The 72,089-nt window shown below is 35.7% G+C and overlaps 3 protein-coding genes and 2 long non-coding RNA genes across 5 annotated transcripts; 2 read left to right on the forward strand and 3 right to left on the reverse strand.

Annotated features, from left to right (window-relative positions):
- Nucleotides 1-3,629: 3,629 nt before the first annotated feature.
- Nucleotides 3,630-4,613, reverse strand: LOC122195832 (uncharacterized). The gene is made up of 2 exons (XR_006186734.2): nucleotides 4,066-4,613; nucleotides 3,630-3,786 (listed from the first exon to the last, which is right to left on the reverse strand). It is a non-coding gene; the product is annotated as an uncharacterized LOC122195832 (long non-coding RNA).
- A 3,196-nt stretch (nucleotides 4,614-7,809) lies between these two features.
- LOC128127039 (uncharacterized) lies at nucleotides 7,810-8,983 on the forward strand. The gene is made up of 2 exons (XM_052765267.1): nucleotides 7,810-8,288; nucleotides 8,521-8,983. The coding sequence occupies exons 1-2, from the start codon at nucleotides 7,810-7,812 to the stop codon at nucleotides 8,981-8,983; spliced, it is 942 nt and encodes a 313-aa protein (XP_052621227.1).
- Nucleotides 8,984-13,702: 4,719 nt separating this feature from the next.
- Nucleotides 13,703-15,444, forward strand: LOC122195834 (uncharacterized). Its single transcript, XR_006186738.2, has 3 exons — nucleotides 13,703-14,451; nucleotides 14,531-14,682; nucleotides 14,786-15,444. It is a non-coding gene; the product is annotated as an uncharacterized LOC122195834 (long non-coding RNA).
- Nucleotides 15,445-26,584: 11,140 nt separating this feature from the next.
- On the reverse strand, nucleotides 26,585-29,421 carry LOC111876209 (patatin-like protein 2). Its single transcript, XM_023872748.3, has 7 exons — nucleotides 29,232-29,421; nucleotides 28,952-29,133; nucleotides 28,449-28,641; nucleotides 27,745-27,909; nucleotides 27,317-27,664; nucleotides 27,053-27,225; nucleotides 26,585-26,940 (listed from the first exon to the last, which is right to left on the reverse strand). Exons 1-7 carry the CDS (start codon nucleotides 29,370-29,372, stop codon nucleotides 26,757-26,759), a joined length of 1,386 nt encoding a protein of 461 aa, XP_023728516.1. The 5' UTR covers nucleotides 29,373-29,421; the 3' UTR covers nucleotides 26,585-26,756.
- Nucleotides 29,422-66,679: 37,258 nt separating this feature from the next.
- On the reverse strand, nucleotides 66,680-68,877 carry LOC128127040 (heat shock 70 kDa protein 15-like). The gene is made up of 7 exons (XM_052765270.1): nucleotides 68,159-68,877; nucleotides 67,965-68,038; nucleotides 67,850-67,882; nucleotides 67,661-67,746; nucleotides 67,376-67,490; nucleotides 67,150-67,226; nucleotides 66,680-66,763 (listed from the first exon to the last, which is right to left on the reverse strand). Exons 1-7 carry the CDS (start codon nucleotides 68,875-68,877, stop codon nucleotides 66,680-66,682), a joined length of 1,188 nt encoding a protein of 395 aa, XP_052621230.1.
- Nucleotides 68,878-72,089: the final 3,212 nt, after the last annotated feature.

The following is a 72,089-nucleotide window of genomic DNA, read 5'->3' on the forward strand; positions in this document are numbered from 1 at the left end:
TAATTGTAGTGTCTTTTTAATAATAATTATAAGTTGGTTAATAAGGTTAAATAAATATCAAACCTAAAGTTTAATCATAAATATACTAAATTTCAATTTTAAAATAATATCTTTAATTATACTTATAAAGTTATGTGTTTAACTTTTAAAAGATTATACATAATTTATTAGATTTAATATGTTGTTTTATGTAAACCATTATCAATTTAAAGCTATAACTTTTGAACAGCTTTGACAAAATACTTAAATTGTTAATTTATATATAACATTAGAATGTCAACTTAAATATAAATTTCAGTTTCACTTAAAAAACCAAAGAATATTTTGTAAATAGTTAAAAGTGATAAATTGTAGTGATAAATACAAAAACTAAATTGTAATCTCAATTTTAACTTATATATATCCTAAATATATTTTTATAATCGTTAAAAGTTTTCAAATAAGTAGCTTAAAATAACTTACAATAACAATAATTAAAAATAACTCTATATAAATGATTATATTGTTGCCTTTAAAATCAAAAAACAATGTTTGATGTTTTAAATAATTATAATGATAGAAATTAACACATTAAGCCAATAAATTTTAAAAAATTAATTAACAATAACAACATCTATAAATAACATTAAACAATATATTATATTTATTTTTTTAATGTATAACTCGTAGATAGAAGTCATTCAAACGTTTGAGATTATGTAGTTATAATAGATGTATATATTACCATATAAATCAAAATAATCAATAGATTATATCAATTTAGTATACAAATAATTATATTAAATTTAACAGCAATGTTACTGTTATATTAAAAAACGACAAATATATGTAAAAAATTTCAACTATATAGTTGTTTCTGCGCAACATGCGAACATTCGCCTAATATATATATATATATATATATATATATATATATATATATATATATATATATATATATATATATATATATATATATATATATATATATATATATATATACACACACACAAGGTTACAACCCATGGAACCCACAGATAAAAAAATAAAAATAATACTGATAATTGAAAATGTTAATGAAAAATCAAATATTTATAAAATTTTAATAAATTAATAAGATATATTAGAAGATGCATTACCAGTAGTAATAGGAACTCTGTAACTACCTTCACTACTGACACCATCATGGTGAAGACAAGATTGCAGAACCCAACTTCAAACTTCGCACTTCATATCGTTGATTGCTATCACCAATTGTGAATCAACGTTAGGCTTAAACAACTTCCAATAAAAGTGCCAATCGTTGTGGGTGGTGACGCAACCAGTCAAGAAACAGAAAAAATCAGTAAATGGATAAAGGTGGAGTTGCAGTCGTATATGAAGATGAAATCATACCAAATAAAACCCTGCAATTTAGGGATACTGATTAACATAGTTTTAGGCTGATATTTTGGGTTTTTTTTTTTATTTGAAATAGGAAATTGAATGATCAGAAATTACGAATTAGTTTTTTACAATTGTGTAGAAGATGGTTAAAATAACAGATTAAAGGCTAAATGTCAAAGGCAGGTAAAGTAGGAATTTTACTTTGATGCAAAAGTGAACATAGCAAAGACACATGTCATTAAGGATTATTCTATTAAGTTATATATATATATATATATATATATATATATATATATATATATATATATATATATATATATATATATAAAGAGAGAGAGAGAGAGAGAGAGAGAGAGAGAGGTTCATATGTTCAAACTATCTATTGTATGGATGTAAAGATGATTGTGGACCAATTAAAATTTAATATATATATATATATATATATATATATATATATATATATATATATATATATATATATATATATATATATATATATATATATATAAAGGGTATAATAGTAATCTTTGCTATATTTAAGTTTGGTAGATAATTAAAATATTTATTATTCCATTAAGTAAGGGAAATCAAAATCAAAGCCCATGATAACGAACAAAATCTTCGTCAGGTTATCACTATCGCCGCACAATCACCATTGACTACCGTCGATCAATTATCCATCACTTTCATCACCACAAAAATCCCTAATTCCGTCACACCATCATCAGCCACCACCGGTTTCGCAATCGCCACAACTAGTTTCTCGATTGCCACCACAACAGGAGACTTTGAAATCATACCTATTTCGATTTCACAAGTATACGCCACTAAACATTTATTAAGTTCTTTAATTGCATCATTTTTGTTTTCTTCTTTATGCTTTTGGTCGGTGTATGTTTAGAATATCAATCTATGAGCTCTTTATTATTATTTATATACATACTAATTTTAAACTCTTTGATGAACAGTACCTCACTGTGATCGGCTGGATTTTTTTTTTCTTTTTTGGGTTTCCTTTTGGTCACATCCACTGTTCACAATTGCTACGTGTTAGTGTTAGGGTGACAGTAATGTGTTATCTCCTTCCCTGCTTCCACCGCCAGTTTAGCCAATAACAACGTAATTAGTCGGTATCCACCGCTTCCTTCCTCTGCATCGATATACCTAATTCAGTTCCTTCCACATATTTTCTATTGGGCTAAAGGGAGTGGTAACACTCTTAGCGAATTGTCACGTCAGCTTTTTGAGTGCCACCTCATTTTTTTCCATTTAATACCTTATCTTAACATTTGGTAGGGAGTGATAACACTCCTAACATTCAATTTTTTATTTCCTTTTTCTAATTTAATTTAATTAGTTTATTTTAATAAACAAACATTTTTTTTAATATTACGTAAACATTTTTTTGATTGAATTAATGACATATTTTTTTTAATGACACACTTCATATTAACATTTGATAGCAACATAGTTTTCCTTTTATACCAATATGCTCACTGTATTTTAACTTTCATTTGATAAAATATTTTTAGTTTTCTAGCTTGAGCAATATGAAACATGAGATCGATACTAATAATTACTCGACAATATGGCATGGGTTATTGCCACTTCATCTACCACATTAGCATTAGTAGGATGTCACAAAACATTGATAATATCCCATATTTTTTAATGTTTCCATGTTAGTCAAGACTAAAGCACACCAAGACACATTTATCCATTTTGCACAAGAGAATGACAGAAGTACCCATACAAGAAGAAGAACTGAGATTACAAACAAAAAACAAGGCTACTAAACTACTTAAATGTATTTGAGTGGCAACTAAAAATACCTTAGCTTCCATCCGAGACACAGAACCTTCCAACACAACAACAAAAATAAAAAGAGTGCAATGCATATATTCATCAATTATACAAAAGCATTCATGCTCCATATATGATGACTACAATTAGTTCATCAAAGGATAACCAAAGGAGTACCACTAAAGCTATGATCATATGGATTATACAAAGATATATATTGCCCAAAGTATTTTTTTTTTTGTTTACCTCAGAAAAGAAAGCCCAAATATTAAGATCCTTGACATGAGAGAGGTTTAATATGAATCCTTTAAACAAGTCTTCTGGTTAAACAGGACCTTAATAGATAAGATATCTACTAAGAGGATTTAGTCTTTTGGAGAAACTTGACATCAAAATCTGAATTGTCTTGTATAAATCATCTTAGCATAAAATCTTAAAATCTATATAGTTAAGAAATGATACAAGCTCTAAATTCGTTGCAAACTTCATTTTAGTTCCAAATATAACAATACATTACAAATTTGGAAAATGTAGTTCAATATCACTATAAAATGTTTTTTCTTTCATTTGAGCATTTCATCAAACACCTTGTCTTCATGTTTGTTTCAATGACCTTAGCTACAAAAAACACAATACTGTAAGAATCTATAATCGTTATTCTTCAACATTAACATAACTATATAGATAAACCTAACATAAACTTGAAGGCAAATCAGTTTTGTTCACACGGTTCCTTTAACTTTAAAGAGAAATTAAGCCTTTACAAAAGGTAAAAACCAACTTTGAGGGCCTTAAACACCTTAAAACATAATAAATCACATAAAAACAGAGTAACAGAGCAAAAAAAACTTACAAAAGAAAAGAAAAATCATAGCAAGAGGAAGGAGAAATCAGTACCTCACGTTGACGAAATCCCAGGAGAAGAACTAGAAATCGTTTGCACCAATCACATCCTTCCAGTCCATTCTCTTTCTTCTCGACATGGAGTTGACGAGCATCCCTTAGCGAGCCTCCTAGCGAGCGCTAGGGGGCGGTGTTCTCTTCCTCTTAGCGAGAGTCGCGACCCGGTAGCGAGCCTTCACTCCGTTCAGCCTTAGGTTAGGGCTCCACATATTCGCTTCCTCTTTCTTGATTCCGGTTCTTGATGCTTCCCACCGTTCCAACCTCAGGAACTGTAGATGCATGTAGATGTTTTCCTCTATCCCCACTATTCTCTCGACTTCTGCCACTCGCAACTCTCCTAGGTTGGAAGGACCACAGGTTCTTCCTCAATCATTGAATATCGATTGAACCCTAAATCATTGTCGTTGTTGGTAGTGGTGCGACGGCATGGGCTGTCGGTCGTCGTGGCCGGAGACGTGTTTGTTTACGGGTATGATACTACAAAGAAAGTCTTCACCCTCTTCGAAGTTCATATTTTTGATAAATTCCTTAGAGGTATTTTCTTAACCCTGACTTCTATGATGCATGGAAACGCCTTTCAAGGTGCCGTACCCGTATCCGATACTTGGAGGAAACGGAAACGCCAAACAGTTGGGAAACGTTTCCTGGACGTATCGGTGAAACACGAAACGTATCGGGTAAGTTTCCAAGGAGTTTCCTATTTTTTTTTGCGTGGGCTTTCTAGCCCAAATAAGCTAATGGATAATTGGGCTACCTACAACTATCAATATTACCGATCGGTGCCTCCCTAAGTCGTTGGTTAATTTTAATTGACTTTCGGTTTGACTATTACGTTTACTGCTGTAGCACCTGGTTCCTGTTACGTACTCTTTGTGTATAATATTTTAATTTTGTGCATTTTTGCCTTGGATTCGGCGAGTTGAAGGACCAACTCGCCGAGTAGGAGCGGGATAAGGCGCGGTTTGAACTTTGGACTCGGCGAGTCGGTCCCTGGACTCAGCGAGTAGACCTTGTTTGGACAAAACCCTAATCCGGGTGTTTGCACCCTATTTAAATGCTCTAACTTGGCCTTCTTCGTCCCTAACACTTCCAGAGAGCCGTAGAAAGAAACCCTAGCCCCCATATTGTTCTTGAGAGTGATTTTGGCTTTGTGGAGAAGGTTTGGAGCTTAGAGGAAGGAAGAGGAGGTTGAAGTGTGCAAGGAGGGGAAGTAGATCCGGAATCTACACTGTGAGGAGCATCCATTCAGGTAGAAAAGTTCTTACCTTGATCACTAGTTCATTAGATCCCCTTTTTGTCCCAAATTAGTGGTTTTCAAGCCTTAAAACCTCAAACTCCATGTATTATGCTCTAAGTTCTGAAAGGACTTCGGATTGGGATCTTATGAACATCTTAGAAGTATAAAGTCTCTGTGGTTGGAGTTATTGAGGTCCCTTTTGAGTGTATGACCTCTTAAAGAGCTTGGATTTGCCTTTTTGAGCTTATAGGGCCATGCATGCACGTAAAGTTTGCAACTTTACGTGATAAGCATGCCCTAGGAGCATGGATCTATGGTTTTGAAGTGTTGTCTCAGATTTGGTCTGTATGGGAAGTGGGTTGAAGGGACTTGGCGAGTCTCAAAAGTGGAACTCAACGAGTTCCATGAAGATGGTCTTAGACTCGGCGAGTTGGATGAACAACTCGACGAGTCCTATGAAGATTGCTTGGAACTCGACGAGTTGTTCTTCAAACTCGGCGAGTCATATGAACTTTCACTGAGAAAGAGGGGTTCAAGTGTTGAAGGTCCAACCCTTCGTATCTGCACGCGAAATTAGCAATTTAATGTGTAGCAATAGTCCCAGAACTCCAAATCCTCCTAAGGGATGCTCTGATGAGGATTTGGAAGCGAGTAGGAGGCCTGCTCGTGGGACTCGACGAGTTGTTCTTGGACTCGGGCGAGTCGGACCACGAGTCGGTTCTATAAGTCCCGAGTGGTGAGTAAGGAGAGTGACCCGGTGAGTGGGAAGAGGGACCTGGAGAGTAGGATCAGGTTAGTAGGAGAAGGACTCGGCGAGTCCGTGCCACGACTCGGCGAGTCCAGTCAACTGGAAGTTGAATTTGACCAATGAGTTGACTTGGACCTGGGTTGGGTCGGTCAATTGACCAAGGGTATTTATGAGTGGCTAATCTATGTTTATGGATTTGTCGCCGGAGGATTACCGGTGCAACAGCCAGACGTCTAGCAGTCAGACTTTCGGTAACTACTTTTCGAGGTGAGTTACCTTCCAGTAGCGGTGGGTCTACGGCCACAATGCCGGCCCACCAATAGGAGTTGCATGATAGATGATTGTCTCTGTGATATTCATCTGGGGTTGCTACTACATGTGTTATGTTTACGTGCTAGTATGATATGTTGCTATGTGATATGTGATATGTGTTATGTGGTAGCAGTAGGGGTGAAATAGTCCCCAGTATCCGGTCGTAAGGACCGAAGGGGAGGTCAGCACCCAGATATGCTAGGCAGTATCCGGTCGTAAGGACCGAAGGGGAGACCAGCACCCAGATATGCTAGGCAGTATCCGGTCGAGAGGACCGAAGGGGTAGGTCGGGCACCCAGATATGCCCGGCAGTATATGTATGTTATGTGATTATATGGTATGTGGTACAGTGGGGGAACACACTAAGCTTCGTGCTTACAGTTTTCAGTTTTGGTTTCAGGTACCTCTTCTTCGAAGAAGAAGGAGCTGGCGCGGTAGCGGCCCATCACACACATGCCTAGTATTCTGCACTACGAGACCCTCCTGGGAATTTGTACTCTGACAGTATTATGTTTTATAAAATGTTTTCAAGACATGCGTTAACTTTTATGAACTGATATGATTGGTGAACGTTTTAATTCAAATGTTTGCTAAGTATATGTTTTTAAAAATGAAAATTTTGGCTCGTATTTTTGGGACGTTACAATTGCTCCTGCTTGCGGCTTGCGACTTACTGTCGACGATCACCAATTGACTGAGAATTCAGAAATCGATTATTATGGCTTCTAATCAAGAACAAGAATCAACTACATCAATAGACCAACCTCCATTGTGGGACTATGTGACTAAACTTGAGAAACTTGCTGGAGCAGGGGGATGTTGGAAGTTCAAGTGTAATCTTTGCAGTGAAACCCGACAAGGATCATATTCTAGAGTTAGATCACATTTGCTGGTGTTAACAACAAAATTGATGGTTATGTACCTCCTGGTTATAATAAGCTAAGAACAACATTACTACAAAAAGAAAAAGATAATATTCACAAGCTATTGGAGCCACTTAGGTCTACATGGAAAGAAAAAGGTGTGACTATTGTGAGTGATGGCTGGAGTGATCCAACAAGAAAACCTCTAATCAATTTCATGGCTACTTCAGGTAATGGTCCTTTGTTTCTAAAGGCAGTGAATTGTTTTGGGGAAGTGAAAGATAGATTTTTTATTGTTGAATTGATGAAAGAAGTCATCAATGAAATTGGTCATGAAAATGTTGTGCAAATCATTATTGACAATGCAACAAATTGTAAGGCGGCTAGAGAGATTATAGAGAGTCAGTTTCCTCACATCTATTGGACACCATGTGTTGTTCACGGTTAATCTTGCTTTGAAGAACATTTGTTCACCAAGGAATGTAGACACAAATGAACTAACATATGAACAGTGCAGCTGGATAAAAGAAGTTCACGAAGAGGCGTTTGCAATAAAAAATTTCATCTTGAACCATAACATGAGACTCTCGATTTTCACCAAGTTTACTCCTCTTAGGCTGCTTTCTGTTGCTGACACTCGCTTTGCCTCCATCATTGTGATGCTTAAGAGATTGAAACTTATCAAAAGGGGTATTCAAGCTATGGTCATAAGTGAAGAATGGTCTTCTTATAGATTAGATGACACTGAGAAAGCAAACTTTGTGAAAGAATATATTTTGAGTGATGATTGGTGGGACAAAGTAGCATATATTCTTAGTTTCACTGGACCTATAGATGAGATGATTAGAGTTTGTGACACTGACAAGCCATGTTTACACTTGGTGTATGAGATGTGGGATTCTATGATTGAGAAAGTGAAGATTGAGATCTACAAGAAAGAAAAACGTCCGACATCTCAAATAAGTTGTTTTTATGACGTTGTGCATCGTATTTTAGTGGCTCGATGGGCGAAGAATAACACTCCCCTACATTGTTTAGCTCACTCTTTACATCCAAGGTATAAGATTTTAAATTATACACTTGATTTCTATTATATATATATATATATATATATATATATATATATATATATATATATATATATATATATATATATATATATATATTTATGCTTTAACTTTTGGATGTTGTAGATATTATAGTGATGCATGGTTAATGGAGGATTCTACAACATGTGCTCCACATAGCGATGGAGAAATTTCACAAGAAAGGATGAAGTGTTTTTGAAGGTTGTTTCCTAATGATGATGAGTATAGCAGAGTCCTTGATGAATATGCAATGTTTTCAATGAAGAATGGTCATTTTGAAGATTTAACAAGCATTTCAAAGATGGCTACTATGGAACCCAAGAATTGGTGGGTTAACTTTGGTGCTCAAACTCCTTTTCTCCAAACTTTGGCTTTTAGATTACTTGGACAACCTAGTTCTTCTTCTTGTGCTGAGCATAATTGGAGTATTTATGCATTTATTCACTCGCTTAAAAGGAACAAGTTGACTACAAGTCGTGCTCAAGACTTGGTTTACATCCACAATAATCTCCGAATTTTGTCAAGGACTCTGAAAGATGATGTAAAGATGTGGGATGTGGGTGGAGATGCTTTTGATTCAATGGAAGATGTCGGGTTTTTGGAGGTTGCAGATCTCTCACTAGATGAACCGGATTTTGAAAATGATTTGATTATTGATAATTAGTTACTTTTGAAATATTTAGTATTTTTGGAGTTTAAACTTTACATATTTTGGAATTTCTTTTATATATATATATATATATATATATATATATATATATATATATATATACACACACACACGCATATTTTTATATTGCCGTATCTATGCCGTATCCGTATCTTGAATTTTTGACTTTTGCCACTTCCCGTTTCCGTTCCGTATCCGTTTCCGTGCAACCTAGCCTGACTTCAATTCCAATACTTTTATTTCACTGTAAGGGTGGCTGCGATGTCCAGTCGTTCCGGCTCTGCATGTTGTAAGGCTGCTACCAATGATGGCGGTGCTGGTGTTGGTGGTGGAGGAATGGATATGATGATTGGAGGTAGAAAGGAAATATGTGGTGTTTTTCAGTGATTTTAGTTATAAACTTCTGACTTTTTCTACCTTCATCTAACTCAATCATCACTCTGTGCTTTTAGTTTATAGTTTCAACTTTCAAGATAAATCATATAGATTTACAACATTTGGAGCTCATCAACCAAAATTTCATCCAAATTCTGCAAATAAATCCGAATTCTTAGAAGTGTAGGTACATTTTTTTCGCTATTTATGAATTTTTGCACTGTATGATTTCATTACAGAAGGATTTTTCACATTAAAATTCTCATATGCTACGTGTTACTAATTATTCCTTGGGATATCCCTCTTAAATGTAATTGTATTGAGAAAATATGTGTGCTGAAATTGCAATAAGGTATTACATTCAAATGTCAAATAAACTGTTTAATTCAATTCTCATTTTTTCTGCAGAAGTTATCCTTCTCAGATGCAATCATTTATGCAAATTTATGTGCAACGAGCTCAGGTTCCTGGAGCTATTATCACTGATGGTGTGTATGCTTCAACCTAAACTACTATTAATTATGACTATTTTAGTTGAATTCTGTTTGTTCCTTGATATTGATTCTAAACTATTTAGTTTCTTATTCTTATGTATCCTCATAAAAGGTGGTTTTCCAACTGCAATAGCATTTGATTTGATCCAATCTATTTTCTTGCTTTTTAGATGGTAAATTAAAGAATCTACTTCAATTCTTTGATATTCTAAAAGCTGGATTGTATCTGTGTCTGTATGTGTAGGAATTTGGAAACATTGAGTCTCCAGTGTACTCTAGGCCTCGCCATTTTTTTGCAACAATGTATAGCAAGTGTTCTTCATATACCCGATCTCATTACTTACTTTCCACATTATAATGTTTTAATCTTATGTTTTTCAGTTTTAAATGTTAAGATTATGCACAAAGTGGATGTGGTAAGTATGGGCGTTGGAGCTTTAAAGCTTACAGGATACCTTATGGAACAAATGCAGCAGAGAAATCTTAATTTTTCCTCATTATACACAGTACTCATGTTGAAAGAGGTATATACATATATTCTATGACTGTTTTAAAAGGGCATTTAGGGTATTTTGCTAAAAACCGGAGATTGTTGATGGTAACGTGTCTGACTTTTATGAGGGAGAAGCAAAAGGATAAGGAGGAGGGGGTGATAGTGCCATGGTGGAAGCTTTTTTCTGGTGGAAGATGGTGGTGGTAGTTAGTGGCGGAAGAGGAGAGAGGAAAACGGGTATAGCATATAGAACATTGTAATTTGATTCTTTGTAAAATTACCACCATTTAACATTATATTTTATTTTCTTATAGCAACATGGGAAAAATTAGAGCCAATATATGTAAAATATTGTAAAGTTTGTTGTTATTTTCTGTTTTTTATAAAAAACTGTGAAATACCCTTGCAACTTCAACGCCCGCAACGCGGGATTCTTTCCTAGTTATTATTATTTTTGGAAAATGAATTAATGAAAATGCTCAAAGAATTATCCAATTACGTCTTTGTGTTTATAAATTAACTCGATTATAGGCTTTTGGATGGTTTATGGAGAAACACATGTACAGTTTTCAAGTTATCAATGATGTTTTTTATATTCAACTGAAAATAACTTTTTTTAATAGCTATATTGTCTTATCTTTTTTCTTGAAGTAAAATAATCATGAAACATATTGGAACTTTATTCCTTTGAATATATGTTTGAATTTATAAGAACGACGTAAAAATCTTTATATTTTTGAATTAATTTAATTATCTTTTTTTTATAAGCATGTTCACGACAACACCTTTGAATTAATTCCTTTTTCGTTTTTTCTAAATCCATGTATGTCTTGTTGTTTGGTTACAAGACTATACAATAGTGGATTATTACATCATCTCTTTAATTTTGTAATATTATTGGATTATTGTTGCATCATAAGACTCTCGAGGTTCATTAAAATTTATGTTTATTATATTTCTTTTTTCTGATTTGTTTTGCTTGATCTGTGGGTTTTATTGATCAATTCAGCTTTAAAAAATTAGGTTTCTAGATTCGGTTACCATCAAATCCTTTTTCCTTCTCTAGACATGATTCATTTCATCAACAAGTGTTCCATTCTTTAAGAATATCTTGCAGCTAATATATTCTTCTATTAGAATAAATTATGGAAAGTATTATATTTTGGTAGAAAGTATTATATCTGACCATGTGGTATGCGTTCTATTAGAATTACTAAAATTTGTTTTATTACTTGTCATATAAAGGCATTCTAAAATAATGTTATTATTGCATAATTTGATTTCATAATAGTTATTCCCATGGAATGTGAAGGGAACATGATGATATTTTGGTAGAAAGTATTATATCTTGTAGCTAATGTATTCTTCTAGTAGAATAAATTATGGAAAGTATTATATTTTGGTAGAAAATATTATATCTGACCATGTGGTATGCGTTCTATTAGAATTACTAAAATTTGTTTTATTACTTGTCATATAAAGGCATTCTAAAATAATGTTATTATTGCATAATTTGATTTCATAACAGTTATTCCCATGGAATGTGAAGGGAACATGATGATAAGGACATGAAGGTTGGATGATCTTGTGTGTATTGGAGATGAACAATGGTCACCAAAAAAAGCATTACTCATCATAATATTTTGGCAAAACAATCTACAATAGAATGATAAGACCATATGTAATATTATATATTATGGTAGAATAATCTACAAGTTGTGTTTCGTTTTTTTATTAATGATTTTTTCATTATGATATAATAGAATATAAAGTTATTTGTTTTTCTAAGAATGTGATAGAAAAAGTTTAACTTGTATCCAAAAACTTGTTGTTCTTCGAGAAATAAGTCTTTTTATTAGTTTATAACTTGCATTTTCATACAATATCATTATAAAAGAATGACATTCTGACAGAATAAAACCGGGTATGAATAAAAATTATGTTAGAATTATTTAAATTGAATTAAATTAAAAAAATCAAAATTCAAATTTAAGATAATAAAAAATCCTTTAAAATCCGAAAATTCATTTTTTTAAATTTGTGTTTCCTAATTTGAAAGTAATGGAAATATACAATTTTACTTTTTTTTTTTGAATGAAATGGTATTATTCTATTTCTTTTTTAATTTAATAATATGGATATGTGACTTTCTTAAAATAACTTAAATGATTATTCCACAATCATTCCAACATCCACACAATAATTATTTAGAATACAATAACCTAAACCTATATATATATATATATATATATATATATATATATATATATATATATATATATATATATATATACATAGAGATCACAAAACTTTTTTTTTTCACTTGTCCATATTAAAAAATCGCAACTTTTTTTTTTTTTAAAATTCACTGAAAAAAAATAAAAATTCGATTTTTTTTTGTTTGTTTTTTTTTTCAAAAAAGAATTCAGCGAATTTTTTAAAAAAAGGTGCGATTTCTTAATATATAAAGTCTAAAAGAAGTTTTGTGATCTCTAAGTATTTTTTTTATGAATTTTTATGAATTTTTGGGTTTTTTGTTTTCCATAGAACCTAAACCTATATATATATATATATATATATATATATATATATATATATATATATATATATATATATATATATATATGAGCTGCTTTTTTATGGCTAAAGATTTGTATTCAAAGAGATTGAGAAAAAGATTCAGAAAATTCAGTACAAATAAAAGCTAGCTACAGCTTACCAACTAGTTTTGCAAACTATATCTACCATAATAAATGAAAATGTTATTGCCACTTGTCATTCTCTCAATTATTTGGCCACATGTCATTTTATCATAATTTTGAAATATATTTATTTTCCACTTGTCAATTACTTTATTATTCAATTTCCACTATATCATTAATTTAGTTTCCATAAATAAAACCTACTATAGTAGTTATTAATTTCAAATTTCAAATTTCAAATTTGAAATTTCAATTTCAATTTCAAATAAATTTACACTTTAAACATTTGTATTTAACATTTTATTATAATAAATCTTTTAGTACACGGGTCTAACAATTAAACACATAATTTTAATTAATTTATTTTTTGCATGTTTTTTTTCTTCATAATTTTCATTTATTTCATATTTCAAATTTAAATAAAATTTTCATTTAATCGCTCATGTTTAACATTATGTTTTAATTAACCCGTATAATATACGAGTTTTACAACTAGTCTTTAATATAGACAAGTGTTTGAAGAAAATAACCACAGATTAAAAGTTATCTAAGATTGATCACTACCAATACAAAATCAAGAATACTCCAAATTCTAGTTTTTTTTTTTTTTTTTTTTTTTTTTTTTTTTTTTTTTTTTTTATCTTTTAAATCTTTGTTAATTATAGAGAAATTGTGGGAAAAACAGAAACACAACACGTACAGAAAAAAGAAAAAAGCCGAGAAAGGATTAGCCCAATCTCCTCAGTTTAGGCCTAACGGCCCACACCATGCATCTAGTGATTTCTTTATGATTTGATTTTGGATTTCTTGTGCTTTAGTTTGTGGAAGTCGACCCAACTCTTCTTCTGCGTTCGGTTTGTTGTTGTTCTTGTTGTACGTTTATATGGACATTGTATTGCAAACTTCTCTGGTGTTGCAAATAAAAATGTCTGAAAAAAGTATCACAAATCCTACTTCCCACACCCACATTGTTTACCCTTATGTATCTCTCACCATGTACTCATGTCATCAGACCACCTGCGTGTTATATGGTTTCTCATGGAGACAAAATCGGAGCAATGGTAAAAAAATGGTCAATCAACTCGCTTTGAACATCACAAATTGGGCAAATTAAGAAGGGAATCAACACCAATCCTTCTTGTATCCATGTTTGTTCTAGCCGACACCTTGTTTAAAATCTATCTCAAATGAGATGTTTACTTTGATCGAGACTATATTCTTCCATCTAGTTGGATTGCCCCCATGATGAAAGTACTTTTGGATCAGCAAGTGATTCTTTAGGATTACAAAGCTTGTAAAATTCTGCATCAATGCTACACAAGTTATACAGTAATCCTTCGAGGTAACTACGAAGAGGACATCTACCTCTCGTTGGCTCACTTTTGATGTTGTTGCAAGGTAATGTCACTATTTTCTCTTGAAATATTTTGATAGTTTTGTTTTTCGGTTCATGAAATCGTTATTATGACAATTTCAGTATTAAGGATCCGGAAGCAAAGATAGTTGATAGTCATATTTACGCTTGCGATTATTAATTTTTATTGGAGGTCATTTTAGCATGTCTCTATGTTAACAGTTTGAAATGCACATCAAATGTTCGATGAAATGCCCGAACAATATCTTCTTTGGGTATGAACTCAAATTCAGTCTCTTTTCTTCTTAGATTTTTGTTTGGTATTGATATTAGGTGGACTAAACGTTAATATGTGCCTTTGTTCTTGAGATAATGTAGTGATGGATGTGATCAAATGAGGTTCACATAACAAAGTAAGATCTATTGGAATAAATTTGAAGTAAAAGAAAAACGAAGAACACGTTGATATTGCTGATCAACCAAACACGTTGTCTGACGTTGATATTGCAGACCCTACTAGAATATCTCAACAATTTGATCCACAAAGTGTGGGGGTTGATTACCATAAACTTCTTCCACTATTTATGAGCTGCAAGTGCCAAAATTACTTGAACCATCTCAAACCGAGCAACAGGAGCTGGAGGAGTTTAAATGAAAAGTTGGAAAATTGAGGTGGGGAGTTTATGTAACAACATGGATCCACCCATGTCATTAGTGCCTTTTTTATATATTATAAATAACTAGAAATTGCCCTCTCCCTGCTTCGCAGACAAGGTTTTGCTTACTATGTTCTAGTCATACAAATGGAAAGTACTATTATAAATCGTTTTATCATTTTGTGTGCACTCTTTGGGGGGATCAAACTTGCCCATGTAGGAAAGTTTAGGACCAAACCTGCAAAATTTCTATTAGGTAGAGACTATTTTTGTAACTTTTGTAAACATATAGACCGTTTCTGTAAAAAAATATACAATGACATTTTCTGTAAATTATTGGGAAATTTTTTGTAATTTAGTTTCTATACAGGGGCCAAACCTGCCAACATACAAAAATCTTAGACATCTGGATTGTTTTTGTAAAAAAAAAAATGGAAGACGTAACTATTCAAAAGTTACAAAATGTAAAATCTTTGTTCTCTTGTACCCCTTTCTCTCTAAGATCTCCAACTTTTCTGGTAAATGTAGACTAAAAAGGAAGAATAGATCGGCGAACCCCAAATTAAAAAGAAAGAACTTTGTCGGCGTAGCCCTAAATCATCGTCGCCATATTAAGTGTCAAAAACAAACCCTAGATAGCCACTGTATCCTTTCATCTTTTCTGATGTACATCTGGAAGAGTCATAGTCACCACCATCGTAGAAACACATAACCACTACCTCATATCTATATGTTTTCGAACAGAGGTGGCGATAGTTAGGGTTTCCGACAACATTATTGTTTTAGTGCAGATCTACAATGGTGATGACGGCTCACAACCCAAGTGATTTCAGTGCCAATCTACGGTGGTGAAGGCAGCTCTGCGAAGTCAACCTTTTCTGGTGAGGTGATGGCCTCAAACGTTGCTGGAAGTGAGGGAGTTAGCTGGACACGATCAACCCTTATTTAAGGATATTCTACAACCCCATAATTATATCAAGCAAAAGTGATGGTTTTGGAAGAAGAATATTTTATGATGATAGTGGACACGAAGGAGATAAAGCAGTTTGGGTAGCAAACAAAAAACAATCTGAGCACAGATGTAAACAGAAAGCTCACGATAAATATACACGAAAAGTTGTGCATTTTATTTGTTGTTGATCTCTTCAATCCTTCTCCATTAATAGCACTCAACGCAAGTGTTACACTCTAGGATACTGGAAATTTGGTACTTAAAGAACTGCATCTAGTCGGATCCGTTAAGCGGGTTTTATGGCAAAGCTTGATTACCCAACAGTAGACATGACAATGGAGCAGGTTTGGAGCGAATCGACTTTGATCCAAACCCTTTTAACAAATTTCAAAATCCGACCCAAACCCGCTCTGTAACCTACAGCAGGGTTTTGAGTAATCAAACTCATACCCTTATCCGTCGAATCAATGAATATCCAAACCCCGCCCCATAACCCATAAGTTTTTTGTATAATCAAACACATATTACTTAATTCTTAAAATAACATTTCTTAAATAAGACATTGTATACTATATCTCAATACTTAAAATAACATTTTTTTTAATAAAACAAAAGTTGATTTAGAAAACAACATTACATACTCGAAGAATTTCAATTGAAATTAAAAATCACTATTGCAACAACTTTCAATTGATTTATGATTGTCGATTGCAGTGATAACGAATAGCAATTTGAAACCTTTTTTCAATTAATATATTATTTTATTGATTTATAAATGGAATTGACGATTTCTTGATATATATAAATTGAATGACAGTATGATTCTTGGTATAAGTCTATAAGTTTAGAAGTTGACTTGTTGAGTCCCAGGTGAAAGTGGTTTTCCTTTGGCCTTTTCCCTTTTGGAGTTTCGATTGGAATTAAAATTAAACATTAAGTAGTATAAAGTATAAATGTATAATTTTAAAATTTATATGGGGCGGGTTATAAACGGAGAACGATGATGATTCGTTCCCGACCATTTAGGGTTAGCAGGTATGAGTTGTTAACGGGTAAACGAATCAAATACTACACTCCAAGCCCATATATTTCTTATGGGTTTTGATCGAATCAATGTCAAAACCCGCTCTATTGTCAGGTCTACCGAACAGAACAGAGACCATTTTGAATGGGATGAAGCTGGGAAGTCTCAAACCCATGTTTCTTAGTTAATAAATAACTTTTTCATTTTTAAATATTAAAACCAGAAACAAAGTGTTACAAATTTAAACCCTAATTCAAGTGGCCACTGAATCGAAATTAAATGTTTGGTTGAATCACAATTAAGAATTACTTGATAGAAACACACAAATAACACCAAATCAAATCATTAAACGCATAAAAGTTCAAAGTCTTTGCAGAACTGAACATGGCTAAAACAGAATCAAAGTAGGTTCTAGGTTTAAAAGACAAAATCGTATATGAGTTTGCCAAAAAAATAACCGGATTGACCCGTGACCCGTCTATGATTTTAATAAAAAAAATTATATATTTTTTAAATGTTTTAATACATACAAAAATGAATTCCATGCAGTTCACATAAATAAATAATAGGATAACAAACCAACATGATTATATATATATATATATATATATATATATATATATATATATATATATATATAGATATATATATATATATATATATATATATATATATATATATATATATATTTATTCCATTTTTCGTTTTTTACATATTGTTATTAACAATTACAAATATCATTTATTATTTATGTACAAAATCACATTTTCGCTATTATTTAAAAATTATCCATGTCTGCTTTTTTTGTTAAACTTTTTATATGTTAACTTTAGCATTATTAGCAAGAAATATTTTTATATTTAATTGAAAATTCTATGTTATTGTAGCAGTGACACCAAGTTCTTTTTTCTGAATTATGTCATTATATTTACTATTTTATTGTAATGTCAACCAATTGACCGATTCATGAGATGTTATTATGGTTTAGAAGTTTGATTTAGAAGCTCGATTTATACAACACATAAACAAATGTCGGTCTAATGGTTCAAACTCACTTACAAGTCAGCGAAAAATACATGGTCACCATTTCAGGAGATGCTATTATGGTTTAGAAACTCAATTTGTACAACAAGTAAATAAAGACCCCTACAAGGTCGATCTAAGACCCCATACAATGTCAATTTGTACAACAAATACATGAATACCCCTATAAATGAAGATCCATACAAACGTGTTTCTAAACCAATTGACCGATTACCATCAATCTAACAGGATAACAAATAAATAACATGGCAATGTTGTGATGCGTCACACCCCCAAACCTAGGATGGCGGAAACGTCCGGGGGTGGAGGACTTCATGTATAATATCACAACAAGAGTATAATAGTGCTCAAAGTAAACACAACCAACATAGATATAATTGAAAAAGTTACACCATAATACAAGTTTACATGTTTCTAAATCAATTACATTATGTTGACAAAAAGAATGAAATGTTTGACGTCATAGCGTCCCATCCTCAAAAGCAACTGATTACCTAATTTATTGATTTCCTGAGAATACAAGTAGTTTTGAAAGAGTGTCAACAATTAAGTTGGTGAGTTCATAAGTTTTTGAATGAAATGTTGAAATCCTTTCTTTGTAAAAGTATTGTTTACTACAGAAAAATCCAATATTTTCCTTTCAAAATGTATTGTAGCATTGAATTTCAAAGACCGAAATGTACTAGTGTTTTTCTATACTAATAATAGTATATGCAAGTTTAAATCGACATAAACTCGTGTAAGTGTTAGAGAACCTCGTAAATCCTATGTTTTGTTAATACCCCATGTGAGTTATTATAACCATGTTATGACCCAGTCGGCCTTTTATACGACGTTCTTCAGGCGTCGGAATGTTAATGACACTTGTCACCCCTGGCCTGCCGGCCGAGCTGTTGCAAGCAACTTGGGTGCGGGTTTGTCAGACCCAATATAGATCTATACACAACTATCACGCTCTCCCTACAAGAGACTCTGGTTACAATTACATTACAATTACAAGACTTTTAAATGCGCTACTTTAGAAGTAACGTGAAGCGAATGTCTCACAAATTTATTCATTAATAGATTTACGTAAAGTGAACTGAAAACTCCATTTTTGTAAAAAATAACCCTTTCGTGGTGTGATGTAAATGAAACATAACTATACTTATTATAGTTTATCATAATTGTGTGTAATATATATGAAACATAAACGATACCTATTATAGTTTATCAAAATGTTTGTAACGTATAGAAAACCTTTTCTGTGTAAGTAGAATGTATAGCAAAACATAACTATATCTATTATGCTTCATCATGTATTATTTGTAATGATAAAGGACTCTTACAATTTAGTGAATATTTTCTGTTATATAATTATATCACAACAGAAAACACATGTAAAATATGAAGTCATCAAGATTAACACTTTCCTCAGCATGTTACAAAGTGTTATGAAAGTTGTAAGCTGTTAAACTCGTTTTTTTTTTAATATTTCTACACTGATTTAGAAAAATCACAAAAAAATTACACTAAGCCGAAAATTGAATCCGTAAACTCTAAGAGTTTAGAAAATGTGTCTAGTTTGTTCATAAATTTTATTATGATTTTTAGAATTCTCTAAGTGGTGTGAAAATGTTCATATTCACAGACTGGTCCAAATTTGTAGCTATAGTGATAGGTAGTTTTGTAAAAATAACCATAAATTGTAGAAAACTCGTGTGAATATGTGCAAGTAGTCATTTTAAAGGTATAAACCTGAACTATTTGCATCTAGTACAGTTTTGAAAACAAAAATGTTTAAGGTGTCCAAAACAGTCCGTGAATGGAACTAAACTTTCTTGTGGAAAGCTGATGTTTGAGTTTTGTTAAGTTTGTAGTAATTTAACTTGTATTCTCCCCCTAAAACTTGAAGAAAATATGAAAATGTGGGGGTATGAACTCACCTTGAGTGATCTCTTAGGATGGATGGTGAAGAGAAGAAGTTTCCAAGTCAAGAACACTTGCGAGATGCTTGAAGATTCGAAGATTCTATGAACAAATATGATGGTATTTGTGTAAGGAATCCATAATTTGAGTGAAAGGATGTAAGATAATCAAGTGTAGGATGAATTTACTTACCAAAATTGGAGGATAATGCTCAAGAACAGCCTTCAATTTCGAGTTTAGAGAGAGAAATGAGTTTGCTTTTTGGTGAAAGAGTAAGTAATGTGGTAGGAGAGGTAAGGTTTTCCAGCCCTTGCTCAAGATCATATGCTGGAGAAAGAGGGTGAGAGAACAAATAGTTGACTAGGTAGGGATGAATAGTGACTAAGGATGGTCATAAAGTGGTATGGGAGGATACCTTGTGTCATAACTTTAAGGGAAAGTCAACACTTCACCTCAATATCTTACCCACTAGATATTATTCTTAGACTTAGATTTTCCCCCAAAAATGATTAAAATATGATTATATAGGGTCTCATATGCCAAAATACGAGTTTGGGTGAAAATCCAACGTTAAAATCACGAAAAAACGAGCTTAAAACGAAGTCGGGGTCGAAAACCGAGAAATAGGGGTGAAGTTGCGAGGTTCGGTCCTTTAGAACCGAGAGGGAAGGTTCGGTCCGAACTTTCTGACAGGATCCAAAAGCGAAGGTGAAGGCGAAGGCTGATGCGGAGCGAGCTTCGGGTCGGTCTCGGTGGTTTGGTTCGCTCGGAGCAGCTTCGGCTCATCAGGGTCTCGGTCCGAAAGGGACCTTCGACTTCGGTCCTAAGTAGCTGACTGCGGTCCTAATGAGGTGTTTCGGTCTTAGCAGGGTTCGCCTCTAAGAGGTTCGCTTCTAAGAGGTTTTCCTCTAAGAGGTTCGCTTCTAAGAGGTTCGGCTCTAAGAGGGTTCGGCCCTAAATGGCTGTTTTTCAAATAAACTTCCCGCTTCGAGTGGTTTTCAACTTAATTAAGGGTCGGGATGACCAAATGATTTTAAAAAGTTGAAAGAGATTTTGAGAGAGATTTGGGAGAGAGAGAGATAGATTTAGAGAGACTTTAATTGTGACTTTTGTGAGTGTTTAGCCTTGAAATGCAATGTTCGCAAGACCCGGTAATCCTTGTTATGAGTGTTATACGCCCCCGAGGGGTATGGAATAATGTTTTACCAACAAGTTTCATCACTTACCCTGATTAGGGTTTAAGAATTCTGAACATACGAACTTTCCAATTGATAACTTCTTATTAAAATAGCGAGTTGTACAATAGTAACATAATGTAACCCCTAATATACAAGGGTTAGTTGAGTTGACCGGTTTGACTTGTTGACTTTATTTAACTTTGACTTGACTAGAAATCGACGGTTGTCACATGATGTGGAAGCCACGTAAGATATTATGTGGTAGGATTAAGTTTCAAATATATGGTTTGCATCTAACCAAATTTCACATATCTTTTTAGGTCAATTTAGTGGTTCAAAGTCACTTAAAAGTTACCGAAAATGGTGTACTAGCCCTTTTAGGTGAAACTTTTTATTATAATGTTTAATATTTAATTTATGTTATAATATTTCTTCACAATGACATCTAAAGGTCAATCTAGTGGTTCAAATTCATTTAAAAGTCAGTGAAAAGGGCGTACTTACCCTTTCAGAAGATGCTATTGTGGTTTAGAAGCTCAATTTGCACAATAAGTAAATGAAGACCCCTACAATGTCGATTTAGAAGATGCTTACTGAGTTTGAACCACTAAATCGACATTGTAGGGGTCTTCGTTTACTTGTTGTACAAATCAAGATTCTAAACCACAATAACATCTCCTGAAAGGATAACTATACCCTTTTCACTAACTTGTAAGTGAGTATGGACCATTTGATCGACCTTCATTTATTTGTTGTACAAATCGAACTTCTAAACCACAATAACATCTCCTAAGTCGGTCAATTGGTTTACATTGCAACAAAATTTTAAATGTAATGAAATAATTAAGAGAAAAAAACTCGATGTCAAAATCGAAATTGATGTAGTAATATAGTGACTTTCTTGCAAATTTAAACTCGATGTCAAAATCGAATTTTTAGTAAACTTAGTGACTTTATTGCAATTCGGGAAAAATGGTTACCTATAGTCAGTGTTGTAAAACTCGCCGAGTCGGCCGATTACTCCTTTGAGTACTCGCTACTCGGCCCCTTACCGAGGCGAGTTGCAAAATCCCGAGTACTCCCCAATCGGCCCCTTTCTGAATTGAGCAATGTTGTAAAACCCGTTCAACTCGGTGATTAATATGTATAATATAATTAATGATTTATTATTTAACACACTCACATGTGATTATTACTACATATATATCTTAAATTTTTAGTAATTATTCACGAAGTGAGACCATTATGTGTTTTTCAGTTTTTGTGTATTCACATATATCTAATTTTGTTATATATTTCTATCAACTTATGAATTTAACTTATGATTTTGACATATATAATGTCCCTAAAAATATTTCTACATGAATTACCGAATCCGAGTACTCGCTACTCGGTAGTCGGTCGAGCAGGTACCGAGTAACAAGTTCTACAACCTTGCATATAGAACAGGGAGAACCAGTCAGTTGGTTGATATTGCTACAAAATTGTAAATATAATTACATAATTGTGAAAAAATAACTCAGTGTCAAAATCGAAACTTTATGGTAATATATTGACTTTTTTGAAATTTGCCCAAAAGAATACAATGCTAATAAGGTCTTTAGAAATATTTTTATAGTTAACTGAATACCGAATCTAACTCACGAACCTGAATCTATCCCGTTAACCTGCGACCCATATTAATAAACATGTTGACTGGTCTTATATGGATTTATGTTCCAAACACTTCAACCCATGACCTGTATAGTTAAATAGGTGGTGTCGAGATGAATAAGGCACGATTGTCAGACCTATCCACATCCATCCATGCTTCCTTTTAAACATGAAAAATAAACAAAGAATGACATAGATCACGATATTCCACCAAAATCATAAAATGTTCCAAACATAACTTAAACAGTAAATTACACGAATGGTCCCCATGGTCTTGCGTAATTTGCGCGTTTGATCCATAACTTATTTTTTTAACTCGGAAGGTCCCTATTTTTTTATGCAATTGGTCCCTATCTTACCTAAAAAAAACTATTTTGCCCTTGATTTTTTAATTTATTTACATAAACACACCCCAACCTCACCCCCTCACCTTACTTACCTACTCCACTATTTTTCTCTATTTAAATAATAGTTTTTTTTGGTAAGCCAGAGACCAAGCGTGTAACAAAAACAAATAGTAAGGACAAAACGCCTAACAAAAACAAATAGTAAGGACCTTCCGAGTTAAAAAAATTAAGTTATAGACCAAACGCACAAATTAACCCAAACCATAGGGACCATTCGTGTAATTTACTCTAACTTAAAATGAATGAATTCAATGCTAAAATGTGAGGCAATTACAATATTTAAACATGGTAAACGATGCATAGTGCATCTAAAAATATTATACTTTTGTTAGTTCAACTATGGTGAACACATATTTATTGTACATTTTCTATTTAAGAAAATACGCCAAGTGTTTTTAATTTATTATTTATATTTTTGAATTAATAGAAAACTCAAAGTCTGGAACAATATGGTTACATCGATTAATTAAGTTTTAAACTAAAAAACATAACTACGAAATTCATTTAGAATAAACCATGTAAATCCATAAACAAGAAAGAAAATCTTAGTTTGGGTTGGCCTCATATAAATTTTGAAGAGGGTGATGAAGTGCATTTGAGAGTGCTGGTGTTCTTTGTGAAAGTGCAATTTGTTCTTTCTTTGACTCTTCTTGTGTGATTCTTGCTCTATTAGTATTTGGTGATCTAAGTTCTCGTATGTTATTCTCCCGGTGGAGTATTCTCGCAAACCTATATACATATGAGAAATATTCAAATGAATAAACTATACATAAAATGTTTGGTATATATGTTATAAAATATATGCTAATTAAATATATTTATATGGGAAACATGAATATATTTTATTAAAGCCATCTACGATTGGTGGAATGATGGTAAGGCTCATATATACCCATACCCAAGTTCACTCTCTTTGACTTGTTTTTTCAACAACTCTTGTCCCATTTTCACAAGATTTTCTAAGTTTTCTTGTGCTGTCAAATCCATGGAAATTAAGTCCCCACTTAAAGTGTCAGCCTGATATCATTTTAATTCACTATGTCATAATATGAAGTCTTGAATCTTTTTAATATACAATGGAAAGGAAATGACTAAACTGCACAAATGGTCCCTGTAGTTTGCTTATAGTTGTCACTTTGGTCCAAAAAAGTTTGGACTAGCACCACTGGTCCAAAGTTTTCATTTTGTTGCTTGTTTGGTCCAATCTATTCTGATTTTTTTCAAAATGACGAATTTACCTTTTTTAATATGATTTTCTCTTTTTTGTTAATTATTTTCCTGATTTTCAGATTTAAAAAAATAAATAATTAAATTAAATTTCTCTCTCTCTCTCTAACAAATCAAAATCTACAGTCGATCGTCTAGATGTTCATATCCAATCACCAAATGAAATCAATAAACTCTTTAGGATTTTTCAAAACTTCATATTCAATCTCTAGATTAACCGTGAACAGAATAGGTATCTTCAAACCTAGAGCCTGTAACAAAATCATAAAATTTATGGGAATCTTCAAACCCAGAACCTGTAACAAAATCATCTTCTTTAACCTAACCTAGGAAAATTTTAGAACTTCACCTCCAACCTCCAAATTGGCGGTAGCTACCACATCTGATATCACCATAGACCAATTTCCTCAACGCTAAACAAATGACAGAGCTTTGACTCTATTTAGATCTGATTTTGAATCGATGACATAACTAATGATTCTTGAGTTATAGAGAAGTAATCCTAAAACTTTTTTTGGTTTTTGATTTCTTGAACTTGGACTTTTCTGGTGATAATTATTGATTCTTGAACATGGATGTCGTAGCTGATGATTCTTGATTCAGAGACTTGACGATTGCCACTGGTATTGCATTGTTGTTGGTAAAAACACATCCCCTCAATCTGTTGTTGCTTCCAATCGGGTCCCTCTTCTCAATCAGATAAAGGCAGAGGACTGGAGTCCTTATTCCTCCTTCGTGTGTTGCTGACCGATTGAATCAGAAGAAGAAAGAAGACGATGGCAGTTTCAAGATGAACAGAACACAAGCCTTAGCACCGACCACGCCGTCTCTTGACCCTCCTGGCTCCATCAAACGACCCTCAGGTGAGCTTCAGCTTCAGAGGCTGCGACCATTCTCATTTCCTAAAACCCTAGGGTTTTCAAAGGTTGCGGTCGATTCAATCCCTAGCTTCGATCTTTGTGTCACAGCCTAGAACTTTTAGGGTTAGGGTTTCGCTGCCAGAGCTTCGATCTGGTGGCGTTCATCTTTTCTGTCGGTGGTGTTCACGATTTCCGGCGAGAGTAAAGCCTGGGTGAGGGAGTAAGGGTAGTGACTTTATCAGATAGAGAGAGAGAGAGAGAGAGAGAGAGAGAGAGAGATTTTTTTTTATTTTGTTATAAAAAAATTATAAAAATAAAATAGAAAATGAAAATTTTCTTTTTTATTTTTTTATTTTAATCATAAAAAGTATTTAAATAATAAAAAAACTGAAAAAGAAAAAAAAATAAGGGCAAAATAGTCATTATGAAAAAGTTTATAGAAAAATAGATCAAACTCGCAACAAAATGAAAAGTTTGGACCTCTGGTGCTAGTCCAAACCTTTTTGGACCAAAGTGACAATTTTCAGCTAACCATAGGGACCATTTGTGTAGTTTTGTCAAAGGAAATATATTTACTTACGAAGATAATTTTCTTGTGAATGAAGGGCTTGAAAGACAGTATAGATATGATAGTCAACGATATCGTCAGTTGCAATTAAGAATGACTAGATAGAAACACACAAATAAAACCAAATCAAATCATTAAACACATAAAAAGTCAAAGTCTTTGTAGAATTGAAATATAGAGTTTTAGCGTGACATGGCTAAAAGAAAATCAAAGCAGGTTCTAGGTTTAAAAGACGAATCAAACTTACTAATATTGATAAAAAATTCTAATTGCTATTTTCGCCAAATACGCAGTCAAAGATCATTTGGAGTCGTAAGATCAGAATCAAGAGAGATCCATAAAAGCCCTAACTTTCGTATTTAAATGAATGAAAGAAAACTGAATATGGGCCTCATACGACCCTTGTGATTTTTGAGTAGTTCCACACGACCCGTATGGTCATGAAGGTGTAATACCCTCTCGTGTAAATCTTCCAAAGTATGTTGATGTGATGATAAACATCCTCATACACGTTCGTGTTAGATTAGACCACAAGCAAATGGATCATGATATTCCACGAAAATCATAAAATGTCCCAAACATAACTTAAAATGAATGAATTCAATGAAAAAAAATACAAGGGAATTACAATATTTAAACATGGTAAACGATGTATAATGCATCTAACAATGATTCTACTTTTGCTAGTTCAACTAGGGTGAACGCATACATAGCCATGTGTTTTTAATTTATTATTTATATGCTTGGATTAACATAAACTGAAAGTGTGGAACAATACGATTACATCGATTAATTAAGTATTCAACTAAACAACATAACTATGAACTTCATTTAGAACAAACCATGTAAATCCATAAACAAGAAAGAAAATATTAGTTTGGGTTGAGCTTAGATAAATTTGGAAGAGAGTGATGAAGTGCATTTGAGAGCGCTGGTGTTTTTTGTGAAAGTGCAATTTGTTCTTTCATCGACTCTTCTTGTGTAATTCTTCCTCTATTAGTACTTGGTGATCGAAGTTCTCGTACATGCTTCTCCTTGTGGAGTATTTTCGCAAGCCTACGTACATATAAGAAATATTCAAATCAATAAAATATACAAAAAATGATTGGCATATATGTATTAAAATATATACTAATTAAATATAGTTATATGGGAAACATGAATATACTTTATTAAAGCTATCTCGTTGGTGGTATGATGGTAAGGCTCATATATGCCCGTGTCCAAGTTCACTCTCTTCACTTGTTTTTTCAACAAGTCTTGTCCCACTTTCACAAGATTTTCTAAGTTTTCTTGTGTAGCCAAATCCATGGAAGTTAAGTTCCCACTTAAAGTGTCATCCTGATACAATATACCATGTTCATTTCATTTTATTTCAATATGTTATAATATGAAATCTTGATTTTTTTTTATAATAGAATGGAAAAGTTACCTGAATACGAAGATAATTTTCTTGTGAATGAAGGGCTTGGAAGACAGCAGAGATATGATAATCAACCATATCGCCACTCGCTTGAGTAAATACATCCACCAATGGAATTGAGACACCACTACTTGCCTTAGTAAATATACCTCCCATTGAAGTTGAGCCACCACCGGCTGCCCACCCCAAAATCCCCCAACTTGATGACTCTGTAGCATCATACTTTTCTTTAAATTTTGGTGACCCAGTGCCCAATGACAATACTAGCAATCGTCCATACTCTGTTGGTTTTATTGGGAAAAAGTTTTCACCACCTCTGGTTATTTCCTTTGTTACTTCGCTTATGGCGACCAAAGTCTGAAAAAAAAAACATATTTAGCCAAAAACTTAAACCACATATATAGATGAGTAATTATTAGTGAATAAGACATATATACCGGATTGTTGGCTGCTATTGCACCATCGATAAGATTGAATTCTTTAAGTAATTTTCCTTTAGAATCTGTTGTGTTGAACGAATATGGAGGAAGATAAATTGGGGCAGCTGATGTTCCAATGCATATATCGGATAACTTAGCATTAATATTTGGGTTCTTCTTTATCTAATAAACATGAATATTAATATCGTATGGTTATCTTAAAAGGGTTAACTTGATGTAAGAGATAGAAAAAGAGTTTCATTTTGTATTATAACGTGCTGCTCTCGTATCGATCTATTAAAGCATTGCACTTTCTATCATACTTCAAAAATCTATCCATCTATAGTACTCTAATTTCAATGTTTTCTTAATAAGATATTATACTTTGAAAAAAGTCAAAACTAACCAATTAGTTCCTATGAAAATTGTTTTGTATTTAGATAAAGCTGCTATAATTGATAGATTTATTAACATATAATGTTGTAATTTGAAAATCAAAAGTAAGATGCTATAATAAATAAATCAGTGAAAGTGCATTTGTTATTTCTTTGCTTTTAACCTCTTTTGAAGACGCTGTTAAAAAAAAAAAAAAAAAAAAAAAAAAAAAAAAAAAAAAAAAAAAAAAAAACTCATCCTCTTGATTTCAATGTTAACATTTTTGGGCTTGAAAACTAATAACTTGATGGTTTTAGGAGCAAAAAATGTATCGATCGATGCAATACCTGGTAGCTTGAGAAGATCATAGGTTGCAAATATTTGATGTCAAACGTTGGAATCACCACATTTGTTAATGTTTTGTTAAGTTGTTTTTCTTTCAGTGTTTCTCGAATAACTTTATGTAAGTGTTCACCATCATATTTTGGTCTCGATAGAGCTTTGATCGCCTTTTTAGCAGCAGCTAACGGATTGTGCTTGCTACACAATGTAAATTAAAAATGCAGATTTAAGACATAACCAACCAACTTTTAGGAAAATTCTCCATCCCACTTCATGAAAGACAACTCATTCTTCACACAAAAACATGTTGCAAGGCGAGAATTAACGATGTACAAAACTGGGGGCCCAATTTTTTCGATAAAAAATGGAGAATTTCAACAACCAAACACTCAAATGTTCAAGATAAAAAAAATCATTGAAATATTTTAGGACTATTTCCCATTATCGCATTATCGCTACAAGAACTGTTACAAATTAATTAAGTTGTTTTGTTGATAATAATACATACCTATCACATGGAAAGATTTTAGGACAATGTTGAAGATAAAAATCTTTAACATCCTTAGCTGCAAAAACTGGACGGTTATCTTCACCGGGAGCAGTTAACAAGGCCGTCACAAGACCACCGGTGCTTGTCCCTGCTATCACATCAAAATAATCCGCCAGTCGTGCATTCTCACCATCTAATTTCTGTCATAATTATACAACATCCGCACATTTCTTCTATGGTCATTTCAAGATAAAGAGAATAATTCAAGTAACTAAACTTAGTTATAAACGATATATACCTGTAGTTCGGTTTCCAAAAATTCAAGGATGACACTTGGAATGATGCCACGTACTCCACCTCCATCGATACTAAGAATTGTGATTAGGTTTCCATATGTTGGTGGTTGCAATGGGGATCGTTCTTCTTCTTTGAAAGACATGATGAAACAGAGAAAGAAGTAGCTAGCGGAATAATAATGAGTTTTGTAATCCGAGGTTGATGAGGTGATTTATGTTGTTTAAGGGTATTTATAATAGGATATAAGTTTCCAACTTTTGACTTTTAAAAAGTAGAAGGAAGTTGCATGGCAACTTGCAAGTTAGCTAAATGAAACAATCAAGTAATAATTATAAATAGATGTAGATATTTCTTTAAGCGAATTAATAGCTATTTTTTAAAAGTTTTAACCATAAAATAGACATAAAAATGAAAAATACAAAAAGTAGCAACAATTTTGGCAGTTGGGTCACCTGCGAGAATGTATATTTTTGCATTTGGTTGCGTTTTATTTATTTATTTATTTATTTATTTCAAACTTCGAACGTCCATAATTCTTTCATACGAACTCTTTTTGATCTGTTTTTTTTTTCGTTGTGTTCTTTGTAACAAAGTTTTTCCATGGATATATTAAACTTTGTAACTTGGATGTCGGAAAGTCATACTCTTTTAGCTCGAAAGTGGCTAGTCAGTGAAAAATATTAAAAAAAAACTCAACTTTGATTATTCATAAATTTTGCTTATGAACTCCGTTTAAGCTGAATTTTTGTTCATTGTGTTCTTTGTAACAAGGGTTTCCATGGACATATTACACTCCCTATTTGGATGTTGGAAAATCATACTTTTTTTTTAACTCCAAAGTAGGCTATTAAGTGGAAATTATGAAACAAAAAAAAACTTCAAAATTTTCACATACAAACTTCATAACAATCGTAATACCATTTGGGTTCTCCAAATCATAAAGATGTCCTACAAAAAGTTTAAAAAAAATTGTTTTCATGTAGGAACTTTATAACAATCATCCCATCATTTTAGTTCTCACAACCACACGGACCACCAACAAAAATAAAAATCTAGAATTTTTTTTTTTCGTAATTAACCTAAATTTTTGCAAGAGTTGACCTCTAAAAATATGAAAAAAAAAATTTGGGCAATCAATCAGATTTTCACGGATGGTTAACTGCAAAAATAATGACTTTTTTGATAATTTTTCAAATTTATGGTTATTTTATGGTAAAAAAATAAATACAAACAGTTATTATAGCAATTTTCTCTTTCTTTAAAGGAAATAAAATATATTTTCAGCATGAGACAAATAGAAAAAAAGACTTATAAATATATGTTTCTTCTAAAACATCATAAATGATCACTGCCCCAGATCTAAAGTTTAGTCCCCGTGGTTTAAAAACATCATATATATATATATATATATATATATATATATATATATATATATATATATATATATATATATATATATATATATATAGCCACTTTGATTTCAAAACTTTTGACGATTGGTTCTTAGTGCTAACTCCGTTAAGTTTTGTCTATTAACTAAAGGGCATTTTCGTCATGTCACTACCACAAGGACCATTTGTGATGTTTTCACTTATTTAAAAAAATGAAAAAATGTGCAAAAGGGGTCTCACCCTCTATCTCTCTCTCTCTCTCTCAACCCCCCTCTTCCTCTTGTTCTTATATCACCAACCACCATCACCGTGTTTCTCACTCTTTGCTACTGATCGGGGCTAGCTAAACACCCTCACATGTGCTGCTATTACTGCTTGTGTGGCTCCATCGGACCAACTCCCTCTAACCACCTGTCACCATTCACCCCCTCCCTTTGAGTTTACGTCGGCAGAAAACAAACGAACAAGGCATTGGAACTTCCATTGCACGTCGCTACCACCCGCTACCACGGTGAGGACTCCGATCACCACCACCTACTGTCTCTTTCTTTCGTTGATCACCGTCGAACGAAAAGAAATACGAGGCAGTGAAGCTGCCACCGCAGCTCTGTCTCTGCTACCACAATCTATATTTGCACAACACTTCCTTACACCACCTCCTGCCACCCATCGACCCCCACTTCGATAATACAGCAAGTAACAATCACCAACACTCTTATTTCGGTATATATGCGTCGAGATTTAAGGCTGATTCACCGAAATTCATAGACCCAACAATCTATCTTCTCTTCCACCTCTTAATTTGGCACAGCTTGTATGGTTGTAACTATATCACAAACGTTTTTAAATCAAGAACTGTGGCATACATCTTTTCTGTGTGAAGAGTTAAGACCACCATCTCTATTGAAATCACTCTCTCTTCTCCTATACAGTCTCGTTGTCCATCATCAGAACACCACCATAATCCTTTTCAATATACAATTCGAGAACATAAGGAAGAAGGGGCTGCGATTTGAATCTGTACAGATGAGAAGAAAGGCGCACAGGAAAAAAAGGGCATCTCAGTCTCGATCTTCGAAGATGAAGGGTGTGTCTAGCTTTCTTGATGTGTACCTGGTGCTCGATTCACATGAGTTTAAATATGATAGGTACATCTCTCCTTATCTCTTTTTCTTCATATAATGCAAAAGTGATTATGATTATCAATTTTTAGTTCACTGAAATATGCCCACAAAGTGTTAGTTAAAATGCTAAGGAGAGTTTTTAGTTGTTACGATCCATATTTGCCTTAAACCGTTTTTTGTTATTATGTGAAGGTGTTTGGCTAGCTCCGATCAGCAACAAAGAGTAAGAAACACGGTGGTGGTGGCTGGTGATATAAGAACGAAAGGAAGAGAGGGGTTGAGATGTTAGAGGGGGGAGAGAGAGAGAGAGAGAGAGAGAGAGAGAGAGAGAGACCCTCTGCATATTATTTCATTTTTTTAATAAATGAAAACATAATAAATAGTCCATGTGATAATGAAATGACGAAAATATCTTTCAGTTAACGGACAAATCTTAACGGAGTTAGCGATAAGGACCAATCGTTAAAAGTTTTGAAAACACATGGACCATCTATGATATTTTTAAACCACGGAGACTAAACTTCAAATCTAAGAAAACCACAGGAACCATTTATGATGTTTTTTCTTATTAAAAATAGTAGAGGTAACAAATCGGGCAATTGTGTCGTGTTTTTGTCGGAAACGACACGACACGGCAATGTTTTATGTAACACGAACACAACACGATGTCATGTTTCTTTTAACTAACACGAAAACGAACTGATTAAAAAACGACAAACACGACACGACACGACAAAAGACAACATATTAAAAAATAGTTTATTTAATTAATATGTAATTATACATAAAAGGAAAACACGGCAAACACGAAAACACGACAAATAAATGATAAATCGTGTCAATATCGTGTCGAATTTTAAACACGAACACGACACGGCAAGACATCGTGTTTTTTACACTTAACACGAATTCGAATTTCAGTTTCGTCCAAATTTCGTTTCGTGTCGTGTATTTTTGTCGTGTCGTGTCAACAATTGTCACTCATAAAAAATAAAAAATAGTTATTATAGCCATTTTCTCTTTCTTTAAAGGAAGTAAAATCGTTGTTTCTTCTAAATAGTTGTTTCTTCTAAATACAAAATCGTTGTTGGTGGACTATAGCGGAAAATTGGGTTCGTTTATTAACAGAAAATAAGAATAACTCTAATATTATAAATAACATTAAAATCAATAACAACAAAGGAGTGAAAGTAGGTGACGGATTCAAATGAAGACATTTAGTACTTGACTTGACCAATGACGGTAGCGTGGGTATGTGAGAAAAGGAGAAAATAAATAAATAAATAACGCTAGAAACCAAAACGTCCTTAAACACATTTGTGTTTGATTGTATATTTCATTAAATGTGTTGACCTATGAAAAATAATAATTTTACCTTATTGCTCTATATAGTACATCCGACTAACGTTGTTAACCGATGAAAAATGACAAATTTACCTTACTGCTTTATATAGTGATGAATGAAGTTGTTGAATAATTATAAAGACATACAGATTGTCATAGAAAATATAAATTACACACAAATCATTTAAAAATCCAATAACGTTTGTCATACAAAATAAATGTAAATTAAAAATAAATCATTTAATATCCAAAATATAAATATTCAACACAACAAAAACGATCTCTCTTTACAAAAGCTATAATGTTCTAAGATTAAGATCAACAAGAAAAAATATCTATGAATTCACTAGCATATCAAAGCAATCAATGAGCAACATAACAAATCAATTAGCTTAACAATCTCATAATTTTGCATAACTTCTTAAATATTACTAAAAGAAAAACCTTATGACATCATCTTAAATAATCTGGACCATTGATTGTATTTTAATCTTATTTTTCCACCCTTAGATCAAATTGCCGACATCATCTTCCCCATATGGAATGTATTTAATTCCAATAAATGATTTCCAATCATGAATCAATAACTTACATTCGTTGAAATGGAATTTATTTAATTCCAATAAACGTTTTCCATATTTTACATCTTGAATTTTCAGTTATGAAGATTTTAATATGGTCAATTTTAAAAACATATTACTAACAAATTATTTCAATCAAGGCCTTAATATCAACCATTAATATAAATCCGTTTATATTAGTAAACCATTAATATAAAATCTTTTTTTATTAGGAAATCATTAATACCGAAAAATCATATTCAAATTATTACATACATATACGATTCATCATTGAATCCGCGACTCACATTTATTTTCAATCGTTTCTTTTCTTCAAACCTTTTCCTACAACATCGTTAATATTGCTTATAACTTCCATCATCATTCTCTGCTATAAACATTCGCTCTTGTGCGCTAGAAGGTCGGTACATTCTTTCGCTTTTTATATTTTTTTCAATTATTTTTTGTTCCTATATCAAATGTATGTATTCATATATTTCGATTTTCTTTGTCACAAATTACATGAAATCAGTTAACTACTTTTCTGAAACTTTTCAAATAAACATGAAAAGATATTATGTACCTTTAACAAAACAAAAATTAATTATCTTGGGAACTGACATTAATTACGAAAATGTTACTTTTATATATTAGAGATGATTATAATTTTTTTTTTTTAATTTTTGTGTCATAAGAATCCGGTTAATTTTGGCATGATTTTAAAATATCATTGAAATTATTATGTTTTTGTATATATCATATCAACCTACTTTTTTTATCTTTGTATAGTAACAATGAAATTTATTAATTTACACAACAAATATAAATATTTCAAATTTTGTAATATTATTATACCTTACAAAATACAACTCCCTCCAAAATAAATTTTCGTCAGTAATTTCATCCATAATTTCAACAAATTTAAATTTGTATTTTCTTTATATAAATTTTTTTAATGATCCTGATTTTTTTTTCTCCAAAAGTATATCAAACATTTACGTCTTAAATAATGCTGCCCTATTATAATTATCTTTTTCCAAAAGTATATCCGTTTAATGAGGAATTTGATATAATAAAGGAAGTGAATGTTAATTAAAATGAGATATATGTTCCATAATTATTACATGAGTTTATTAAAAAAATTAATATCAAGGTGTAAACATTACACATTTTTAAAGTGAAATTTCAGAATAAATACAAACGATGATGTTGTACAATGAAATATAAAATTAAATAGACTGAAAAAAAAACACTATTAAAGCAGTCAATCTTGAAAATAACATAATTATGAAAAATTATAAAGTAAGATAAAAATTATAAGATATTAGGAGATTTGTAAAAAGTACATTTACTAAAAGCGTTACAGTTATTAGAAAAAATAAGACCGATAAGATTATTGAAAATACAATATATAAACTAAGTTATCACAATAGTAATGAAATGTCATTATTTGATATTTCATATAATTGAAAGATATATCAAATTACATTGATGATATACTAAAATTATTCAAAGTTGCGCAAAAACTAATGCAAAATTTTTGCGAACACCAAATAAATAAAAACAAACATAAAAGCTAACATTTATATTTATAATCAATTTAAAATAAACCAATCATGACTTAGAAAAGAATTTTCATTGATGATATACTAAAATTAAATCTATATAACATTTAACATTTTATAAATTATATTGCATAACTTTATTTGAATAAATGAAATACATGGTCAATATTTAATGCAATAGAAAAAACAGTATATTGGTTGTCAATATATGTTTAAATTAGGTAACATTATTATGCAAGGAACGTTTAATTAAAATGCTTATAAATATATAAATATCATAACTATATGAGACGAGGAAAGTCGTTCAACTAATAAAACAAAAAATGATGTCTAAAAAGAGATCTTTCAATGATTATATATATTTATCGTGTTCAATGTATTTTCTACACATTTCAATAATACCAATAACCATATATTTTTTATAATCATTATAAAATATTTATAAACGATTATATGTTTTTTTATGCGTTTCCCGCGTTTAACGCGGGCTATAATCTAGTTTCTATATCAAAACAAAATTCTGTATAACATTTGTATATCCAAAAAAAAAAAATTTGCATCTATATCAAAAGAAAATTCTGGATAACATTAATTTTTTCTTTTTTTGCATAACATTTCTATATCAAACAAAATTTTGCATTACATTTGTATATCAAATTTTTTTTTGCATAACATTGCTATATCAAAAGAAAATTTTGCATAACATTTGTATATCAAAAAAAATCTGCACAACATTTCTCTTTCAAAAAAAATGTATGCCCGATAGATTTCTCTTTCAACTTTAGATACAACAAAACACAAGCAAATACAACAAAAAAATCGGAATTCAAATGGAGATAATCGAAACTTGAATAGAAACAAATCAAAACTTCAATATGAATAAAATTGGAACTTGAACATAAAAATATCCGAACTTGAACAACACAAATGGATACTTGAAGCATAAAAATGAAATTGAGAAGAGGGAGAACCATACCTGATGAGAGGAATCAACAAGATCACAAATCGGTAGTGGGTGTAGAGGCGCAAATCGTCGATCGATGGGGGGCACAGATTCGTCGATTGCTTTAAAGAGAGAAAAACGGGATGGAGGCGATGGAGGCGTTGAAACTTGGAACGTATTAGGGCAAGGACTCTTTTAGAAATTGTCTCTCCCTTTCTCGGTCAACAGATATCAATAATCCTTTTCAATTAGCTCTATCTTATCGAGTCAGACATCCCGTATGTGTTTATCAAACAAGTTCAGCTAACCGAGTCAGCCTAATACGTCCGACTCGACTCGGTCAGACGTATATCAAACAACACCTAAGACCATCTAGAATACCCTCCATAAACGGTCGTGGTTAGCCACGAGGCATCCACCACAAAGGTGAACACCACCCCGATACACCGTGGTCATTTGTGATCATTGTTGGTTGTGGTGTGGAGGATGAAAGAGAACACAAAAATTAAATGGTTTGATGCATTTGATTGTTCTAGTCGTTGAATTCAAACGTTTTTTTTTAATTTTACATATAAATAAAACCTCATACAACCCTATATTCACATCATTCTTCTATTTACTTTCTAATATCACATAAATGGAATTCTTTTACAAATTTCGATTCAGATGATGATGGAGAGCTTATCACAATCTTCTTTAATGTTGCGCAAAACATATCTGAAGAATGTTATGTGTTGCTACGTCAGGTTTCGTAATTGGATACCTAAGTGTTGCTTTAGCTCGTATGTCCATCGGGTGTGCATCGTTGTTCGATTCCGGCTATAAAACATGGGAACCATCAAGAAACATGACCGTTAAACTTTCCTCGAGGAATGTGACCTAGGAGTAAGCTCATACGATCAAGTTAGATCTCTAGTGTAATGAGAGTCGACTCCACCTAGTAGGATGGAGCCAACTGTGCGAAGACATAGATGTCTCTATAAAAGAGAGAAAAAAGGTGAAGCGAGTAAGGAACACTTACCTGGAGTTGGAGTGTTGAGCGGAGCTTCTATTTATAGGAAGGGAAGGGAAGACTTTATCTAATATTATATTAGCTAGTGTACTAGCCTATTAATATAATATTAGATCTTGTACAGGAGCTAAATATCCTTTTACTGTGCATGAAAGAATTATTGCTTTTCTATTCGGACGTCATTTTGTCCTTCCATGTATATCGTTCCTTTTAGCAAGGCTTTGGCAGGCTATGTAAATAATTGTCTTGTGTCGAATTGTTGTTGTGTATGGGCTAACCTCATACACCATTATTACACATACAAGAACGGTCGTCAATTGAGATCGTCAAGCCACACATGAACTTTTTGTACGTGATTATTTTGCTGCTAATTGCCTTTTTGATGATGATGCATTATATTGTTCCTGTCTTTATATAGGGCATTAATTTTACCTATTAGTAATGTTTTAGAGGCACGATACAAATGTTTTCAGCAAAAACCAGATGATATATGTGTAATGGACTTTAATATTATACAAAAATGTGTAGTTGGGCTTATGTATTTAAGATACGATATAACCTTTAATGCATCAGACGTCTTTGAATGTATTTGAAAGTATCTGAGAGGACCACACTCATAGTTAACCTGGATCAATAATTCATTCCTGGTTTGACTGAATTTTTAACAAGAGTAGGTGAAATTCAACATGTTGAAACGTATTTCACTCTTCGAAAAGACCTAGCGGAGCATGCGTACCAAAACCGCATGAACGAAGAATAGCAATGTCTTTGAAAAAAACTACATTTTTAAAGTAATAAAACCATTCCATAAATTTCATAAGTCAAATAATCCAAAATATGAGTTTGTTGTTTTCATGAAAACATCAGAGAAATCCCAAAATCACAAAGTGTGGAAACCTCGGTGGATGCGGTGCAATCAAGTCGGCTCTTTACCCTTGCTACTAGAAGCACCTGCAACAAATAAAATTTAAACCATAAACACAAATCTTAGTGATTTTCCCAAGATACCACATACAAATACGATCCCCGCCCATCATACATAACGGGCCATGACCAACATACATAACGGATCCCACCTTACATACAAAATAGGCCCCGTCCAACCTGCATAATGGGCCAATCCCAACATACATAACGGGCCCTACCAACATGCATAATGGGCCCTGCTAACATACATGCAAGAGTCACAAAGACAATCTAGCATTGTTATGTCCCGTTTTCACAACAAAAATTTCTATTTTTAATTTAGGTATAACTCACATTTATAAAATCCAAGTTAAGAAAACCATTTGTTCCAAATAAATGTGTTTCAAAATCAGAGTAATATAATAAACGCGAACTCTCCATGGTTGTTGATTAATGTGTACAGTCACACATTCACTTTCCAAAGATCACCACTAGTACCTGAAAAATATTTAATCCGCAACTATAAGCCAAAGCTTAATGAGTTCCCCCAAAATACCACACACCACAAAATACATACAATACAGGCACACACATGAGCCTACAGTCTGACTGGACCGCCTCACAAGGCCTATGTAACAGCCCAAAATCTCAAGTATTGCTAAATTGCATTTTAGGGTGTTTTAAAAGGGGGGGACTCGGCGAGTTAGAGCCGGACTCGCCGAGTAGGGTCGCAGATTTGATCAAGGGTTCGCGACTGGACTCGACGAGTCCAGGTATGGACTCGGCGAGTCGACGCTGGTCAGTGGAAAACCCTAGCCGTTCGGTTTGGGAAGTATTTAAGGGATCTTATGCCTCCATTGTTCGCTTTTTGGCCGACTGAGAAGGATCCTTAATCGTTGTGGACGTCTAGGGCAGGAGAGGGAGCTTTTAGAACCTTGAAGAATTTGTTAAGCAAGAAGAAGAAGAGTTTTGGCCAAAGGAATATCAAGAGGATTGAGTTCTGAGGTTTGGAGACACAGAGAGGGTGTTATTCAGGTAATATTTCGAATTATCCTCTGCTATGTTGATGTGTTATGGAATTAGGGTTTATGAAACCCATTTGGTGATTTGGTGGATTATTATGTTGTTATACATAAGTTTATGCCCCAGTAATAGGATGATTAGAGGTCCAGAAGTCCCATGAGTGTGTATTGCGGGAAAATATGTATCTCAGGAAGCAGTTTGATCGACTGCATGGCATGGACTCGCCGAGTCGGATGATCAGACTCGGCGAGTAGCTTGAAGATTTACTGGGACTCGCCGAGTTGTTCTTCAGACTCGACGAGTGGAGTCGGGGTGGCCCCGCGATTCTTCCAGGAGTGACTCGTCGAGTCAAAGAGGATACTCGACGAGCGGAAGGGGAATCTTAGAGGACTGAAGGACGACCAGACTCGCCGAGTCGCCAGGGAACTCGCCGAGTCCAGTCGAGCTGACAATGGTCTGTTGACCAAAGTTGACTGGTGTGATTTCTTAGGGTCAGTTAACGTGGAAGATAGAAGTATTAAAAAGAGATATATGATGAGACAGGGAGCTTGTAGCTCGGAGGATCAAGTGCAAGAGGTTTCAGGAGTTGCTATCTTCCAGTGTCCGCGAGGTGAGTCTTCTCACTATACCTCACCCGGAAGGGTTTGATTGTGTGACCGGAAGGTCAAGTATGTTGTGTGTTATGGTTATATGCTATGCATGGAAAGTTAGTTGCTACGCGTGATATACATGCTTATATATGGGCCGGAAGGCAATGTATTATGAGACAGAAAGGGCAGGTATGATATATGATATATGTGCTTTATGTGTTAGAGTATTTGTATTATGTGCTATGTATGTGTACGGGCCGGAAGGCATTTATCTTATGGGCCGGAAGGCGATATATATTGTGGACCGAAAGGTCCGGGCCGGAAGGCAATGTTATGTGGATCGAAAGATCCGGGCCGGAAGGCAAAGTTATGTGGATCGAAAGATCCGGGCCGGAAGGCAATGTTATGTGGACCGAAAGGTCCGGGCCGGATGGCGTATGTGCGTAAGGTATATTGGGGAACTCACTAAGCTTCGTGCTTACGTTGTTTATGTTACGTTGTTTCAAGTTCTTACAGTAACGCGGGATGGCAACGGTTCGATTGTACACACCGAAGAAAGAGTGGAGTTTTGGAGGATCCTGGTCTTCTCTTATAACGAAAATGAAACTACGTTTTGTAATTTGAATGTGAATAAGATTTTAAACAAGTGTTTTTAATATTAAATTGATTAATTAAATGAAAATTTTATTTTTTGAAATCTGGGTGTTACAAATTGGTATCAGAGCCTTGGTTTGAGGGATTCGGACGCGCCTACGGGTAAATCTGGACTCAAACTGAGGAAGTAAGAAAAAGTTTTCCAAATAAAGGGTTTTCTAAAAGTGAATAAGAGTTCAAAGGGGAAGCAAGAAAGAGCAGTGTGTACAATCAGCCAGAGCCAAACGGTGATTTCCCAAAATACTCTTACTTTGGTATTATGAAATATCTATTATGCACTTATGAGATATTATTGCATGCTAGAGACAGACTAGGTATTTCATATTTTAGGACTAGAGTGGCCTGATTTGTGATGCCTTAGTCTAGGGTTTGCTGTTATATGTGCGTTATGCTTTTGTGTATATGTGATGAGTGAGGGTATCTAGTTGGAACGCACGAGGGGTAGAGCTACAGAGTACAGTGGTACCTCCGAGGATGAGCCGAGAAGGTGGAGCTATCACAGCTAAGGAGTCCTATGTATGCTTCGATGCTCGAATGCTGCTTGCTTCGTGCTTTGTGGAGTTCTCGATGATGGGAGACAGCTACTAAGTGAGTATGACGATACTCAGGAGGTAGATGTTTGGCATCATCAGGAGCTCTTCAGCAGCTGATAGCAAAGAAGTGGGAGGACGACGGAATGGGCTAGAGATTAAACCTAGCCAAGATGGGTGCGCGGGTAGAGTAGAGGATTTCGCTGGGAAGCGAGTGTGCAAGATGGGATTGGTGAAAAAGAGTAGGTCGATCAGCTATTTAGGAACTCTGGGATGGTCCGTGTGGAAAGTATGGGTAGATGTGGCAGGTAGTATGGGCCCGTACTACTGAAAGCAGAGGACCCATACTTGATACAGGGAGCATCCTAAAGGTCCCAAGGAACAGATTGAGGGGTGATGTTATGGTTCGGATACCATACATCGGAGTGGATACAGGGTGATGTTATGGTCCGGGCACCATACATCGGAACAGATTGAGATAGATGTTGTGGTCCGAGTGGTATGTATTGGAGCAGATAGAGGAGTGGTGCTATGGTTCAGGTACCATACACTGAAGCATGTTGAGGAGGGATGTCATGGGATGAGTACCATGATTCGTAGTGGATGATGCCTGTGGCTATCTTGTTATCTGGTTATCGATCGGACGAGCACGAGCGAGCGGGATGCGAGGATTCGCGAGATCCGGCGTGATAAGGTTGCTGCATTGTTGCGGGTTGAGTCGCCAGAATTGTGTGGGTCAATCAGGACCACTTTGATTGAAGTAGTTTGATGAGCGATATGCGGCTTTCGCAGAGACGGCTGCCGCGGCAGTTACAGCGGCTGTAACAACGGCAAAGAAAGGAACTAGTCGGGGTTTTCAGTATCGGGACTTCTATTATGCGAAGCCTCCCACATCCGATGGAGTTCAGGACTCGATTGTTGCTAGGAGATGGTTATCAGACATGGAGGGGTGTTCCTCCACGAGTTTATGCCCTGCTGATCAGAGGGTGGGGGTGCTCTGAACCTGTTGAGGCTCGGGGCGAAGGATTGTGGAGATTGACCACGAGGTTATTTTCCGATGCGCGGAGGGCTGCGGTTTCATGGGATCAATTCAGAGGGATGTTCAGTACTCACTATGTTCCGCGAGATGAGAAGGAGAGATTGGCTCGGGAATTCCTTGAGCTGAGACAGGATTTGGAGTCGGTGACTGAGAGCACCGGGATGTTTATTGAGAGGGCGATGTTTTGCCCTGAAATCGCTTCGGAGCAGGCTCAGATGTTCCGGAATCCAAGTATGCTCAAGAGGGGGAGTATCAGACAGTTCGTGTCTGCGCAGAGACGCGAGACCGTGTTGGTATCGCAGGAGGCCGCCATGTGGCGTGAGTTAGAGGTTGAGTTGCAGTAGCGTGAGATGAGGCAGGCCCCGATGCAGTCGTAGTCGGCGCCGAAACGGTCCATGACCGTAGACGTTGAATAGCAGGTTGGGTTATAGTGGTAGCAGTGAAGAGTTCAGACGAGTTTTGCAGTGCAGGTGCTTAGTATTAGATCAGTATGGGATTTGGAACGATTAGAGGCAGCTGTGATGAGAAGTTCTGGAGAGTTAGCTAGAGGATCAGAGTATAGGGGATTGATTGACTTCATAAGGGGAGGGACTATCGGGTGTTGCACAGCACTTTTCTGGAGCAGGTACGACTTCGCTGGTGAAAGATAGTCGTGGGTTGATTGTATACTAATTGGTGTTGGTTCGAACCCTAGTGGGGGAGAACCGGGTGCAGTATGTAAGAAAGCAAGAATTGTCAGGAGTAGTAATAAGTGGAGTATAGAGATGCGGTAGGAGAGCATGAGATCATAGGTGTCGATGATCGAGTAAAAAGGGGGTTACATCGGAGCTTGCGGGTCCGGTGGTACATGCCGCATGTGCGGAAAGGAGGGGCACTGTGCGCGGGGTTGTCGGCAGTCAGTGCCAATTCGGGATTCCAGGATTGTTATCAGTGTCGGCAGGTTGGACATTTGAGGGTCAAATGTCCACAGCTTTTGCGGGATCGGTGCAGGCTCTAGCACCGGCCACCTTGAGGAGTTCGGGAGGAGGACAGGATGGAGTAGAGCCCAAGGGCTCAGGGTTGTGCTTATCGGCTTGCGGCAGAGGGAGACGGAGCAGTGCCGGGGGGCAGCTGCGGGTATGATGCTGTCTTGATGTCTTGATTAGCTTGCGTTGATTGTGGCGTATCGTTTGTGCTGGTAGTGTGGATTTCGATGCGGTTTTCGTTGTGGTGTTCATCCTTGGGCAGGTTGTGAGTCTGGTTATGGGTTATTGTCGAGGAATCCGTTGGTCATCGTTCGTGAGGGTTGATAGTGGAGATGCGGCACTGGGTTGAGTGTCGGGTAGCATCTGCAGTTGTGGAGTGGATAATTGAAAGATCAGAATCTTGTGAGTGGGTTGATCAGGGAGGAGGTGTGTTTTGTTGAGGGTTGCTTGCGCTTGTGGGAAGCAGTCAGTGGGTAAATGTTCTCCTTGTGCAGGATGGTTCTGAAAGGTCGTTAATGACGATCGGTGGCAGTTAGTCAGTGCTTTAGTGGGGGAGAATTAGAAAATTCTCCGGGAGATCAATGAGTATGTGAGGGTGCTTAGCCGCCGGGATTCAGCAGTGTTTGTTAGCGCAAAGTATAGGCCGTCGAGAACGGGTGTTGAGCATGCGGGGCGGGATACAGACCTAGGGTATTCGATTGTGGAGGCCTGGGAGGAGGCCGGAATCAAGCTTGAGTAAGTAATCGGAATTTTGCGATCAGAGTATTGGTACGTTTGAGGTACGTGATGGGTTGCACTGCATTAACCCCACGGGATTATGTTGTGCATGTTTCTAGAGCTGGAACCGGAAGGTTCCAGAGTTAGAACCTAAGGGTTCGCAGAGTTGGGTGTTCGGACCCACAGAGATATAGCCTCGAGTGGCTAATATGTGTTGTGAGAGTCGGTCCAGTCATACTGGAGACTCTGTTGGTATTGCTGGATTAGTTTGGGATTTGCGGATCGCGTATGTGCGGGGTGATTGCATTGGAAGGTCTGGCCCCGGGTTAGTGGTCTTGTTTAGCTGAGGCAGTGATTCTGATGAGTGGAGAGAGCGTATGGGATTGAGAACCCCTGCAATGGGAACCAGAGTATGTGGATAGCGGTTACGCAAAAAGGGGTGGTGTCGCTTGGGGCGAGCACCGTGGCACCGGGTGGAGCGACATTATGGCCAAGAGGGTTCCTTGGAAAGAGGAAAAGAGGAAGGTGTAACTCCGAAGGGGTGCAAGTTCACGAAGTGAAAGCTGCAGAGCAGAGTTATAGTTAGAGTATTTTGAGTATGGTTTTGAGCATCGTGTTCGCGGCAGTGGAGTAGGAACCCATCCGGTTGGGATGTCTGTTGAGGCTCAGAAGGGATGCATGGAGAGAGAAAATTTTAAATTTTCAGTGTGAATCTGATCAGAGTGTAGGGTGGATGTGATGTTTCATCTTGGGAGATGTTCGAGGATATCATCAGTGTATCGGGTCTTTCCACCTGCGGGTGTTGGGACTAGTTCAGTATGTGTATGTGATGGCAAGAGGGAACTTGTGAGAGTTGATCTGAGAGAGAGAACGGATCTCTCAGTCGGTCCGGAATGGGCAAAGTGGGCTTTGGATCGGGGATCCGGTGGTTCAGGGTTTCCTAACCCTTATGGGTGGCGTGATCGAGATTTGGAGCAGAGTGCATCTTGGGTAATTTCCGATTTCAGAAAGTGATGAGCAGTTCAGAGTTCGTACTTTAGTTGGCAAAGCAGACTCAGCAGGTTAAAGAGAGTTAGTGATCGTCTAGAGTTAACAGAAAAGTTATGCAGGCAGACGCCGTTGCGAGTATGTGATTCAGGTCAGCGGCTTCGTATTTCGGTCGGGTGTTTCGATTTAGGATGAGGGGTAAATGGGGGGCCCCGGTATGTTGGGACTTTTCGTGAAGGTGCGAAGGTAGGAAGGGTGGCCCACCGTTTGGAGCTGTCAACGGGATTGGATCGGATCCATGACACTTGTATGTGTCGCAATTGAAGGGGTGTGTAGCGGATGAGTCAGCAGTGGTTTTACTAGAGAACGGTGAGGTGAATGCGAGCCTGTGTTATGTTGAGAGGCCAGTGGCCGTCGGAGATCGGAAGATCAAGGTTCTGAGGAACAAGGAGGTACCTCTGGTATTGGGTTCAGTAGCGGCCTCGGAAGAGATCGGAAGTGTCTAGGGAAGCCGAAACGTGTGATGCGGGAGCAACATCCAGAATTATTTCAGAGCGAGACTTCGAGGGCGAAGTCTAATTCTAGTGGGGGAGAATTGTAACAGCCCAAAATCTCAAGTATTGCTAAATTGCATTTTAGGGTGTTTTAAAAGGGGGGGACTCGGCGAGTTAGAGCCGGACTCGCCGAGTAGGGTCGCAGATTTGATCGAGGGTTCGCGACTGGACTCGACGAGTCCAGGTATGGACTCGGCGAGTCGACGCTGGTCAGTGGAAAACCCTAGCCGTTCGGTTTGGGAAGTATTTAAGGGATCTTATGCCTCCATTGTTCGCTTTTTGGCCGACTGAGAAGGATCCTTAATCGTTGTGGACGTCTAGGGCAGGAGAGGGAGCTTTTAGAACCTTGAAGAATTTGTTAAGCAAGAAGAAGAAGAGTTTTGGCCAAAGGAATATCAAGAGGATTGAGTTCTGAGGTTTGGAGACACAGAGAGGGTGTTATTCAGGTAATATTTCGAATTATCCTCTGCTATGTTGATGTGTTATGGAATTAGGGTTTATGAAACCCATTTGGTGATTTGGTGGATTATTATGTTGTTATACATAAGTTTATACCCCAGTAATAGGATGATTAGAGGTCCAGAAGTCCCATGAGTGTGTATTGCGGGAAAATATGTATCTCAGGAAGCAGTTTGATCGACTGCATGGCATGGACTCGCCGAGTCGGATGATCAGACTCGGCGAGTAGCTTGAAGATTTACTGGGACTCGCCGAGTTGTTCTTCAGACTCGGCGAGTGGAGTCGGGGTGGCCCCGCGATTCTTCCAGGAGTGACTCGTCGAGTCAAAGAGGATACTCGACGAGCGGAAGGGGAATCTTAGAGGACTGAAGGACGACCAGACTCGCCGAGTCGCCAGGGAACTCGCCGAGTCCAGTCGAGCTGACAATGGTCTGTTGACCAAAGTTGACTGGTGTGATTTCTTAGGGTCAGTTAACGTGGAAGATAGAAGTATTAAAAAGAGATATATGATGAGACAGGGAGCTTGTAGCTCGGAGGATCAAGTGCAAGAGGTTTCAGGAGTTGCTATCTTCCAGTGTCCGCGAGGTGAGTCTTCTCACTATACCTCACCCGGAAGGGTTTGATTGTGTGACCGGAAGGTCAAGTATGTTGTGTGTTATGGTTATATGCTATGCATGGAAAGTTAGTTGCTACGCGTGATATACATGCTTATATATGGGCCGGAAGGCAATGTATTATGAGACAGAAAGGGCAGGTATGATATATGATATATGTGCTTTATGTGTTAGAGTATTTGTATTATGTGCTATGTATGTGTACGGGCCGGAAGGCATTTATCTTATGGGCCGGAAGGCGATATATATTGTGGACCGAAAGGTCCGGGCCGGAAGGCAATGTTATGTGGATCGAAAGATCCGGGCCGGAAGGCAAAGTTATGTGGATCGAAAGATCCGGGCCGGAAGGCAATGTTATGTGGACCGAAAGGTCCGGGCCGGATGGCGTATGTGCGTAAGGTATATTGGGGAACTCACTAAGCTTCGTGCTTACGTTGTTTATGTTACGTTGTTTCAAGTTCTTACAGTAACGCGGGATGGCAACGGTTCGATTGTACACACCGAAGAAAGAGTGGAGTTTTGGAGGATCCTGGTCTTCTCTTATAACGAAAATGAAACTACGTTTTGTAATTTGAATGTGAATAAGATTTTAAACAAGTGTTTTTAATATTAAATTGATTAATTAAATGAAAATTTTATTTTTTGAAATCTGGGTGTTACAGCCTAGAGGATGCCTGGACCGCTCTTAGGCCTACAGTCTGACTGACCCGCCTCGCAAGGCCTACAATCATCTAGACCGCTCTCTCCCTCAGCATATAACTGACCCACCATTGGCCTACAACACACCACTGGCCCACTCAAAAATACCAGGATTTAACAAAGCATGCCCGCCTCAACCCACCCCACCCCAATATGTCGACAAATGCAAACAAACAAACAAACAATAACATGCAATACATGTAATCATAACAGATCTACCACAGTAACAGATTACTACAACATACCATACATCATACATTACACTACACCACCACTGACAGATCTCTAAGGAATGCATAGCTATATGCAACCAGAGGTGATATAGACATCCGAACAGGAGATCCCACTTTAGAGCCACAACCAAACAAGGAATATGCAAGAAAGCCTATATCAAGAGTTCTCAAGCTATCCTACATGCTACATACAACCCCTAGAGCCCACCACTATAGGATCACCATCCTATTGGTACTCTAACAAGTACACCACTAGTCTTATATCCTAACATACAAGGATATACATTATAATACATAGTATAGTGAGGAAACTCACCTAAATCGAAGATCCGAGGAAACACAACAACACACTCACTCCCTGAACTAATCATTCCCGTGAACCGATTAGCACCTAACCAAGGTGGAACCTTAATCAATACCATAATTCCTTCAATTTTAAGCCAACGTCAAACTAGTCAAAAGTCAACAAAAGTAAATTGTCAATAGGTCAACGACCCCCAGGTTGTGGCAAGCTCATGGCCATGTTGTGGCCAGCTAAGGACAAAACAGTTGATCATCAGAGCACCACCACGACATGGAAAGCCCTTGGCCACATCATGGGATTTGGCAGAATGCCAAATTCTTCATTAAGTGCTTAATCCCTATAGATCTAAGCCCAAAACTTCAGATCTACTTCTTTTCAATGACTAATGGATAAAGTTTCCAACTTTATCCATTAGGACTCCATTCAAAGGCTAGAGCTACAACCGTAAGTCCATTAAGTCCTTAATTAGGCTATAATGTAACTTTCCAAAAATACCGAGTGAAAATTTCATTTTAAATAAGTCTAAACCATTAATGTGCAAAAATATATCTATCAACTTTTAAATTTATAAACCTAACTACTTAACTTCTTATGTACCTATAAGCATTCTATCTAGTCGAGTTATACAATAGCTTGGGTAATTCGGGTGTCGATCTCAAGGAACGAAATTTCAATTTAGAAAATAACTACTTCTAATTAAACTAAGAAAACAAAACTTAAAATGGGTTTTTTTTCCCTAATTTTTCAATTTCAATAACTTAATTCAAATTACTATCACTTAGTGAAACTAACAAGCAATGAAATGATTTTTACTTCAAGATTAAAACGTACTTCTGTTTAGTTCTGATTTCCCTTCTCCTATGGTTCTTTTCTAGTGGATGGATTGTATTGATTACCAATTCATTAATTTACTAGCTATTGTGATCAAATACCTAGATGTACCAACATAAAATCAATATAAGCATGGATTTGACAATAAATGAGAAATCTAAGAGTTACTTTCCTATGATCAAGTCAAGTAACCAAGCATAAATTATGATTAATTAAGCTCTTTAACACAGTTAAAGTTATTAGCTTTCAGTTACTTAATCCTAGGATATGATTAATCACTAGCTCTAATTATTTAATGATCATAAACAATTAGGTAACAAATTCATGCAATTAGAATGATCATCTATCACAAAGAACTTGATTAATAAGCAATAAAAAACTACAACTTCAACATGCTTGGGGTTTGATTATCAAACACAAGTAAAATCAACATAAAACGTCCATAAATAAAAATCAACACATAAGATCCAGGTTCATCTTCACCAAACATAAGTATAGGTTTGATTAGCCCATAACGAAAAATAAAACAAACAATAAATTGAAGTTAACTAGAAAAGACATGGTAAAATCTAGCAAACTGAATGATTTAGTGATGATCTTTCTTTAGTTCTCTTCAAATCTTGAGTGCAAATCGAAATATTCATTTTTGGAGGTTTTCTACGGGTTATAGTTGTAAACCTTAGTTTATTCCGTATATATATATATATATATATATATATATATATATATATATATATATATATATATATATATATATATATATATATATAGTTTTGCTAAAATCTTATCGCCACGACGTGGGAATAGGTGCCACGCCGTGGGCATCTTTTAAATATCGTATCACTTACCGGAAGCTTCTAGGTCTACACAAATGGCCATGTCGTGGCCTTTAGATTGCCATAGCATGGCATGCAATTATAAACATCTTCTCTTCTTTTTCCATGCTGCTGCTAGCTTTTGTTGGAATAGTGTCTAAGCCTGTAACCATCTTTGTCAAGTACTTGACCCGATTGTGTATGGTCGTTTTGGGTTGCCTTCACCAAAGCAACTTGACTGGAGAAATAATAGAGAAAGAGGTTATTATGATTTATTAATACGTTATAAGAATAATATATTAAATGAGAAATCATATTTGTTTAATTAATATTGGTCAATAATTAATTAAGAATTAATTTTGTGATCAAGTGTAATTAATTAAACTAGAGGGGCTAAATTGTAATTATGTGATAGTTACAAAATATGGTAATGGTTATCCTTGATATGGGTTGGACGAATTCAAGGGATAAGATATCCTTGAAATCGTCCAAAGGATAAAGGATAAGGGTATTCAAGGCTTATCTTATGGTTACTTGGTGGGCAAGCAACTAGATAAGGATAATGACTGAAACCCTAATCCCTACACCTATAAAAAGACCCCTTGGCTAATGAAATTCGTCCATGCCTTGTCTAGGGTTCCTAGGAACGACTTTTATACCTCTTCCCTCTCTCTCTTGGCTCTCCATTTGCTCTTGGTGTTTGTGAGCCATTAGAGGTACTACACTTGTGGTACTTGCTTTCAAAGACAAGAAGATTCAAGATTCAAGTTGTTATTACAATATAAAAACAAGAGGTATGTATTTCATCTTTCCTTGTGGATTTCAAAATTCCTAGAAGCTTTTTAGGGTTCTTCAAGTGTTCATAATGTTGTATAACTAATAGTGATAACATAGATCCAACTCTAGGGTTGCATGCACACATAAGATTGTTTGTATAAAACCCATCAGTGGTATCAGAGCCTTTGGTTAACTTTTTTTTTTCAATTAGTATTATACAATTGTATGAACTTGACATATTAGGGTTTATTGCCAATAAACCCTAGGAGGCTAGAAATTTCGAGATTAGGGTTTCTATACCCTAATTTGCGAAAATTTGAAAGGGTTTTCAAATCCTTTCCTTAAGCCTCAAGATTTCGAAATCTAGGGTTTGTAAAACCCCATGATTTTCGAAATTAGCCTCCTCCTAAAGATAAGATCATAAATTTTAGGGATTTGGATTATCCCATATCTTGTAATTATCATTTAATGGTTATATATGGTAATTAAAGATTTTGAATTATCCTATCCCATGATTTTCGAAATATAGAGGGATTAAAAGGATTAGGATAAATTAATTGTTTATTTGGTCATTATCCTTTATGATTTAAATAATCCCTATGATTTAATAATTTAAATTAATAGTTTAATTCAAGATAATTATTAAATCAAGAGTTTTAATATTTAAAATTTTAATTTAAATAGTCTTAAATTAGAAAAATTTTAAAGTGAGATTAGAACCTAATTGTTTTGAAAAGTTTCAAAAACTTGCCCTCAAGTTTTGGAATTTAAATTGTTTGATTAAAAGTTTAATTTTGAAAAATGTTATATTCTAAAACCCTAAATTTGAAAAGTTCAAATTACACCCTTATGGTTTTATTAAATTAATTAAGTGTATGATTAAAAGAGAGTTAATAAATCCATAATGATAAGGTTTATATTTTAAGTGTAATTTATAAAATTTAAACCACCTAGTATTTTAAAAGTGTAATATTATATATGTATAACTTAAAATGCTAGTCTTACCGTTAGTAGGCCTCTGTCACGAAACCGATCTATAGGGGGGGGTATAAGGTTATGGCCTATAAAATGGCCATTTAATGGGTGTCCACTCTCACCTACCGCTTGCTTGATTGGTGAAGGGTCGTTAGCCGAACGGGTAGGATAGGGCAAACCCTTTTAATTAAAAGTATAATGAAGTATAAAGTAATTAAATGTTTTTACAAAATTCTCAATCCTAGTTACTTTAGGAAAAAGTGAAATTGATGCAATCCCATGAAATTACACTGTGTACCCTTGCTAAGACGTTAGTGGAGCGCGTGTGGTTAACCGGCACACTAATTGGGTTCTAAGCAAATGTGGTAAACGGTGACTCAATGTTTGTCGTAGTTCGATGGAGCATGTGTGGTTTACCGACACAACGAATAGGTGACTGTGACAACGAGGGCACCATGTAGATTTGCATAGTTATTCACACCCACTTTGTGATCCTCGGCATCCAAGTCACAAACGAGAGGGGCATATCGAGATCTAAACATGCCATTGAAAAGTTCAATGAATCTCAAGGAAATCTAGGAATTCTTAATACATTTAAAAATTAAGCCTTTATGTTTTTCATGGTGAAGAATTAGTGAATCGTCATTCACTTACCTCCGAATTTTTTGCATGTTGGATTACGGCATCCTTCTTCTAATGTGTAAATAATGTTGTTGGATCCTAGCCTTAATGTCTCATTTGGGTGATTCATTAAGGATTCAATCAACTAACTTGAAATATCTCCCATTTTGTAGATGTCTGATTCTAACCGTGGTCGTCCCGAATCCCAAGGAAAAAGTGTTCCTGTTGAAAGTGAAAGCTTGTTCCAAAGTGAAGGATCAATGTGGACTAGCTTGATTTCACTTCCTCCTTCTCATCCCGTTGTTCTCCCCGACCCACAAGATCGAAGATTTGAAAGGTTCAAGATCACCGAAACCCTATTGGCAATGGAACATGAAGATGGTAAACTTGTGTGTGCTCACGTCCTAGGGATGAAATCACACATTGATAGGTTGATTATGCTGGGTGCGTCTTTTCCCAATAAGTTGGCTGTGGACTGGGTTCTTCAGGCACTCCCTAAATCATATGATAAGTTCATAAGAGAGTATTATATGATGGATCTTGACGCAACCCTCATTGACTTAACTTACATGCTTATTGTTGCTAAACCAGAAATGATTTGGCAAAGCAATGGAGCATATTTGTCTAATAATTCAACCAACCATGCTTCCGTGGACACTCTAGAAGAACCCACCTGCTTCTGTTGCCAATAAAAGGGGAAATGGATATGAAGCTGCCCAAAGGACCCGAAGAGTCTAAGAGATGGCAGAGTCAAGAAGTATGGCTCTGCTTAAGGTATAAAATCCACTATCTAACTCCATTAAATTCCTATTCTTTATACATAATGTGATAAGATTACATTTGCATGTTTTGCAGAATTAGAGAAAAGAGAGGAAGTTTGATGGAAAAGCAAGATGAGTCTGATCACGAATAAATGGATTACGATCGCATGGATTCCAAGATCAGATTTTGAGCTTAGGATGTTATGATAGATTTGTTAGGAGTATTTGAGTACATAGTTTTTCAGTTGAATTTTGCATTGTAAGGACATGTTTTCCGCTGATTTTATGAATAAAATAAATTTTGGTTTTATCTTATTTGTTTATCCTTACAATGGCATATATGGAAAAATTGATGTTTGTGTACTTCTATTATTAGCAAAATGGATTTGATTCTTAATTAGGTTATTTGTGGAAGTGTCTAGAGTTTACCAAATAGGGAGAGTTTCTCATCGCCCAAGTTTCAAGTGGATAGGAACTTGGAATCGTATAACAAGTATTATATGATGAATGGAAACTTTCACATTTGGGAAATTTAGACTAATTTTTGACAAAGTGTCAATTTAAGGACTAAGAGATCGAGTACACTAGGTCGTACGTTGATCAAGTCTACCACAAAAGTAACAAAGATTTTCGTCATGATTTACTAAAGTTTAGTGAATATGGTTATACTTATAAAGATTGAGTATAAGTCTGGGTTGATTAAAAGAGTTTCAATCAATAGCAGAACGAATAAGAAGAATCAAGGAGGCAGAAAGATAAAAGTTTCTCTATTCTAAGAAGAAAGGAGAGTACATTTTTATTATGTTTTATGATAAGTCTTAATGATTAAGAACCTTATCTCAATTGATCCTCTAAATGAGTCTTAGTACAATTTGTATGTCTAAAAAGAGGAATCGAGAATTATGGAAATGGTTAAATCAAGAAGTCAATCATACTTCATTCCATTATCAAGTCTTAGAGTAATACTCCAAGATTGTGAATTGAGTGACAAGTCTTAAGAAGGTTTATAACATTCATCAAATGTGGAATTTGGGAAAAGGTTTTCTTATTCTTGCACATTTGAAATTGGTAAGTTGTGATGTCTTAGATAAGACAAAGACCAACTAGGACCAATCATGTGAAATGTTTTGTATTGATAAAACTACACTAACTCTTGAATATTTGTTTGTCAAGAAATGTTTCTTGACAAGAGAATCTTATATGTCAAGGAGTCAGTGGGAGTCTTAATGGTCTTGAAAGGTTTCAAGAACAAATCAAGAATAAACCTTATCAACCATCACTAGCACACGACTTGAGGTTTACAACCTATCGTGTTGACACTAATTTTGTTTCCGTGCCATTCCAATTGAGTTAATTATGCATGTGAGTTCTACGAGTTCTCAATGGATTGTATAGGGGAAAGACACCTTGTTCAATGGAAAGTACATTGAAATGAAGGGGTGGGCTGCTCAATAACTTGGAAGTAATGGTGGGACCCTTGACGACAATAAATTAAGAAGAACAAGCTCTGTCCATAAGAGTTTGGATTTGTCACTGACATTATCTTGTGATTATGGTTATGATGAATTCACATGGATGGGAACGTATACACCACAAAATCTAAGTTTCATAAGGTTTCTTTCATTCATGAGAATGGTTGTGAGGAAACGCTTTCACTAAGAGAGATTTTGAAGATAGCATTATGTAATTTGGGTTTCTCAAATTCAACTATGATTACGTCATACCTCTTCACATTTCGAATTGTGGGAAATGGCAAATGGGTCTGAACATTTTAGACTTGTTGATATGAGTCCTAGAATCGTTTAGACATATACATATGAGTTGTCCAAGGAAAAGTGTATGAGTTTAAGAAGCTTAGATAAAGTCTTATCAAAGCATCTAGTATTAGAAATATGAACTTAAGAAATTGTTTTCTAAAAGTTCAGCTGATTTCTGAATACATGTCGAAGCTAGTGGGAGCATAAGTGTTATGCTGGTAAAGAAATAATCATGTAAGTGGGAGCATGATTATTATGGTAAGTATTGCTAGTTAGCAATATTAATTATAGAAAACAAGAGTTATACTTTGCAAAGTCGTAAGGGTTGAAAAGTTGTTTTGCTATAATTAAGGGAGAGAATATTGTGCTTCATTTCAAATCTAAAGGCTTAGATTGTGGAATGTTAATAAATTTAGTCAAGGATACATAGTGTGTTCTCAAATTTCGATTATGATTAAGGTATCCCTCTTCATAGTTCGAATTGTAAGAACGTGACACATAAAATATTATGGCAGAAGATTGATAAAGTATCATATCTTTATGTAAGACATTATGCATCATGTCCCATACACTTCGGGTATAGGAATAATTGCATATGCTATAATATTTGACCATTCTAAAATTTTCAAAATGTCTAGCACATTAAGAGGGAAAAAGGACAAGAACCGGTTTTGACTAAGATAATTAAACAACTATCAAAGGACGATCCAAAGTTCGCTGAGGATTGGTCACTTGTGAGTAGTTAGAAGTATGGTATTGAATGGACCAAATCGACATTATTATGAATAGATAAGATTCTATTAAGAATGAGTTGTCATATGGTAAATATGGAAATGTTTCCATAATTGGGAGTTGGAAATTAAGAATTTATGTCTAGATTAGAAAATTTTATGCAAAAGGATGTTCAAAGGAATGTACTTTGAGTGAGAGACATCACATCTATAGAATTGTTCTGTAACAATTTTTGATAGAGTACCTTGTGATTTCGTTGGTCGAGTCTTTGTGATTTTTGTGTCGTGACTTCACAAGAGGATCATTGCATAAAATATTAGAATTTGACATATTCTAAAAGATGGCAAGAATTTGGTATTCTTACACTAATTATAAGGATTGGAGATTGTGAAATGAGTTTCATTTGAAAAGTTTTTCAATTGATCTATTTCACAAAGTATGGACCATAGGAAACCAAAGTGTGCATGCTTGGAGCATGGGACAATTGTGGTTATGATTCGAGTTATAAAGTTGATTATCTGAAACATTAAACAATGGATAATGAGTAATCGATATCGTGATGAATAAAAGGTGTTTTATTTATACTCAAAGGTCTGGGACCATATAGGATTAGTATTATTCTTGTGTTTCACTTTGCATGTTTTGACTTCCAGAATAATTGAGTTTATTAAGAATAATCGAATTATTCAAACGGTCCACAGTCGGTCACACGTTGGAAGTAGGTGTGAATGAAGACTATCATGAATTGGTTTGTAGATTGTCTAAAGTGTATTAGACATAGCAAAGGTTTGCTGCAACGTTCATGAGTGCTTATGAATATGATTTTGAGCATTGGATTAAACCCACGCTCACTTGGATCGCTTCATGGATTTTATCACGAGCGATTGGTGAGACGATAATATCTTGTATTCTTGAAACCGAGATGTGTGAGTTGTATCTTGCGAATCGGTTACACATTGATAATATGTAAATGTACCAGTAACTTGGTGTTATAAAACTTATTGTTGTGTGTGATTTGCTGAGTGAGTGCAAGCAAACATTGAGTCAAAGTTTATCCGTTCCTTTTACCCAAAGTGGGATAAAAGCGATATCTGTGGGCCCCTTGATGATTTAGTGATGACAAACATAAATGCTCGGCCGGGCTAGGGCTAATTTGATTTGTTCAATTAGTCAGTCGTCGTAAATCAAAAATCGGGAGACAACACATAGACTGAGAGAATGATTTCAATCCATGTCTCACGTCTATACGATATCTAGAATGGAGGAATATATGATCCCTTATCTAAAGGACAGGTTACTGATAAGATCAGAGTTCGACAGCGTCTTTGATAGCTACGATTGCTAATCAAGTTATATTTGCATTTGTGGTTACTAGACTTATCCAAGTGGGAGACTGTTGGAATAGTGTCTAAGCCCGTAACCATATTTGTCAAGTACTTGACCCGATTGTGCATGGTCCTTTTGGGTTGCCTTCACCAAAGCAACTTGACTGGAGAAATAATAGAGAAAGAGGTTATTATGATTTATTAATATGTTATAAGAATAATATATTAAAGGAGAAATCATATTTGTTTAATTAATATTGGTCAATAATTAATTAAGAATTAATTTTGTGATCAAGTGTAATTAATTAAACTAGAGGGGCTAAATTGTAATTATGTGATAGTTACAAAATATGGTAATGGTTATCCTTGATATGGGTTGGACGAATTCAAGGGATAAGATATCCTTGAAATCGTCCAAAGGATAAAGGATAAGGGTATTCAAGGCTTATCTTATGGTTACTTCGTGGGCAAGCAACTAGATAAGGATAAGGACTGAAACCCTAATCCCTACACCTATAAAAAGACCTATTGGCTAATGAAATTCGTCCATGCCTTGTCTAGGGTTCCTAGGAACAAATTTTATACCTCTTCCCTCTTTCTCTTGCCTCTCCATTTGCTCTTGGTGTTTGTGAGCCATTAGAGCGAGGTACTACACTTGTGGTACTTGCTTTCAAAGACAAGAAGATTCAAGATTCAAGATTCAAGTTGTTATTACTATATAACAACAAGAGGTATGTATTTCATCTTTCCTTGTGGATTTCGAAATTACTATAAGCTTTTTAGGGTTCTTCAAGTGTTCATAATGTTGTATAACTAATAGTGATAACATAGATCCAACTCTAGGGTTGCATGCACACATAGGATTGTTTGTATAAAACCCATCAGCTTTGACCTCCAAGTTTCCAGCTTTTTTCTTTTTTGGTCCTTTTCCTTCACGAATGTCCTTTTTGGCTGCAAAATATAATTTAACTCAATAATACCAATTATCTTTGAATTTTACTAAATTATAGCTTAAACATATTAAAATAATGCCTAAGCATATGTATAAATATGGCAATATAAACCATTCATTCATTATCCCAAAAGACGATAAGGATAAAAGTATTCTCAAAACATCAGTGTAAAATTATAAACAGACAATGCAAAATAAATCTCTAGGGGATGTAGTGTGATCAAGTTAGACCTTTCCTTAGCCCTACTCTAGCATGCAATTCACATAACATGCATACTAGTCATATACTTAGGTATAGGTATTTTGGGAATCACTTACTTGAGCTCGTTTGATTGCACATATCTCACCCCTTTTTCTTTATAGAAATCTTCGTAAAAAATTTATTTATTTTTTGAAAAAAAATACCAGTTCCTCAGTTTGAGTTCAGACACAGCCGAGAGTGTGCGCAAATTCCCCAAACCAAGGCTGTAATACCAACTTGTAATGTCCCAAAAATAATGAGTGAAAACATTATTTTAATTAAGTCAAAATTGTTCATTTATTATCCTCAAAGATGATCAGGATAAAAGTATTCTAAAAACATTAGAGTGAAATCATAAACTATCAATACGGAATAAATCTCCAAGGGATGCAGTGCGATCAAGTCGGGCCCTTCCTTTTGAAACCAGAAGTACATGGGAACATTTTAAACATAAGCTATAGGCACAAAGCTTAGTGAGTTCCAAAAAAATACCACATACCATACATATAATTTCCATAGGCTACCCCCATGGTCTTTTCCATGGAATGACATGGGCTACCCCCAAGGTCTTACAACCATGTGCCATGGGCTACCCCATGGTCTTTCCTTGGAATGAAATGGGCTACCCCTAGGGTATTACAATCAAGTTCCATAGGATACCCCTATGGTCTTTCCTTGAAATGGCATGGGCTACCCCCAAGGTCTTACAACCAAGTGCCATGGGCTACCCCATGGTCTTTCCCTGGAATGCCATAAGCTACCCCTAGGGTCTTACAACCAAGTGTCATGGCTAACCCCATGGTCTTTCATGAAATTGCCATCGACTACCCCATGGTCTTGCATACAAATGTCACAGGCTACCCCCGAGGTCTTCCATGAAAACATCACAAAGACAACTAGCATTCTACATACCAAAATCCTATGGGTCAGCATTGGTGCCTTCGACCCATGAGTACAGTGCGTAGACTCACCTGAATTATTCAACATAAGCCCCAATGTAACACTCGTTCTGATGCACGGTGCTAAACATATTATCTCCCTCAAACTAAGGAAGCTTGTGTTTTTTTTTCCATGATTTCACTGTGACAGGGAAGCCACAAATACACTAAAACATATATTCGCTCAAATAAACATTGAAATTCTCATCGGATCGTGTCACACCCCCAACCGGCGGTGGAAACACCGGGTGGTGTAACGTCATTCCTTGTATCACAGTTATATAACATATATTGAACAATACAAAAAAGTTTTATAAACTATATACCGTTATTGATGATACAAAGTTGCATTATTCTTGTTTCCTAGTATTTATCACATAATGTCCGAACTATCGCACATGTCTTAACAGATATATGTTCCATACGAACAGAAAATATAATAATAAAACTTCTCCTATTCGAGTAACAATCCAGCTTATCAAATTCCTGAAAACACATGCGTTTTGAAAATACGTCAACATAAAGTTAGTGAATCCATAGGTTTTGACTCTGAGTAAATATAGTACTTTTCCCAAGTTTGAAAAGTATAAAACATAATTTGAAAATATCATTCTGACTCATACTTGTTTCTCACATATAGTATATATATCCTAGGTAAAATGGTTTACTTACTAAATAATCATTATACCTATAAGTTTCATATACTATGAATACAAGTGTTTGTAATCCTATACAAACGAAGGTCGCTACATATAAATATTATTTCAGATCTATACGATTAAAAATCGCTGCATATAAATCTTATTTCAATTCTATACAAGTGAAAACCACTACTTATAAATCATATTTAAATTCTATGCGAGTAAAAATTGCTACGTATAAATCTTATTTTAATTCTATATGAGTAAAAACCGCTAGGTATAAATCTTATTACAATTATATACGAGTATGTGTGCTAGGTATAATTGTTTACTTAATGAATAAGTAGAATACCTACAAGTTCCTTGTGCTTACAGTATAAGTGTTTGGGAAAATTATACTTAACATTAATTGTGACATCCCCAAAATCATGGCCAAAAAAGACCGGTTTGTTTATGCTTTGTTTAAAAATCAGAGTAACATTTTAAATAAAAGTGTTGCGGAATTTGTCCCAAAACAAAATATGATAAAGATTTATCAAAAGCATTTCCGTAGAAATGTATTTCATTAAAAGACCCGGGATGTCATGTTCGTACAAATCAAAAGCATAAACAGTACAATATAAACCTTACTACATTATTTCATATCTACAGGTCTATATCCGTAATCCCTCGTCCAAACATCATATCTATGCTCAAGCGCCACTACCTGTAATACAAGAAACTGAGTGGGTCAGGCTTGGGAGCCTGGTGAGCACATAGGGTTTTCAACCCACAATAAATAAGTTTATTAATTTCATCAATCAACAATAACCCGATTACCCATTCCCGTTATCCTCACTTTACGTCCCTAAACACCTATCATAAGGGACCTAGCCTAAGGATCATCATCGGGACGGACACTACTGCTAAGGGGATTCCTCAGCAATAAATGTCCTAAAGGCAACCATGTGGGGGATGGAGTACACCGGTGAACACATCGTTCACAAACACCTACAGGTTGCGAGCCTGCTAGTGTTCCACTGGATTGTCTAGAAGAGTCCGTGGTCGTCATCCATACTCCGCTAGATGACAGAATCAACAACATCAACATTGAGGCCTCTCATCATTTTATCACACATCACCTATTACATCTACCCATGTTTTACCCCAACATTTGCGTAGATATAAAATACATATACAGTTTAAATTATTGAAAACATGTATAACAACGTTCATCCAGCATAGATAGCAAGTATTCAGATAATATGCACACATAGCATGTAATTTATATAAAATACTTCATATCTATGTGTAAGCTGAAAGTAACTATGCACTCACTTGATTAGGTGGTGACTCAGCACTCGGACAACGCTTCAATACTCTCAAAACGATATTCCTTTGATAAAACCTAGTATCGATACCACTAGGGTTTAGTTTAACGATAACCGCGACAAATTCATTAGTCCGAGTATTATTAAGTGTTAATAATACTCGATATAACTCATTTTAATAGCCGAAATAATTATTTTAAGGACCTAATAACATTCCTATAATTATATGAAAGCTATATTAAAAATTGCATAAGCGTAGCACACTTACAGCGAATTTTATCGAAAACCGGGACTTAATTGGAGTGGCATTTCGAAACCGAAAAACTCCTTTTTCTCGGGACTCCGGGAGCCTCGGGGCTTCCCTAGGGTGTTAGGGGTTTTATCTAGGGCTTAGGGGTGGTTTGGGGTTGTAGAGAGAGAAAGAAGTTAGAGAGAGAAGTGATTTTGGTGTGAAAAATGAAGAACCATCGGCCCCTTTTATAGCCCTGCGAGGCCTCGGTACGCTGGGCGTACCTCGGACCTACGCGGGGCGTAGCCATCGGATAAGAGCGCCAGCGAGCTTCCAGCTGTTAGCCACTTCGGAGTAGATCAGGGCGAGGGTACGCGGGGCGTATGCGAAGGGCGACGTGTCAAGATCCGAAGCGCGTTCGTTCATCAGGGATGGGCGGCCCAGATGCAGCCACGTCATCAACCTCACAACAGACTTCGTAGATTCATGCTTCAACTTTAAAAATTCGTAACTTTCTCATACGAACTCCGTTTTTGGTGTTCTTTATATCCACGCGAAGGTGGGAACGTACTCTACAACTTTCATTTAGACTCTGTCGGCTAATTTTGGCTCGATTTTAAATTTTATATTATCAACGGGCCGGGACAGAATTGGTCTGTTAAATCCTCATAACTTCTTCATCCGACATCTGTTTTCGCCCATCTTTTTCTCGTTATGCTAATCTTAACGAGATCTTCGATTCTTGTTCAGGTCTTGTTGGCTAAAAATCGCTCGATCTAATATTCGGATTTCGGGTTGTATACTGCTAATCCAAAACTTCGAAAAATCATAACTTCTTCATACGAAGTCAGATTTGGGCGTTCTTTTTATCGATGTTTTTAGTTTAACATATTCTACGACTTTCGTTTAGATCGCTAAGGCTAAATCTCGCTCTATCGTAAATTCACTATTTACGATCTCCGGTATCGTGTCGGTTCTGTCGCGAAACTTCGACGGGTTATAACGTCTCTTTATAACTCGGATTTCGGCGTTCTTTATATGTACGGAAACCTTGAGACATATTCTACAACTTTATGTAGAGATATCGGGATTATCTCACACTTTAATTTTGACGCTCATTTTTTTATTCTTTATTAATTATACATTTATAATTAAATAATAAACACATAAACACACATAATACTCAAATATTTCATCTTTATTACTTCAAAAAGAGTTACAAGAGTTGAACTAGACTATTACATTGACAAAAATGCTTAGCCCCGAAAGCCGGGCGTTACAATTCTCTCCCCCTTAGGATGATTTCGTCCCGGAATCATGCATTAGCAAACATATGTGGATAGCGACTCATCATGTCATCCTCTGTTTCCCAAGTGAGATTTGGCCCATTCAAATGTTTCCATCGGACTAGCACTAAGTCGACCATCTTGCGTCGTAACTTCTTAGTCTTACGGTCAACAATTGCCTCAGGCTCTTCGATCAGCCTTTTATTTTCATCCATCCTTAACTCTGAAATTGGAATTATGTCGGGAACATCTCCCGTGAATTTCCTCAAATAACACACATGGAAGGTGTTATGAATACCATTGAGTTCTTCGGGCAATTCCAGCTTGTAAGCTTGGTTCCCAATCTTCTGAAGAACTTTGAACGATCCAATAAACCTTGGACTCAACTTTCCTCGTTTCCCAAATCGTATAAGTCCCTTCCACGGTGAGACTTTAAGCAAAACGGAATCCCCAACTTCGAAGGTTATCGGTCGTCTTTTCTTGTCAGCATAGCTCTTCTGACGATCTTGAGCTGCTAACATTCTTTCCCTAATCACCTTCAACTTCTCAGCAGTCTCATGGACTATCTCGGGGCCCATAAACTGCTTCTCTCCGGCTTCAAGCCAACAAGACGGCGTACGAAACTTTTGTCCATACAAGGCTTGGTAAGGTGCCATCTTGATGCTCGAGTGGAAACTGTTGTTGTAGGAGAATTCTACCAGAGGTAAGTGCTCGTCCCAATTCCCTTGGAATTCGAGGGTACATGCTCTCAGCATATCTTCCAACGTCTGAATCGTTCTTTCGCTCTGACCATCAGTTTGCGGATGGTAAGCAGTACTTAAACACAACTTTGTACCCACCTTCAGCTGATGATATCATGACCTAAGATCAATCTTTGAGAAGTAGCTTGAACCTTGTAGCTGATCGAATAGGTCATCAATCCTCGGCAATGGATACTTGTTCTTCACCGTTGCCTTATTCAGCTCTCGGTAGTCTATACACATTCTCATACTTCCGTCCTTCTTCTTCACGAATAACACCGGAGCTCCCCAAGGTGATGAACTAGGTCGAATAAAACCGTTGTCCAACAGCTCCTGAAGTTGCGTCATGAGCTCCTTCATCTCCGTCGGTGCTAATCGGTAAGGTGCTTTTGCTATCGGTGTCGTTCCTGGTAACAAGTCGATACGAAACTCCACTTGTCTATCAAGTGGTAATCCGGGAAGGTCTTCGGGAAAGACTTCCGGATAATCACACACAACCGGTATATTCTGCACCTCTTTCTTTTCTTTCTTAGCATCGATTACGAATGCCAAGTACGATGCACATCCTTTGGACAAACATTTCCTGGCTTTCATCAGGGATATGATTCCAGAATTCACTCTGCGTTTGTCCTCGTACACCATAAATGATTCTTTTCCGGGTGGGTTTACCCTTACTATCTTCTTTCGGCATTGAATCTCAGCATCGTTGGCGCTAAGCCAATCCATACCCAAAACGATGTCGAAACCGTTTAACTCTATGGGTAATATCTCTTCGTGGAATTCGTTTCCGTTTAGGTCAATGACGATGTTCCTAATACGATTACTAACAGGTACGAATTTGCCACTGGCGACTTTCTACAATTAGGGCATTTTCTAGTTTTTCTACAGGCAATGCTAATTTCCCACCAAATTTATGCGACACAAAGGAGTAGTTGGCTCCGGAATCAAATAGTATATTTGCAGGCAAACCATTTACAAGAAAGGTACCTGAAGCGACGTCTGTTGTCTCCTTTGCAGCCTCGAGCGTCATCTGGAAGGCTCTCGCCTTCGGTTTTGGTGGTATGTTGGGTCTTCCTGCCTCCTTATTCTTCGGGCAATCCCTTGAAATGTGCCCCTCCTCGTTGCACTCATAACAGACCTTCTTAGTGAACGTGCATTTGTTGGCATAGTGCCCAGGCTTTCCGCATTTGTAACAAGTGACCCCTTCGTCACACTTCCCAGAGTGCTTTTTCTTGCACTTGTCACACCACTTCGCTTCTAATCCTCCTCCTCTCGAACCAGACTTCGAGAATCTACCCTTCTTACCGGACCTTGAGGATCCGTCAAATTTCCTTTTCTCTCCCACTTCCGCTCTCTCCAGACCCTTCTCTCGTATCTGGGTCTCCACATTCTTAGCAGCCCAGATGGCGGCTTTCAGAGTGGTAGTTTGCTTGACCATTGGACCGAAGTCCGCTGGTAATCCGAGGGTAAATTTGTTAACCTTGGAGAGTTCAGTTGGGACGAGGTGAGGAACAAGCTTCATTTTCTCAGTAAAGCTTGCAGCGTATTAAGTAACACTCATTCTTCCCTTCTTCAGATTCTGGAATTTGTTGTTGATTTCCAGAAGATCCAGCTCAGAGCAGTATTGCATCTTCAACTATACCAGAAAATCCTCCCACAACATCTTGCTTGCTTCACCTTTGGGCATTGAGTCAGCTAGTAGCTTCCACCAGCTTAGTACTCCAGATTTCAACAAAGGAACCGCAAGAGCAGTCTTCTGCCTATTGCTACACTCGCAAATCTCAAACATCGTCTCCATCTCAGAGATCCAGTTCATGACTTCCACCGGCGTCGGGCTTCTAGATAGACTCGGTGGCTTGGATGCCATGAAATCCTTGTATTTGCATCCACGTCCGTCATTTCCTCCATCCTGGTTATTTTGCCTAACTATCGGTGGGTTGGCTTGACCAACAGTCCCACTGTAGTTTCCCTCCTCAGTCTGCCCTTCGTTCAACTCAGGCTGTTCGATCTGAATAGTCTCTTCCTCTCGATTTTGCTGGAGCAAACGTCTGGTTTCCTCCATTTGACGATCCAACATTTCCTGGATCATCGCTTGCACTCCGGCCATCGTGACTGGCTCAGGTGCAACTTCTTCAACAACAGGTATTGGTTGAACCAATGGGGGTTGGTTCCTATCTCCATTTGCGTTCACGTTTCCGCTACGGGTCCTTGCCATCTTGATCTATACACCGAATAAGGTGGATTTAGATCTTTATTTAGGATAGACGTTTAAATCGTCCTTATCACTCCGAAACGTTTACATGCTAGTTCTAATATCGTAGTCGTACGTTTAAAATCCTAAACACATAAGGTCTCCAGATCCGGTCGGCAACAGACCATAGATCCGAACAAATAACAACATATCATACACAAAGCATTTAGCACATAAAAGCATTTTAGGCACAATTCCTAAAATAAGCTAGTGCTCACACCTCACAATCATCGCTTAGCATTCTAAGTTTAAGTCTAGAAATCCTACAAATTCCTAGTTCGCTTAAACTAATGCTCTGATACCAACTGTGACATCCCCAAAATCACGGCCAGAAAAGACTGGTTTGTTTATGCTTTTTTTAAAAATCAGAGTAACATTTTAAATAAAAGTGTTGCGGAATTTGTCCCAAAACAAAATATGATAAAGATTTATCAAAAGCATTTCCGTAGAAATGTATTTCATTAAAAGACCCGGGATGTCATGTTCGTACAGATCAAAAGCATAAACAGTACAATATAATCCTTACTACATTATTTCATATCTATAGGCCTATATCCGTAATCCCTCGTCCAAACGTCATATCTATGCTCAAGCGCCACTACCTGTAATATAAGAAACTGAGTGGGTCAGGCTTGGGAGCCTGGTGAGCACATAGGGTTTTCAACCCACAATAAATAAGTTTATTAATTTCATCAATCAACAATAACCCGATTACCCGTTCCCGTTATCCTCACTTTACGTCCCTAAACACCTATCATAAGGGACCTAGCCTAAGGATCATCATCGGGACGGACACTACTGCTAAGGGGATTCCTCAACAATAAATGTCCTAAAGGCAACCATGTGGAGGATGGAGTACACTGGTGAACACATCGTCCACAAACACCTACAGGTTGCGAGCCTGCTAGTGTTCCACTGGACTGTCTAGAAGAGTCTGTGGTCGTCATCCATACTCCGCTAGATGACAGAATCAACAACATCAACATCGAGGCCTCTCATCATTTTATCACACATCACCTATTACATCTACCCATGTTTTACCTCAACATTTTCGTAGATATAAAATACATATACAGTTTAAATCATTGAAAACATGTATAACAACGTTCATCCAGCATAGATAGCAAGTATTCAGATAATATGCACACATAGCACGTAATTTATATAAAATACTTCATATCTATGTGTAAGCTGAAAGTAACTATGCACTCACTTAATTAGGTGGTGACTCAGCACTCGGACAGCGCTTCGATACTCTCAAAACGATATTCCACTACTAGAAAAAAGGCCTTTTACGACGCTCATTGCGCGTCGTAAAAGGCTCAGACAACGCGCAAATGCGCGTCAAGGAAGGCCCTGTCATAAAGAGAGACGACGCGCTTTTGCGCGTCGTCTATAGATGACGCGCATTTACGACGCTCATTTATGACGCGCAATTACGACGCGCATTTACGACACGCAATGCGTATCAAGGAAGGCCCTGTCATAAAGGAAGACGACACGCATTCGTGTGTCGTAACCTTACGACGCGCGTGTTAATGACACGCAATGCGTATCAAGAAAGCCCCTGTCAAGAAAGGCCATGTCATAAATGAAGATGACACACATTTTTGCGTATCGTAAATTTAAATGTTTAAAAAAAAATTATATATTTATTAATTTTTAAATTAAATTTGCATTTAATTTCTTATAATATAAATAAAATACAATATACAAAAAATACAATCCATTGCATAATATAAAATAAAATTTCATACTCAAAAAATAAAATAAATTGCACAAATTATAATGTCATACAAAGAATCATTCAAATGTTAAACAAAAATAATACATTGCTAACATGTGTTATACATTCCTATAAAACTAACAAATAATCATACAACTCTGTTTCTTACTTGAAAGGAATGCCAAACATGATTAAAAAGTCTCCCTTAATCTTGATTACTCACCTGCTTAAGTAGAATGTTGTTGTTGAAAAGGTTACCTAGCAACAGAGGGGCAAAAACGTCTTTTTGACTCTCATTTACCCAGGGGTAAGCCCAGCATCAGCTAAATTAAGGTTTGGATTTGGTTGACTGGGGCACCACCACGATATCCACCACCACCACGACGTCCACGGTTCCATTACCAAAGACTACCTAGAAAAGATTCCAGAAAAATTAATAATGAAGAAACTATAGGAAGACTGAAGATAATATTATTGAAAGTGATTATGTAAAGTGTGAACAAAGGGGAAGAAGATTCTCTGTTGTAACTTGTTTCTTGGAGGAGATTCTCTGTTGCTAACTTGTCTCTTTTTAGACTCTCCACCTTGTTCTCTTAAACCAAAATGAAGACTTCAATGAGGATTCACACAACATCCATTGATAGCAGCAAATCAGGAAGCAGAATGGTTCAATCCCATTCAAGTTTCTTTGGACCTATCAGCAAGATAAGAATACAAAATTTCTTGTCATGATGGAAAGATTAAAAGCTAGTAAGATTTAAATCTTTGCATAATGGAAGAAAATGATGGGGGAAGAACAGGAGCAGGAGAAGGAGCCACAGATAATACTAGCCCAAATAGGTTGATCATATGTTTGATGATCCTTTCTATTTCACCTACAATAAAAAAAAAACAATTTATAGACCCACATTTCACTTTGTTTCTCATAAAGTGGTAAAAATTTTTAAAAGAAAAAAGATATCGGGAATGGAAATAAGATTTGGACTTCCAACCATTGATCTAAGCCACATGATTTTACTCTTACCCTCTTTTCCTCCACTATAATTACAACGAACTGCATATAAGTTTGTATGGAAAGCTTTCTCTTCAATTTCTAGCTTCTCTATTTTAGGAATTCCTGAAAAAAAAATCCAAGAAACCTGTTTATATATTAATTGAAATTACAAAGTAACAAAAATGATAGATAAGAAGAGAAATAAGGTCAAGTCTAGAAGACAAGACCAGGGGAAACAGGGCAGTTTCAGATATGTAGTTTCACTCGATCTTCCAAATGTATCTGTTACAATGAATTCACATCTGAAGAAATTACCAATGTTATCAAATCACAGCTTATATGGGCAAGAACATTATGATTGTAATGGCTTAAAGGATTTGTTCTCTTCTGAACAAATGTACCTATCTTTTTTATTTTTTAATACGGTATGATAAAATAAGTATTTAATATTTGAAAATATGAAACAAAGTAAGTTTTATAATGTAGAAGGATTAAAGTTCTTACCAGTAACCGCAAGCATCTCAATTCTTGTAATCTCTTAAATGTAACATAATATTTAACAAATTTGCATTTTAAGAAAAGTATATAAAATAAATCTTGAAAAATACAAAAGCAATACCTAGGAGAATTACATCAGTTGGCTCTGACAACTTCAGCTCACCAACAACCGAATCGCTACGAACAGGTGCATACCTTCAAAATATAGAAAAAAAGGTTTTTTTATATAGATGTATATGTATAGATTAGTGAACTAAATAAAAAAAGGTAGAGATATTAATTACCCGAATAATAAAAAAGCAATTGAATACTCACTTGGGGCTTGCGAATCTCATTACATGTTCCATTATTAAGCATGTTAAAAGCTCTCGTGTAATGTATTGAACTAAAGGGCATTGAGCTTCACTGCATACCTGCATGCTAGCATGTCCAATGTCAATGAAGGCTACATTGAGCTGCTCATTTTCAGGTAAGTCAGTTTTGTATATTCCATAAGCTAAAGCAGTGGCTATTGTCTCATGCATCAACCATAGAGGATGCAAACCGGCAATAGTAGCTGCATCCATTATAGCTCTTCTTTGAAGATCAGTGAAGTAGATAGGTACCCAAATACAGCAATCCACAACTGCTGCATTCAAATTCTTTTCAGCTATTGTCTTCATGTTTGAGAAAACCATTCCCATAACTTGTGTTGGGGTGAATGACTTTGTTTCCCCAAGATACCTTGCATTGATCAATGGGAAACCATCGGGTCCCTCAGTAACTGAAAAAGGCAAAGCCTTGAGATCTTGTTGCAATTCAGGATCAGAAAAAGGACACCCTATTAACCGCTTAATTTGGGAAATGGTGTTTTTTGGGTTCATCATACTGGTTGCAGCACCAGCTGTTCCAAGAAAACGCTGTTTATCACCAAAACACACAAGAGCAGGAGTCTCATGTTTTGACTCATCATTAAGAACAACATCAATTCCCCTTTGTCTGGCAACTGCCACAACACAACTCTCATTCCCAAGATCAAATCCAACTACGCTCATCTTTGCTGAGTAAAGTAACTCGTTTAATTAATGAGAAGTTACTCTGCCTCACAGGAATCAATCTGCACAGATGAAAGGTAATTAGATTTATCAACAACTGTTCGATTACTCATAATTTGCTTAACAAACCACAAGATAAGAACCATTAATGAAAGTATTCACAAAACATCAATGAAGATTGTGATAATCTTCATCAAAACTCTCATCTTACACCTTATATTCACTCTGAGCAGATATTAAGGATGGATGAAGCTCCTTTGAAGCCATGAGATGGTGTATCAATCTTTCATCTCTTTCTTTAGAAAATAATTTTAACATGACCTCCCTCCCAAGAACTCCGTCAGCCCAAGCGCCCAACCCACTCCAGTAAATTTGCTGGAATGCATATCCAACACGTTGCAATACCAAAAATAAAAAATAAAAAAATTATGTAAGCAAAATAAGCATATCAAATAATATAAAAAATTAATTTTATTCTTATGTTATATCAAGAGGAAATATATTAGGAGCCATTCGTATGGCAAGTTTATACGATATAATTGAAACTTCTATGTAAAACCAGATAAACATAAAAGCAAAAAAAAAAAAAAGGAACAGTTTTGTTGTAAACTTAATTTCTATCTTTTTTTTTACATAATGAATCATCTGAAATTGAGAGAGAAACAACAAAGCTAAAACATTCATATTTTTTTATAAAATCAAACATTCATATAAATTGAGTTCATTCTTCTAAATTCTAACCCTTTCTAACATTATAATAGATCAACTCAAGAAGGCCCATCTTTCTCAATCCAAAAAGGTGCCTCTAAATGCCAAATCATTGATAAGGACTTTTCACAAACACTTAGCGTGCAAATTTAAAGGCCACATTTTGAAGCTGATCCATGAAACTAAAATTAGACATACATGTGTGGATTGTTAATGCTTCTGATGTTGAAACAGCTAGTTCCACTGCATCTGTGATGTCAACTCTATGAGATTTGGGGTTTATCCCATTTTACCCTTTTAAAATTCCAAAATTGCCCCTTTCAAAATTAAAGTTAACCCAGCAGCCATGGCAAGAATCAAACTCAGCAGCAACATTTTCAAAAGGAAAAAAAATATATTTTGATCAACCGCAAACCAAACAAGAAGATTCCAGTATTGCCCTTTGTATATGACATAACAATGAACCCAATAGTCTTGACTAGGATCAAAATCAGCGAAGAAAAAGAAACCTTTCCATAAATTTGTCAATCATGGACCAATAACAAAAAAAACTTTTGATCAAGCAGCCCCTGCTTCTCAAACCAAGGAGATTAGAAGAAAAAAATATCAAAGAAGAGGCTACTGCGATAAAAAGGAACAGGGGTGCACCCATTTTTTTTCCCAGTAATACCGAATTCTATCAAAATTAACAAGCTGACCAAAATGCCCCTTAATAAGTAACCACTATTTTCGAAAGCAATACAATCCAGAATAGATGAGCAAAAATAAAATCAGATAGAAGGTGCGTGAGAGAGAGAGAGAGAGAGAGAGAGAGAGATGGTACCGTGTGCTTGAGATATGTGGCGGCTCTTCTGAATTTTCTACGGATCTGTAAGGAGGGTCAAGGGAAATCAAATTCAGGAATCAAGAACTTGGATTCCATAAATACGAAATCCTAAGTCATCAGTTAAAACCCTAAGTCATCAGTTAATAGAGAACAACATTACATGCTTCCTTCTGCGGACATTTACCCCAATTTCCTCTTTCGTCTCTCACTCTAGAAACCCTAATCCCTCCGCCACAATGAACACCATTACAGTTTCCACGGCGCCTTGAAAGCCCTAACCTGAATCTCTCGATCAGAAGCGTATCTAGAAGGAAGCAGGTCAAGGAATAGTGCAAGAAAACTATTGGCGAGTATTCTCAATAACAGCAGAGAGATGAAGAAGGTGAAATTACAGCAACGATGAAGTAGATGAATGGAAATCAGAAGCCCTTTTTCTTGATTGAGATGATGAAGTCGAGAGATGGAGATGAAATCGTAACCTTCGATCTTTGATTGAGAAGTTGCACAACAGTGTGAGGAGAATGAAAGATTCGTGATAATGCTTAGGGTAGGGAGGGTAGCGGGCTTTTCTAATTTTTTGGCTTTTCTTTTCCCGCTTGTAACTAAGGAACGCGCGTTCATTAAAATTATAAAGCGACACATATAGAGGGCGCGCATTTAAGGTACAGCGCCCTCCGTGTTTTTAATTTTTTTTCTTTTGACACTAATTTAAAGGCACGCAATAATGCGTGACCTAAATCCTTAAATTTTCTGAAGAGATGACACTCTTTTAATGTCACTCTCGTTTGCGTAACATAAATTAATGAGTGTCGTAATTTGCGCGTCGTAAAAGGCCTTTTTTCTTGTAGTGTTCCTTTGATAAAACCTAGTATCGATACCACTAGGGTTTAGTTTAACGATAATCGCGACAAATTCATTAGTCCGAGTATTATTAAGTGTTAATAATACTCGATATAACTCATTTTAATAGCCCAAATAATTATTTTAAGGACCTAATAACATTCCTATAATTATATGAAAGCTATATTAAAAATTGCGTAAGCGTAGCACACTTACATCGAATTTTATCAAAAACCGGGACTTAATTGGAGCGGCGTTTCGAAACCGAAAAACTCCTTTTTCTTGGGACTCCGAGAGCCTCGGGGCTTCCCTAGGGTGCTAGGGGTTTTATCTAGGGCTTAGGGGTGGTTTGGGGTTGTAGAGAGAGAAAGAAGTTAGAGAGAGAAGTGATTTTGGTGTGAAAAATGAAAAACCATCGGCCCCATTTATAGCCCTGTGAGGCCTCGGTACGCTGAGCGTACCTTGGACCTACGCGGGGCGTAGCCATCAGATAAGAGTGCCAGCGAGCTTCCAGCTGTTAGCCACTTCGGAGTAGATCAGGGCGAGCGTACGCGGGGCGTACAGACTTCGGACGCGGGGCGTATGCGAAGGGCGACGTGTCAAGATCCGAAGCGCGTTCCTTCATCAGCGATGGACGGCCCAGATGCAGCCACGTCATCAACCTCGCAACAGACTTCGTAGATTCATGCTTCAACTTTAAAAATTCGTAACTTTCTCATACGAACTCCGTTTTTAGCGTTCTTTATATCCACGCGAAGGTGGGAACGTACTCTACAACTTTCGTTTAGACTCCGTCGGCTAATTTTGGCTCGATTTTAAATTTTATATTATCAATAGG

The sequence above is a fragment of the Lactuca sativa genome, chromosome 1 (assembly GCF_002870075.4).
Source record: "Lactuca sativa cultivar Salinas chromosome 1, Lsat_Salinas_v11, whole genome shotgun sequence".
In the NCBI taxonomy this organism is placed as follows: Eukaryota; Viridiplantae; Streptophyta; class Magnoliopsida; order Asterales; family Asteraceae; genus Lactuca; species Lactuca sativa.

Coding starts and splice junctions, on each gene's coding strand:
- LOC128127039 (XM_052765267.1), top strand. CDS start 7,810: ATGAGACTCTCGATTTTCACCAAGTTTACTCCTCTTAGGCTGCTTTCT. Junction 8,289..8,520: donor GCTCACTCTTTACATCCAAG/GTATAAGATTTT, acceptor GTGTTTTTGAAG/GTTGTTTCCTAATGATGATG.
- LOC128127040 (XM_052765270.1), bottom strand. CDS start 68,877: ATGAGCGTAGTTGGATTTGATCTTGGGAATGAGAGTTGTGTTGTGGCA. Junction 68,039..68,158: donor ATGAGATTCGCAAGCCCCAA/GTGAGTATTCAA, acceptor TATATTTTGAAG/GTATGCACCTGTTCGTAGCG. Junction 67,227..67,375: donor TTATAGTGGAGGAAAAGAGG/GTAAGAGTAAAA, acceptor TTTTTATTGTAG/GTGAAATAGAAAGGATCATC.
- LOC111876209 (XM_023872748.3), bottom strand. CDS start 29,372: ATGTCTTTCAAAGAAGAAGAACGATCCCCATTGCAACCACCAACATAT. Junction 27,910..28,448: donor TGATCTTCTCAAGCTACCAG/GTATTGCATCGA, acceptor CATGTTTATTAG/ATAAAGAAGAACCCAAATAT. Junction 27,665..27,744: donor CAATAGCAGCCAACAATCCG/GTATATATGTCT, acceptor TTTTTTTTTCAG/ACTTTGGTCGCCATAAGCGA.